This window comes from Temnothorax nylanderi, unplaced genomic scaffold (genome assembly GCF_030848795.1).
Source record: "Temnothorax nylanderi isolate EJ_2023f unplaced genomic scaffold, tnyl_v1.0 TNYL_tig0376_pilon, whole genome shotgun sequence".
NCBI lineage: Eukaryota > Metazoa > Arthropoda > Insecta > Hymenoptera > Formicidae > Temnothorax > Temnothorax nylanderi.
Window position 1 is genome coordinate 42,742 of NW_027249438.1, and position 60,282 is coordinate 103,023.

At 35.5% G+C, this 60,282-nt stretch overlaps 5 protein-coding genes and 1 long non-coding RNA gene across 11 annotated transcripts; 4 read left to right on the forward strand and 2 right to left on the reverse strand.

Annotated features, from left to right (window-relative positions):
• Positions 1-3,797: 3,797 nt before the first annotated feature.
• On the reverse strand, positions 3,798-25,372 carry LOC139781943 (uncharacterized). Of its 6 annotated transcripts, XR_011720738.1 has the most exons (11): positions 25,130-25,372; positions 24,289-24,405; positions 23,666-23,804; positions 22,916-23,051; positions 22,606-22,800; positions 17,169-17,348; positions 16,713-16,956; positions 9,348-9,455; positions 4,385-4,544; positions 4,077-4,239; positions 3,798-3,940 (listed from the first exon to the last, which is right to left on the reverse strand). It is a non-coding gene; the product is annotated as an uncharacterized lncRNA (long non-coding RNA). The 6 variants fall into 6 exon arrangements; XR_011720734.1 differs by having other exon boundaries at positions 16,713-17,348; XR_011720735.1 differs by lacking the exon at positions 23,666-23,804 and having other exon boundaries at positions 16,713-17,348.
• Positions 25,373-27,755: 2,383 nt separating this feature from the next.
• Positions 27,756-35,631, reverse strand: Mbt (serine/threonine-protein kinase PAK mbt). The gene is made up of 7 exons (XM_071720818.1): positions 35,372-35,631; positions 34,690-35,062; positions 33,878-34,268; positions 33,169-33,579; positions 32,364-32,896; positions 31,963-32,116; positions 27,756-31,854 (listed from the first exon to the last, which is right to left on the reverse strand). Exons 2-7 carry the CDS (start codon positions 35,055-35,057, stop codon positions 31,693-31,695), a joined length of 2,019 nt encoding a protein of 672 aa, XP_071576919.1. The 5' UTR covers positions 35,058-35,062; positions 35,372-35,631; the 3' UTR covers positions 27,756-31,692.
• Positions 35,632-41,860: 6,229 nt separating this feature from the next.
• Positions 41,861-45,523, forward strand: LOC139781935 (odorant receptor 10-like). Its single transcript, XM_071720819.1, has 7 exons — positions 41,861-41,894; positions 42,333-42,602; positions 43,108-43,579; positions 43,860-43,959; positions 44,598-44,717; positions 45,036-45,191; positions 45,337-45,523. The coding sequence occupies exons 1-7, from the start codon at positions 41,861-41,863 to the stop codon at positions 45,388-45,390; spliced, it is 1,206 nt and encodes a 401-aa protein (XP_071576920.1). The 3' UTR covers positions 45,391-45,523.
• Positions 45,524-46,443: 920 nt separating this feature from the next.
• LOC139781949 (odorant receptor 10-like) lies at positions 46,444-51,330 on the forward strand. Its single transcript, XM_071720827.1, has 7 exons — positions 46,444-46,474; positions 46,605-46,871; positions 47,432-47,900; positions 48,357-48,453; positions 48,537-48,662; positions 50,424-50,579; positions 51,277-51,330. The coding sequence occupies exons 1-7, from the start codon at positions 46,444-46,446 to the stop codon at positions 51,328-51,330; spliced, it is 1,200 nt and encodes a 399-aa protein (XP_071576928.1).
• A 1,085-nt stretch (positions 51,331-52,415) lies between these two features.
• Positions 52,416-55,917, forward strand: LOC139781950 (odorant receptor 10-like). Its single transcript, XM_071720828.1, has 7 exons — positions 52,416-52,464; positions 52,576-52,842; positions 53,142-53,610; positions 54,347-54,446; positions 54,528-54,653; positions 55,257-55,412; positions 55,823-55,917. The coding sequence occupies exons 1-7, from the start codon at positions 52,434-52,436 to the stop codon at positions 55,874-55,876; spliced, it is 1,203 nt and encodes a 400-aa protein (XP_071576929.1). The 5' UTR covers positions 52,416-52,433; the 3' UTR covers positions 55,877-55,917.
• Positions 55,918-56,890: 973 nt separating this feature from the next.
• On the forward strand, positions 56,891-59,969 carry LOC139781951 (odorant receptor 13a-like). Its single transcript, XM_071720829.1, has 7 exons — positions 56,891-56,924; positions 57,125-57,394; positions 57,743-58,211; positions 58,368-58,467; positions 58,547-58,672; positions 59,057-59,212; positions 59,551-59,969. Exons 1-7 carry the CDS (start codon positions 56,894-56,896, stop codon positions 59,602-59,604), a joined length of 1,206 nt encoding a protein of 401 aa, XP_071576930.1. The 5' UTR covers positions 56,891-56,893; the 3' UTR covers positions 59,605-59,969.
• The last annotated feature ends 313 nt before the right edge of the window (positions 59,970-60,282 follow it).

Genomic DNA, 60,282 nt, shown 5'->3' on the forward strand with positions numbered 1-60,282 from the left:
GAATGTGGTTTTTTCTCTTTTTTTTGTGAGATCTCACTTGCGGTCTCACGAGAAACGATGTTTTGATTTTCCAACCGCGTTTTTAAAACCCACATTCCGAAACAACAGATGATGAAAACGCGTCATTCGCTCGGAAAGTTTTCGCGCGGTATATTTCCATTTGTGTCATCCGTAAAATTAACGCCTCCGAAACCTTCGTCGTCGCCTTTGCGCGCGTGCGTGCCAATGTGCAAATGTTGATATTTCGCATTACGGGACGGGAGAGACTACCGACCGCTAGGATAGGTAGGTAGGTAGGTAGAACCTCGCGCCGTCAGAACGGAGGCGAATGTCCGAAACTTATGGAAGTGGGTCACGACGTGTATTTAGGCAGCAGCCTCCGTATCTCGGTATCGGTTTATTCCCACCTGTAATCACCGGCCCGCAAACTGGGTACACAAAGTCCCTCGTGCATATGCATGCCGCGGCCGCTTTGTCCCGACGACCCCTTGAACCGCTCGTCTACCCGTGTGTTATTCCTGCGCTACGACTGTTCCCCCCCCGCAGCCGTCCGACGCGTAGGGTACGCGCGTCGCGTTCTCTCTCTCACCCCTGGCCCTTTTCCCGCACAGCCGGGGGTCAAAATGACGTTCGGAAAAAAGAACGAAAAGGATATACGTATATCTCGACAACGTGTATCATCGGCATTTATTTTAAGGACGAGTTGTACGTCACGGGCAGCGGAGCTATCACTTCGCCCGTAAATCCCATTCACGTCAAATCACAAACTCGCGTGCACTCTTTTTCGGAGAGAGAGAGAGAGAGAGAGAGAGAGAAAGAGAAGAGCAAGGGTTAGACAGGGAAAAGAGAGAGAGAGAGAGAGCGAGACCGTAATCCGCGCGTAGCGCGAATGCGTCGAGAGCATCGTCGGCAGGCTGGTCATCGTGTTTCGAAAGCGCGCGCTGAAACGCCCCGTGTGATGGAAGTAGATTGAAAAAAAAAAACTAAAAATAAAGAGGAACGAAATTCGTGCGCGCGTCACGAAAATCGAAGTGCATCCGCGAGGCAGCGAATGCGAGAATAATCGAGCCGACGAGGCACGACCCACCCTCCTTCGCGGCCGAGAGGCACGTGACGGGCCTCCGCGATCGGCACGCGAATTCCGACAGCCGTCTGGAGCACGTGACGATCGATCTCGCGCGAGAGGACGAGTCCTCTCTCTCAAACGATTCTCATGTTTCCACCGAGAGCATCGCACCGTCCCTTTCAGGTAGGAAGCCTTCTTCTCAGCGAGGAAACCTTCGAAGATTCGCAGTTCGGATATCGGAGTAGCGCGAAAGGTCGATCGACGACGAGCTCTTTCTCATCGGTATCGTTGCCAAGCGTCAATCACGATACATTCGCGGTAATGGGAAAAAATTCAGAAAAACTCTCCCTCGACGCTCCCCAAATAATCGTTGCGTCTCGGCCCACCCCTCGAGGTCCCGAGGTCCCTCGTTCTACCGAACACACGCGGGCAACTGCTCCAAGGCCGTCCACGTCATCCCCTCTCACCGGGAGACGGCGTCAACGACGGCAATCCTTTCGGCACTGCTCTCGCAAGATCGGTCCACTCTTCTCACAGCACCGCGGGAAGGGCGAGCATCATTCGACGCACTTGGACTATCGCAGCTCGCAGCAGCCCGAATACCCGAGGAGCGCTGATTCGTGCGCGGATTCCACAACACCTCGGCGTCCTCGCTTACCCCCGCGTCGCGAACGGACGACGTGGACGAGGGATCGCGAGAGAACGTCACGTACGGCGAACGCGCGAGAGGAACGAAACGGAACGCGACGGAACGCGACGGGTCCGCACAGTGTTGCGGTGTGTACGAGACGCGGAACGACGAGCGAGCGAGCTTCGAGTGCGCGTCGCGCTCTCCCGCCTCTCTGGCTCCGCTCTCGGGACTGAGAGTGGAGAGAGAGAAGCACCGTCGAATCCACCGCCACCCCTACCGGCGTGGTGGCCGTTACCCCTGCCTGCCTTTCTCTCGACAACCCGCGTGCTACGTTTTCCCCTGCCGCGCCGATCCCACCACGCGCGCGGGCGTCCGCCGCGCGCTACCCCCGCCACCACCTCTCCGCCCCTCGTCCATCGCCCTACCTCGTCTCCCTCGTCACCCCTTGACCCCCTCTGCTCCGGAGAGGAGAACGACGCCACCCTAGCCGCTCCTCTACGCGATCTCTCTCTCTCTCTCTCTCCCTCTTTGTACGTGTGTATTCCATTGCTGTCGAGTCGAGACCGCGCGAAACACGGACGCGTCCGGATCGGGGGATGCTTACGATATTATTATCGAGATATTCGGGCGGCCTAGCTCACGAGGCAACAGCCTGAGGCTCGAACTCCGAAGGGTTCGGCTTATCTTCGTAGATAAAATGGCTAAATGGTAAATTAAAGCGTAGCTTGTTTTTTAACGTTTATTTAAAACTGCCGCATATGCGATAATTATTATTCATTTAAATTATTTTCTAAGTTCTGTCCGTGATTTTAATTTCCTGACATTATATCTGTGCAATATTAATCGACCCTCGGTGTATATTTTTCTCCAAGTGTTCAGTAAATGTGGTATCTCTCAGCTCGTTATCGTATATTAATGATAAGGTTAACAATACCTCTTTCTATAATAAAACGCTAATTGTGCCAACAAAGATAATGATTGCGTCAATTATTGATTATCTACTCGAAACTTACGTAGCTAAATCTATGTAGATAAAAAGAAAAACGTGAACAAAGTGTTAAACGAGACATAAAGATAGCAATGTAATACTTCTTAATACAAATTAAAAATCTTTTTACGAATTCAGGAAGAGAATCTATGCCAATATACGAGTGTCTAATTTCTAATATAAAAATACAGGTTTCTCTTAAATTAAAAGATTTGACGAAATTTCAATTTCAACGTCAATTTCGAGAAGCATTAAGTCACATCGGCTACCGTCATTAAATAAATATTAATTCCTATGTCGAGTTGAACTCGACATTATGCGTGACCTATCGCAGCATTATTTAAACATTCGAATCTGTATGCGAATATAATCAGCTAGCATATATTTTTAGAATTTCCATAAATTCCGCCAAGTAATAGACATTTTTTGATTCATGTTAGACCAGTCAATAAAAGACATTAAAGATCAAATACCTGATCTTCTCTCATTTGCGAGAAATATATTAGATTGCGAAGGATTACAGTCCATTTCTATCAGTGGAGATTAACTTTATTCGATTTAACTTATCTAATTCTTGGAATTAGAAAAAGACTAAGAAGTAAGCTAAACCGAGATTAAAGTTAGTTAAAAATAACAGAATGTCATTTAACTTAAAGTATTGGTTTAAATTTCATCCTTTAATATGTAACAGTAAATTTATTTTCTAACTACTATCTTTTTTTAATTCTAAGAATTAGAAAAAAGATAAGAAGTAAATTTACTGTTAAATATATTTATAATTCTTAGAATTAGAAAAAGATAAAAAGTAAATTTACTGTTAAATATTAAAGGATGAAATTTAAACCAATACTTTAAGTTAAATGACATTGTTATTTTTAATTAACATGTGTGTCGAAATTTATTATTTTAACTTATTTTAACTCCTTGGTTTAGTAGTTTAGTTAAATTAACACTGTTTCAGTTAAATTAGCGACATATTGAGTAGGAGCAGTGGCGACCTACGAATTTAACAGTGGCTACGAATTTAACAGTGTTAAACTGAGATTGAAATCAATCTACATTAATAGAAATGGATATCAGTCATGCAAGTATAACACGCTCACTCACCATATCGCCGCGGACAGCCGATCAGTGACCTTACCAGTGATCTGCGACTTAGCCTCGTCGGTTTTTTCTCCAAGAATCCTCGTTCTCAAGAAGGTGACGAAGAACAGCATCGCACACGCGTTCACTCACAAACACACTAAGTGGCGACCTATAGAAATGATTAAAAATGACTCAAGTTGAGTATAATTTGACACTACGAATTTAACAGTGTTAAACTGAGATAGAAATTAATCTACATTAATAGAAATAGACATCAGTCATGCAAGTATAACATGCTCACTCACCAATCTCACCACATCGCCGTGGACAGCGTATCCAGTGACCTCACCGGTGATCTGCGACTGAATCAGTCTCGTCGGTTTTCTCAAAGAATCCTCGTTCTCAAGAAGGTGACGGAAGACAGCGTCGCACACACTCACAAACACATTAAGTAGGAGCAGTGGCGACCTATAGAAATGATTAAAAATGACTAAAATTGAGTATAATTTGACACTACGAATTTAACAATGTTAAACCGAGATAGTAGAAATAAATCTACATTAGTAGAAATGGACATCAGTTATACAAGTACAAGTATAACATGCTCACTCACCAATCTCACCATATTGCCATGGACAGCCGATCAATGACTTCACCGGTGATCTGCGACTGAACCAGCCTCGGCCTTCTTAAAGAATCCTCGTTCTCAAGAAGGTGACGGAAAACAGCATCGCACACGCGTTGACACACTCACAAACACATTAAGTGGCGACCTATAGAAATGATAAAAAATAATTCAAATTTAGTATAATTTGACACTACGAATTTAACAGTGTTAAACTAAGATATAAATTAATCTACATTAATAGAAATAGACATCAGTCATGCAAGTATAACATGCTCATTCACCAATCTCATGATATCGCCGCGAACAGCTGATCAGTGACCTCGCGGATCAGGTGATTAATTTGCGACTGAATCAGTCTCGTCGGTCTTCTCAAAGAATCCTCGTTCTCGCGAAAGTGACGAAAGACAGCATCGCGCACGCGTTCACGCACTCACATCACAGACACACATTGATATACACAAACACAGCGACGATACCTCGAACTAGAAAACCGTATGCTCCGAAATACGAAAAAGGAAAAAGCCAGCCCACCGCCGCCATGACGTCACGGCGAGACAACGACTCCGACTCCGGTGGTACGCGTACTACGCGACCGAGAATCCGCGACTGATTTACGGTCGGTATACGAATCGATGCGACACGAATGTTCTGTGATGGCATTCTCGGCTCTCCGGACGCTCGACGGCGCACGTAATTCGCTGCCGGCGATTAGAAACTCGACGGGATCGCGAGAACGAATTCACTTTTGACTGGCAACCGGCACGAAACGCGAAGGATTGACGCGTGTCGCGTACCTGTGCCTGTGCGCGGAACATTTACGAGCAGCGATTCGCGACAAGGCTTTCCATTCGCCGTTTGACAAAGTCCTCCGCGACACGCGGCGGTTTAATGCGTTTGGTAATACGAATGAAGTGATTTCTTACGAGATATGTCGCGTTGAAAGCTCCCGCGATGTCCAAAGTTTGAGAACTGTCCCCGGTCCTCGCCTCCCCGATACTCGCCTCGCCGCTCGCCGCGCGCCGTACTCGAAATCGCGGCGGAATCAAACGCGCCGTGCTCGCGCGAAAACCGAGCGTAACCGATGACGGCCGAGCCCGCGCGAGCCCGGCCGCCCCGGCCGCCCCGGCCGCGGAATGGCGCGAAATCGAAGATGCTCCGAGTACTTCACTACTTCAGTACTCGCGAGAGTACGACACCGATCAAGCGTGATGATGTGATCCCGTGGGGATGACTGATCCGCACGGTCAGTAGACTTAGCGAATTTACGGAGCTCGACATCCTGTGGGCACTCACGCGTACACTTACATGCCATGTGTGTAACGCACACAATTATATCATACATTTTCGTAGACGATAATTTACAAAGATTTAAGAAAGTAAAACCTAATCTCGAAAGAATAAAAATGATAAGAATAAGAACGAGCTTCATTTATATTTATATGCCTTTTTTTATACAAATAGAACAGTGTGGCGAAAGCTGAGGCTCGTTTTTTTAATTTTTTATTTTTAATTTAACAACGATAAATGATAAATCCTTCACATACACAGTCGTTTAGAACATTGAAAAACAATATGTGCAACCCGATATAAAATTGCATAGGTTTTTCTTTAACAAAAATTTTACAAAAAACGTTATTTTTTTTTGTACCTTCTTAATCTTTGACAGTTCAATGAACAATTGAGGAAACATGGAAGCAAGATACCTAATCTAAGAAGAATAAAAATAATAGGAATAAGAATGAGATTCATATTCATATTTGATACTGATGGAACAGGCTAGCGAATGCTAAAACAAGTTTATATTTATTTTTTTAAAAAGAAGTGGAACACAATGGCAAATCACTCATAGTCGTTATTTGGAATGTTGAAAGACGATACGAGTAATCCGATATGAAACTCATTTCTCTTTAGCAAAAGTTTTATAAGACGTTATCTCTTATACCTTCTTTATATTAAAAAAAAAAAAGTTTTATTCTTTGATACTATATGTATTAAATGACACTTTAAAATCCTTTTAAAATTTTCAAATTAAATTAAAAAATAAGGTTTTATTATCTTCCTGCATTTATGGATCTTAACTTGTAAAAAACCGCTTCTTCGATCGGCTATATTTCAAAAAGTTTCGTAAAAACCTTCTTCTTTGTATTTTTTTTTTTTGCAAGAAACCCCGCATTTTTTGTATGAATTTCTTTCTCGTTTCTAAATCCGATTCTTAAGTGTGTTTATAGAATTTTTTAACTCCTTTCTGTTAAACATTAAAGTGGAACGGCCATCCATTTTGATAACTTGCATCTTTTATGAAAAGTAAACTGAAAACTATCGAGCAATTTTTTCAGACAGACCGAGACTCACTTATAAATTACAAGCAAGAGGATTGTAACAGCTGTGTCCATAGATCTCCATAATCGAATATAATGAATATTCGTGTAAATGTACGTCATAATCTATAACATTACGAGTTTTGTTCCTTGTATTTTTCATATATTCCAAGTCAATTAGACGTGTAAAATGAAAAGTATATTTCGTTTTTGATACATATTCATAGCTTAATTGGACCGGCATTACATTTCTGCCTCATTAAGAGATTTACACGATTTGTAAACGTTAAAGTAGAGAAATATGTAGCGCACCATTTTGCAAAATAGCGTTGCACTCATTTGATTGCACATATTATGCGTATGCGTTTACATGACATAAAACAACTCAAAAGAGCTTATCTTTAATAAATCAAAGTAAAGAAGCGAACTCACACACACACACACACACACACACACACACACACACACACACACACACAAATGGGAAGAAAACAAGCCCGTATTTGTAGTCGCGTTTCTACTAACAATCTCAGTTAAAACCTTCATTATGAGTATCTCATCTGATACAATTTTGAGACGAGAAATTCAAGTGACTAAATACGGGCATTAGGCTAACAATAAGTGGAAATGATGCAAATATTCTCCGATAACATTATAGTTATGTATGTATTACTTAAAATTTAAAAGAAAAGAGAGTATATTTGTTCCCTTTTAATAATTTTGTACCAACTATTAATTTTTATTACTATTGAATAATTAACGTGTTGTCCCATTTAGTCGCTGGTGTAAATTATTATCTCAACTGATCTTACACGAAGTTTGTCGACATTATTCAAAACCGCTCTTAGCAATTAAGCAGTTTCTGAGAATATCACGGCGAATTTTGGAGTTCACAAGTCACTCCAGGGATGTTACATATTAACTTTAGGATATATCTTACGATGTTGTAAATAAAATCACCGTTATCACGTTAATACGAATTTATAATTAATTTTAATGGTGAGTGAAAGAACATTCTGCTTAAAACACCATTTTCGCGTACGCAGTTTAGACACGCGTATACGACGAATAGGAAGGAATGCGAGTAATTTAGGTCCCCCAAAAGGTATTCACTCATAAGCCGTGTGCTTAAAGTCAAATGGGACGACGGGTGATCGGTTACAATTATCTGGGATACGACATCTGGCGCGGGCAAAAAGTCAACGAGGACAAATGCGCGCTTAAAAAGCGACATTGCTCCTTTCCGTCGCGTTCACTAAAATAACTCCGAGACCGGGGACGTTGATGCTTTATTTTTCGGTCGGGACTGTCGGGAGCGACAAGGAGACGCGGCCTCGACGCCGGCGGACAGAAGGACTTGTCTTAACTCCAATCACGTCTCGGGGAAAACTCCGTCTTGCCCCCGGGGTGCTATTTCCTATTTTACGATATCTACAGGGTGCTATAAACAAGCTCCTCCCAGGAACGGCGTGGGGTATGAAAGAAACCGAATGCCGGAGCCGTAGGAAGACCCTCAGATGAAAAGTTTGCTTAAAGTGTGTGGCCCCACGTATTCTTCGACGATGCAGGGATTCAGAATCATCCCCGGGAGTACCACCCGCGGACCGCAAGCTTTGCATACGCCATCTCAACGCGAAAAGTTCACGTCCTCATGAATGATCCGCACACATCGCGCCATTACTGTATATTGCAGGCCAAGTTCCACTGTTGGTGGAGTTACTTTGTATCTACAAAAAGCGACTAAAATGCAAGTTTTGCCGCGCAAGAGAGGTAAAGCGAGGAATATTTATCGAATTCTGTATGCGCTTATAATTTTGTTTACAATCGTGTACGTGATAACATCTAGTTTCAACTCGAGTCATACATGCTTCCCGTCATTAATTATAATAGATACACTTTCTGTGTAGCATACTGTTAAATTGCGCTATAAATTTTTTATACCAAATCTTTTATTCAACGTTTATACTCAAAAGCAAATCTCGATTAGATAAATTAATTTGCATAGTAATGCTGAAATAAATTTTAATGTTGTTTCGAGAGAAATAGAGACGTAATGAACGATATTAAAACAATAAGATCGTGTCACCACGGGAAAGTTGGTATCAAACTACTTTTTGGGTTCTCGGCGCGTATGTCCAATTTATCGCGTATGTATCGTCCAAGAACGGTGTGCTCTCACTGGCGACTACCGCTGAGTTTCGCAAGTCCTCTGTAAAGTTCGCCACGGTGCCCTTTTGTCAAAACAATGTACTCTGCGAATGCAAGCGCAAGCGCGCGCGCGCACGTAGAGTAGAGAGACTTCGGTTCGCCGATATTAACATCTTCGTCGGCGCTGTAATTTTCGTCGAGCTGATATACTGCGGCGTTTCGTTGTGCGGCGGTGGCCGTATTACGGCTAATATTTCTCCTCCTTACAGAACGAAAATTGAGTACTTTATAAGGAGGCGGGACATTAATAACTCGTACAGCCGGCCGGTATTTTCAGGACAGCTTAAAAGCTTCTGCCGCATCGATGATATATCGTATGCTCGCGGAAGTAGTGACACGGGCTCTGTCTGCACCGCGGGAAGCTTGCTTGCGAGCTTCGTCCGCGACGAGGATGGGGACAAAATCATCATCGCGATTCATACCCCGTTCGTTGATGGTACGTTAACCCGGGTCGTTTTATCCCTCGGGTACTGTAGACGCAATTTGTAGAGCCTACGAACGTCCCAAAGGCCCACGAAAATGTTTGATGCCTGAAAAGAGGAATTTATCGTATCATCGTTCGATCTACGAGCATTTTAAAAAACGTTTTAAAGATATAAATTTTTTAGATAGAAAACGAAGAGTTTATTTTGACTCCAAAGTACTTTAAATTATATTTTGTTGATATAATATAAATAAAAATACGAAAAGAGAATGTATAATGATGTTATCGTAATATTAATGTCGCAATGTATAACGAGATTAATGATTCTTGCAAATTGCAACCTTGTTAAATTGTAACGTACCGATCGTACATATGTATAGTATCATTAATAGACATCGCATATTTTATATGCAGATTGTTGGAAAAGAGCAATTGATAACTAAATTTAGGTTATTAATTGCTTTTTTCCCCACAATCTGCATAAAAAATCCGATGTCTAATCATTATAATCAACGTCACATTTTATATCTACATTTTCTACATAAGTAAGAAAGATTGAAATAAATATTTATAAACTAATGTCCATTTCTTATTAAAAAATGAGCCATGTAGCACTGAAAGTATGTTACATAAATGTATAATTTGCGATAAAATTTGAGATAAAATTTTATATATAATTTCATGTATGTATGTATGTATATTGTCTGATGATTCTTTAAATGTTTCATATATATGCAACACATAAAATATAGTTTTATAATATTCCTAATTTTATTGAGAATTATAAATCGTCTGAAGCATTCTCTTCGATAGAAAAGAAGAAATTAGTTACGAACTTGCCATTAATAATAAAGTAAAATAGCAGCTACATTTACGCGATAAATTTCTTTCTTTGCAAAATTAAAATCTAATACGCGTCTTTCATTTCAGAAAGAAATAATATCATCAGGAATATCATGAAAACAACGAGGTATAATTTTGTTCTAATTATATTATTGGTTCTTTTCTCATATCTTTTCTCATTCAATATAATATCTTCATGTTTTAATTTTTCGATGCATCCTTTTTTTCTTATAATCCTGATTCTCTAGAAGTTATCAATGCCATCTTGTTTATAAAAACCTCGCGTATTTGCGCATAATTCATTGCATGGTAAAAATAACTTTAGTACGCAATCACGATCGAGTACGACAATTTCACTCATGTCAGACGGAAGAAGTGGCGCAATTAAACGGTGCAAGTTATCATAATAATGATACGTTCGATAGCTTTCAATGTACGTTTTGCCACGATTCTGCCTCACTCGCGCGTACATAATTAAACCGCCGAATGTTAAAAAGCAATTCTGACGGCGGCGCCGGTGTGTCCGCGCGTATAAACTTTCACAGCGCCGTATCAAACGCAATTACTGATCAGGCCGTATTGCAAGAGCTATACCGCCCTGCTCGTATTACTCGGACTACAAACCCCTTAATTACGATTGCTTGTGCTCGGTACATAAATCAACGTATGATATTCGATACGGCGAATCTCCCGCGCGAGTTGCAGCGTTCATTTTTCTTGTCGTTAAAGCGCCAATCACCGTAGATATCTATAAATCTGTTTTTCTCTGAATATACATTTGTAAAAGAAAATCCTGAATGGAAAATAAACACATGCAAATATGGGAAATGTAACCGAGTTAAATGCATATTTCAAACAAGTTTGCATTTTAAATATTCTTCTCTGTTGATAACTCGGTATTTTATGAGATATTGAAGTTTTATCAGCTAATTAATATAACATTATCATTTTTATTAAGATTATAATGAATATTAGTACATTACACACCATTTTCAAATGTTACATATATGGTAAATATAATTTTCATATTACATTTATTTATTATAAAATGTACTATTCAGTACTTTCGAAATTCAAGTTTTCCATTGCAGTTTTGTATTATGTATATGTACATATATATAATAATATGTTATATAAATTATTTATATAAATATATATAAATTATTATTATTATATTAAATACATTAATAATATTAGTTTTGTATAACGTAAAATAGAATTTTATTATATTTTTATTGTGAGAAATATGAGAAAGAGAAAGCGATTCACATAATAAAAGGAAAATTAAGAGATTTATTTTACACATAATTAACTCCCCTTTTAGAGTTCAATTGCGGTAAAATCTTTTTAAAGAAGGACAAGAAAGAGGGACAGAGAGAAAGAGAGAGAAAGCAGTGCGTTGCAGAATTCACGACAATTAAAAAGTAGGATTACAACGAAATCTAGTCTTTTTTCGCGATTATGTGCGTTTCAAAGCAATGTATGCCGCAGGGGATCATATGTCATTGATCATTAATCCTGTTCAGTTTGCATTGGAAATGCATCCTGCTTAAATTACCAACTAACGATTCATTAACGCTTGCATAAACGAGTCTCGCAAATCAGTAAACTGGTTTAAATTGCCGGGCTTCTAATTGATCACTCGAAGCCATTATTCTCAAGTAACCATAAGATGAAAATATTAATACGAATTGAGGGATATTGAATAAAAAATGTCATAATAAATGAATATTTCATAGGTAAAATACTCTTATATAAAGAAAAATTATACATAAGTATGGTTCTCTTACGCGAAAGTGATTTCGTTATTTAATTTACATATAGAGATGTATGCGAAATATTGTTATTTCCAGCAAATAATTATATACTATGTAGTATATAGATATATACATATACATATACACAATACTGATTTACTATTTAAATTCTTTCTTACATTATTTATTATACTTTTAACATTTTCTCTCATGCTAACTTTTTCATATTATTATCAAAAGGTTTTTTTGTTTTAAAAAATGTCTACGTATCTTTTACATATATTCTCTCTCTCTCTCTCTCTCTCTTATTTTTTAAAAATAAACAACTTACAGCGAGATATTACGTTACAAGTTACAAAAGAAATATCATTGAATAAATTCACGATTATCACCATGTTAATATTTTAATCAATGATATTTTTGATGTCAATAATGAAGTTTATTCCTGATTGATAGCACTAACAATAAGATAATAAAATTGTCCGACTAAACACACAGAACGCGGACTCAAATCATGATCTTAATCACGATTATTCGCGAGTTAGCGGAGATGGTGCTCGATACTAACGATCCAGCTACTTTTACATTAGTGCAAGACGAAGGCGTTCGTCGACCCGTGATTAGAGGAGAAGAATCGGAAAGAGAGAGAGAGAGACGTCAAAGAAGGACACGCGAGAAGGAAGACGTGGGAGTAGCGGGAAGGGAAGGGCAAAGGGAGATGGGAGAAAAAGGCCGGGTAGAGAAGATAGAGCCCTTTCAAACTCTTAATTCGCCTGCGGCCAGCCCCTTTCTCGGCGGGACCCCTCTCGAGGTCTGCGCGCATCAGCGCCGAAGGGGGTTGCACGAGACGTACGGGGTCCTAGCTTCACGTCCAACGTAACCATGGAAACAGACGCACCGTCGACGTGTCGTCCTCGTCGTCGTCGTCGTTCTCGTTGTGTCGTTGTCGCACACCCAGTTAGCTATACGCCACGGGATGATGTACGCGCGCGCAAAGGCACGTCCACAAATGACATTTGTGCGTGGTTGGGAACTCGAGTTACATCTCGGGATTCAGGCTCTCGGTCGGAAAACAGAACGCGAGAGAAGAAAACGGGAAGGTAGAATCAATGAGGACGCGCGTCTTCGAGACGGCTATACGGCCTTGATATACGGCGAGCGCGGCCTTCCGAGAACGCGAAAATTTTCGCGGAATGACAACTTATAAATTCTTTATAATTTCTCTCTCTTTTCATTTCCTTAACGGGGAGGGAAACATCGGTGTTATATCATCCGCATAAATCATTTCTTTCCTCTGACGATTGTCATAAAATTATAGATAACCCGGAAGTATGAAAATTACAGGTGAATAGAGATGTACCGACAAGAGATAGATATAATTAATACTAAGATTCCGATTAACGATGTTCTTTGTAACGCTTTACGCAAACTTCAGCTCTTAGCTAAAGTACGATTAAATATAATTAAATCTAAAAAATATAATTATTAACATAATTATAAGCATTGGAGTCAATTTGAAATCCACAAATATCTTGGAATTTATATTAAAAGAGAAGAACACACATATCCTACGTTTTCTTTTCAGCAACAAATAGCAAAAAGTATCAAAAAATAAGCTAAGAGAATAAGCTATACCAATTACTCATGTTTTAATGCGAAGAAAGGGAATGTTTACGCTCTGATTCGGTTTAGTTAATTAACGTGAAATTGTTGACGCGGTAAAAATTTAGAATACCACACGAGACACGATATACATACGTGGGTATATAGTACAGCGCGGATGTCCCAGCAATTATTCTTCTAGAGCCCGGAGTCGAAGCAGATCCGTAAATTACGGCCTGTTTACGGCCCAGGAAAAGGCATTACCTCGAGAGCAATAAATGTCGGCTACCGAGAGAATATCACCTGGAGTGTGTACACATGCCCCAACGATTAACGTCAAGATTCAAGCCACTCTGCCGCGGCTTTCCCCCCCACTGACTTATGAACCGAACGCTCGTCGGTGATGTTCGATCGGCCAGAGTATCGATTTACGCTAAATCCCTATGCGTAAAATGCAGCACACGTTCTTTTTATAAATCATCGTCGTCGCGTCGATGTTAAATTTAGCAAAAAATCGAATTCTGATCAGGAGTCATTATAAGAAAGCGATACCCCAGCAACGTAAATAGATAGTAAAAAAGGTATATTTAGCAGTTCAACATTTAAGAAACGGTCTCGGTAAATTGCTTCCGCATAAACAGAATTGACTGACGCATTTTGAGGATATGATAATAAGGCAAACTTATTATCATATTATCAATTTGACTCCATAACAAACACTAGTTACTTGTATACATTTATAAATCGTATACACTTATAAATCGATTTTATTTCATGCAACGTTTACGAATCTAACATCAGTTTAACATCAACCGGGAATCACTGTTACATGATTCATTGCATTATTTGCACGTTTCGAATTCTGCAGGACGGAAGCACATGCATTGTCCTTCACCATCTCCATCGTTCTATCCTAGCAACGTCACCTGCGACGTTGTAAATCACAGATCATTCAGAATGTATCGAGTAGACAACACGTAACGTGAGCTGTAACAGCACCGTACCGTTGGTTCGTGTTCTTTAAAAATTAATACCGGTACAGATATAGTATACGTACACATATATGTGTCGAGCGTAGAATTGCATCGATTTAGATATAACACAAGATTTACAAGATAATTTAATTTATCCGTGATGTTTAGGATGTACATAAATATCTTCGTCATATTCTAATCTAGAAAATGTAGACGATGATAACAGTAATGTTAATAATCCATCTCACGATATCAGTTTTTAGTCCAAAATGTCATTGTCAACGTGATTCCAATCTGTTAAGTTCAATAACAGAACATGATGATACCAAAAGCGAGCAAGAAATTTTGGGTGTAATAATTAATTTTTTACATACATTAAAAACTAAGATAAATACATAGTTATCTAGCAGGAAAACTTTACCGGGCTGTTAACGACTTGAAACTTAAATTTCCGTCGTTTTTTACTAGGAGATGCCTACAGCATCACAAACTTCATACTCGCCAAATGTGCGCAACGGTATGCGACTTACCGAGAACGACGTTGTTACCGGTAATACTCCAAAATTGCTTCGCAACTATTGAAGAGGCGAACGGCAAGGAGATCAGAAGCAGATTTGCTCGTGGTAACCACGTCGGAAACATGGAAAATCGCGAGACGCACTCGCGCGTCATCGTCGAGAAGCCAAAAACAATGACGTGCCTTATTGCTCCCACGTTCTCGCTTGCCGGCACCAAACGACAGAAACGAAAATACGGAGACTTCGGGAAGAGAACGCGGCAGCTTGACGTAAAATGATTAGGCGATTTAAATGCATCTATCTCGCACATCGACGCGGGAACTAGACATTGAAATACTCGTGCCCGACATCCTCTCGGGTCACCTATAAAAGGAGATTACGCCGCGTTGCCATTCGAGCGAGGAGATTTTTCACGGGGCAGCATCTGCCGGCAGTCGGTACCCTTCGTCCTGAATCACTGCCTCGCAGAATGAAGGAATGGAGCAAGAAGCACGCTATCCCTTCATTTCAGGTCATTTTAGCGTACCTAGATGGAATAAATTAAGCGGCAACAAATCAAGCAGTTCGTGGCGTGTCTCTCAGATGTGTATATCGTGCAAACCTTTATCGATTTGCACACACAGTATCGCTTAATCCTTCTTTATATACGCTCATACTAAAACCGCAAATAAAACGTTAATTTTCACCACGTTTACTAAAATGTAAATCTTGCATTCTATTGAGTTACATATGAAAAAAATTGAGCCGCGCGCTCGTCTCTCGGATGCAGATGCAATCGGGGATTAAGTTCGTGGGATCCGAGGGAGCAGCCGCGCCGAGTAAAGAGCGACCGATATCTCGTTGACGGATCTCACGGGGTGGGTCCGACCGGGTCGACAACCGAAAGAGAAACGGGTGAAAGGAATTCCTCGGAATTCCTAGAAAGATTCTCGTTCTTGCGCCCTCCGATCCTTCGTCGCTCTTCCCCGCCCGCAACGAACCTCTCGAACAAGAAGAGACTTTCGAACACCTACCGACCAGCGCGCGCCGACGACGGGAATTTACGATAACGGAGGACGAGGGACGCGAGAAGACGGGGGAGGGGGGGGGATCGGTCGGAGAGTCTGTGGTTATTAAATCAGGGCTCGACGGTGTAGCGTTTCATAAATTCGTTAGATAGGAACTTTACAGCGATAATCTTGTTCCCCCGCTCGAAACAGCCTCTCGGTTTATGGCCGTCCACTCTCTCGTTCTGTCTCTTTCGAACCCCCCGTCCCTGGTCGTGGGATCCCATACCCGTTTTCTTGCTCGCTCTTTTAAGACCCACTACTGCCGTCGACCTGTTTAGAGACCGACCGACGTTATTAACACTAGATTGCCTGATCGATACGCGGAATCGGAAAAGTGCGATGGTTGCATTGTAATTAGAACGAGAGAGAGAGAGAGAGAGAGAGAAATCTGTTAAGTTCAATGAAGTTCGCAAGGTAATTAACGTTAGTTATAACAAACAATATCGTTATAATATAATTTGCAACGAGAAATTGTTTAATTAATTGAAATTCTTTAAAGTGTTTACAGCAAAAATATAGTGAACTTCGATATTTTGTTTATTACGTTGATAAGCAATGTATATTAATTTTTTATACATACAAAATATAAGATCATAGATATAAAAATAAACGTAAATTACCTGTAACGTGGCAAGCACATAGATAACGCCATACCATGTTGAAAGCCAACATAGCGAGCACATTAGATACCATGTTCTACACTTTTGATTCTCCCTATCAAGTTAATATCAGTCGTTATAATCCTCTGATGAGCACAGCAACCACACTCGATGTTCCTCCATTATTCAAGTTACATGCATGTCGTAATAAGCTTGAAACATCTAAGTGTAATCCGGACAGGTAGCACGTGCACAATCCATTTGCCTGAAAAGCAAAGTTCGCGATATAATCCAACGGAAAGCCACACCATAATATGAAATTTATTATTCGGATGGAATTGTTCTCAGTCAGTGCGTCAGTTAGCATAATTAAAGTCTTTTCTGCATATTATTGGAATTTCAATTTCTTAATTCAGCCACGTGAGTAAATTGCAAATTATTTCGATTGCAATAACCGTTCAACCGTTTATACTTAACTTTGACTTTGAGACAGATTCGGCACGTGGTTGTTCAACAGTTAAAAGGACTTCTCTGTTGAGGAGAAAGACCAACCAGACTCTCTCGTAATGAATCCGGACAAAACCAAGCTTTACAAAAGAGTACTTTTCCGGATTCGGCAGCTGTGTCTTCTTGGATGCTCATGCTTTCAGTAGCCCACTGCAACGGTTCATTATAAATTTGTTTATTATACATTGTTTTTGGCAGATAAAGAAAAAGCGATTTCTAAGTACCAAATTCAATAGAAATTGAGTTTTTTCTAATAAAGAAAAAGAAAGAGAGAGAGGAAGAAATAAAGAATTTTTTTGCCACAATATATTTATTAATCTAAATAATCTTTATTGATCAAAGTAGACTGTACGTTCAATAATTTTTTCCAATATATACATAAATTATGCATATAAATTTTAATTGTTTTAACAGTAAGGGACAATTTATACATTTTTAAAATCTCTACAATTGTTAACCATTTTCCGTTGTTTGTTTCAGAAAAGAAACAGATCTCGAAATAGATGGTAAACCATAGCGAAATGGAAGGTATGATGGATGAGGCAGAACCTTCGAAGCTAACTTTGCAATCATCTGTCGCGTGATCTCTATGCAGTATGGGGTCGCGTTGTCCTACGGCAACAAAGGATCCTCTCGATTGACGAGAACAGGTTGCCTTTACCGAAGTTTTTCGTGAGTTCTTGTTACACTCTGTGGTATAATATAAATCACGACTCTACGATAGAACTTGGCCTTTGTTTAAAACGGCTCAAAATAAATTATCCCTGTTGCTTTTCAGAGAAGCACGGAAAAAGGAGAATCTACATGGAAGTTAAGCTTAAGAACTTTACAAGTGTTTCATCACCCCTAACAACTACATCCATTGTATATAAAAGACCTATTGCACGCATAATAATTTGGCCTATCAATGGCTTACCCTTATTTCATTGTATTAGAGACACACAAGTTAGGAAACAAATGTTTTTCTTACACCATAAATTTCTAGATACCATTATACTAGATATAGCCTGGGTTTTTTATTTAAAGACAAGTTATTCTTCTTACTATTCGGAAGACGATAAAAAGTATTTTTCTTGAATAGAAGTTACCGCTTATTTTTATAGAATGCTAACAACCATTGATGTGACCATTATATGTTATTGTGAAAGATTCTTTTCTTGTGATGATTCGATGGTTTTATGGTTCATTCTTATTTTATTGAGTTGTTATAATCTCTTCAAAAAAATTGTACCTTTGACAATTAATTAGTTTATACTGCGAGAAAAAGTGTTTATCTCTTTTCGCTGTAAAAATAATATTATAAAAAATAAGAATCTTAGAGTTTTTTAGCACGTCATTTCTTTAACAAGTTTTTTAATCATTTATATTATATTTAATTAATTTTCTATGCCATCTGTTCTCATATATTAAGTAAGAAAACTATAAGAGCAAATCAAAGAACATATTCTTATGTATAGATATAGAATTTTTATGAAATAAAGATAATTAATTGCTATCTTAAACATATTATTGCAAAAAAAGACTTTTCTCTTTTTAACAATTAAACGAAATTGCAAAACTCATATGCATATGACTCAATTGTGTAAGAGAAAGAAAAAGACATATCTAGCGGCTAATGATTATTGGCACATGTTTGCTTCGTTCCTGCCCACAATCCCAAAACAAAACGGATAACATGGGAAATGAGGTTCCCGACGGGCTTTCCACCGTATGTTCATGCGGTCTTCTTTTCAGGAATCAACGTGCACCGCAATAACCAGCCGATACACTCCACGTGCTTCGCATTGAGCCGCGACATTCAAAAAGCTATTACACGGAATGAAAGTAGGTTTCAAAGAGCAAAGACCGCGCGGGGGAGGAGACCAAAGGATGACGGTAGATGGACAAAGCTGTCGACCAGATGAACAGGAAGGGAGTGTAACATCCCGTGACAATCTCTCTCACACACGTCGACACCGTTCAATCCCTCAGGGGCTTCGCCTGAGTTATAACGTTTTCGAGTATAAATTAAATGACCCATGACCTCGTCTATAGCTTCAAACTTTGAGCGAAATAGACGGAAGTTAAGCGTTGCATTATACCGGAAATTCCCGGCGACGTATGTGACGTATCCAAATGATTGCCATTTATAATTTCGATAACATGTACTTGTCCAATAAATCTAACAGCAAACATCAACGCAGAGCAGTTGACATTTATGTACAGGCAAAAGTAAACATGCTTAAAAAATTTGTTTAACTCTTGTACGCATCGATCACATATTTTATATTGCAACTTTAATGTTTGTTGCGTGTTTGACGAAAACAATGTTTGTGATTTTTTTGCGAAATATTATATAATATTAATATTGTAAATAATTTTTTATATGTTATTTTTAAAGCACTAGACAAATTAAGATTCCGCATCTCGTACAAATATTTGTAAAAACATGAAACAGTGTAACTGTGAGACAAGCAATTTAATTCATTATACGAAATAGTGTTTAACAGTATCGGACGACTGTAAAACGGGCGAAAGGAAAGCGCGTGTTGCGAACAATCGTAGCTTATGATGATTGATTCAGCGCGCGAATCAGAAGGGTCGGAACCGGGGTGTAAAGGAACCCTCCATTCTTCCCCTCTCCCTCTCTCCCACTCTCTTTTGGTCCCCTATAAATCAAAGAACGATTACACGTGTAAATATACTGGTCCTCGCTTCAGGCACCAGCTGTGCTTTACGGAAATACCCCTTACATTCTGTTTATCTACGAATCAGTACGCGTGAAAAATCGAAAACGATCCGCACGTTTCGCCGCGCCTGAGAGCGGAGAAAATCAGCTTGTCGCACGGGATCACGCGCCGATCAGCCGCGAAATATCAAAGATAAACACACTAAGCGATTTCTTTTCTCGTAAATTGCATGCTGATGTGTGCTGCCATGAATACGTTTCTAATTATAATATAACAATGCAATGTTTTACAAATATAAAATGTATTCTAAACGCAGATTAATAGGAAATATAATGCATTAATTACTTCATGAGACACTCGATATCTGTACGCAGCACACGCTATTACTTCTTTATTTATTACTATTAAATCTATTATTATTAAGTTTATTATTACTGAGTTATTATTAGTTATTATTATTTTTAGTTTTTGTTATTTAACCGGTAACTCGTAACATAATTATGTAAATTATATTATTCTATGGCTATGCATAAAATCATTTTGTTGTTGTGTTTGTCATTGCCAATGCATTTATCAATCTATCAATATCATAATTTCACGAATGGTATTAGATCCTTTCATATCCCTATGTCATATAAACAATAAAATAAAACTGAGAAACTTTATCTAATTTTCCGATGTTACATCGCGGTTTCACTTACAATTGCAATTACAATTACAATTATAATTACAATTAACTGTTTATAAAATTTCAGGAGCGACAAATATCGTCAACGGTTTGACGCTGTTTGCGTGCGTGAGTCATCGCGTGTACATCAGGACAAGGAGTTTAATTTATGCGTTCATTTGTGTAAGATCGTTGAGCTGTGACCACCGAGACGCGACAGCAATCGCGAGGCCATATTTATATGGAAATCTCGACACCCTGCTTTGAGAATGGGATAATGTAAGCGTAGTCTCGAAACAAACTCTGAATGTCGAGAATTTAATCGAAAAAAAGAATAATGTCGGAAAATCTAAGCATCGCATGTTATACAGATGCAACTCCCGCGAATGAAGCTTACACAAACTTGTACATAGAGCGGACAAAAGTGAGAGCGACTTTATAAATATAATTACGCGAATTATACATATAAATTTGCTGTATGTATATACATACCGCGTCGAATAAACATATGTCGACTTTATGTCGATACCTCAATACGTTTAAGTTACCGCGTTTACGCGCGATCGTAACGTTTGCTCAACGCGCTGATCTCGTGCGATCGTATTTTCATACAATAACTCGCGTTGTTTCGTCTCGCCGTTGTCTCCGGAAACTGAACGAATCCGCAGAATCGGGGGCGCGGGGTCGTAATAATAGAGGCAACGACCGAGTCGTACCGATCGTAGTCCCGATTTTTCCATCGACAATGGAATTTCCTGGATGACTGACGGCTCGGTCGCCAACCGATTCGCGGAGCGATCATCCGTGAACTCCCTCGTTCCTTTGAATTCCACGGCAACAACAGGGTTCGTAGATGCACGATTCCTTCGTGTGCGCGTATATTACGCAAAACGAAGGGAAGGGCATACCTACGGAAGATAAGAGCAATATATTTCAGAATATCCTGTCTTTGATGTACAAAGATTGATCTGCTGCGTTTTCCACCTTTGTCCCATCTTGCATCAGTTCGCGAATTCCAGCGAGATATTCGTCCCATATTTTTTAAACTGTTCAAGGCTATAATCCGATTGCAAACTGACAATGTTCATGTTTTTTTTTTTTTTTCATATTTTTCAAATAATGAGTTAAATTTTTTCTCATGTATTTAGAAAATTTTGTCCGAGATACGGAATATTAATTTTCTTAGTGCTTTTAAAATTAATGTTATGTACAAGATTAGATATTATTAAATATAATGTTAATAATATTATTAAATATTAAATATAAATAATATTAACACTGTATAGATTGTATAATAGTTTTTCAGAAAAATTACAATTCTTTTTGCTTTTTGCTTTTTGTGTGCCACGTAATAGCTTATACACTATCTTCAACATATTGATAAGATCATCAGCTTGAATCTACATATAAACTAATAGCACTTGAGATTCAAATATTTGTTAAAAAGAGATTTGGAAAACTTTTTTCTTCAAAGCATTTGTAAATTCGAAGAATTATTACATTTCGTAACTACCTATTTAATGCAAACTTCAATCTTTTGCTCCTATATTAAAAATTGAAAAAATTAAAACATAACGTGATTAAAATACAATTTTAGTAATATTATCAGGAAAATATCCAAATTATATTTTCTAATCATCTTTTTAATAGTCTATATTTAAACTGCATTTTAACTTTGTGAAATAGAAATTATGAACATAATTATATATTATATTCATAATTGCTGTGTAGCAATGCATAAATCTTTAAACGATTATGCAAATAAAATCGTATTTTCTTTTTTCACAATATACTTTTGTTTCTTGTCTTGAAAGTTTTACGTACTATTTTAAAAATCTTGAGCATATTGAAAAGATTGAAGGATCTGATAATTACACAAGTGTCATTGTAAATCGAAGGTCGATCACACATGCATACATGCAAGTTCTATTACGTAATCGCATAATTTCCTAACCGCGTTAGTGCATTCACGTTGCAAGTCTACTGTACAGAAGACAGCGTATGGATCTGTTCGCTTCAGTAGCTTATATGCACGTAACGTGCAGCAATCGAAGGGTTAAATGTAATTTACCTTCGACGGGAACCTAGAGGAAACTTCATGCTACGTTCACGCAGCTTCAGTCATGTGATGTGTCGCGGATAATGCACAGATGCACCCAGTGGTTCTCAAAATACAGATATGAACGAGGAAGCGATTACAGTAATAACCTGCCGAGAAAATCGTTCCATCTTCGCTCGCAAATCCCTTAAAATTTCAATCCAGAAGCTGAAAACGTCGTGAATCGCGACCTGATAAATGTTTCATCTCATATGTTTTATGAATATACACGTGCATACAACACCCTATATTATTGATGAAGGAAGCACTTAATTAAGCTCACCATCGTGGAAAACTAAAGTTGCTCTGTTAGTAATTGGATATTAATTATTATCTCGGAACTCCTTAGCTTCACCGTTGTATAGCTTGTAAGTGAGTCTACTTAAACTTACAAGGTTGTACTTGGCTACATCCGTAATCTGATCAATTAGATAAATTTACTGCTTATACTATATACTGATAGATAATAGAGACAAAATTCGGCAAGTACAATTTACGTAAATTAAAGTAAGTTCAGTAACAACGAAAAAATCAAATTTATTAAAGACAGCACAGAACACTTACATGTAGTTTATGAGAAAGACAATGGAAATAATATCAATTTTTTACTATTTTTTAATATTTTTTTATTCAATGATTTCCCTGGAGATTTTGTAAAAACTGTTTTCTCGTTTATAACGTTTGTGTTGCAATATACCATCGATATATATTTCTATAAATACTGCATGCACTATTTTGACCGCAATATCGCCACTATGCCTAGTGCAACTCCCTTCGGATACCAATAAAAAATTCGTTACCAGTCTTTTTGGTAGAAGTTTCAATAAAAAAAAACAAAAAGAGGATTTTTTTTTTAGATATCTCAGTTATTTTACATGTATTATATACGAGCGTGTAAAAAATACAACCAAAAAGTCATGGCATGTGAAAAAGAGAACTGTAAGTGACAAAAAAATGAAAAAATAAAGACTTCAGAAAAACGATATTTCGTAGTAATATTTCAAATCTGTTTCCAGAAAAAATGCAATCTCACGAACATTGAATTATCTTTTTCTTTCTCTTTCTCTTTCTTCCAGTTTTTAATTTCTCTAATCCGTCAAAGTATCTTCCATTGCGAGTATGCATTAGTACGATGAGAGTTCTATTCTCTTTATCTGCATTCTTTATACTTTCTACATTCGAAACAAAGATAAACATATGTTTGCGCATGGAAGAGAAAAAAAAACAATGACAATTGGGGAAAGCGTATAGCTTAAAAAAAAAAGCATGTAACATGCCATATAATAAATGAAGCGTTCTCAGTCGGGGATCCTCCAACTAAATTGATTAACTTAATTGGCGATTAATTCAATCGACAAAATTGCTTACGGTTTTTGTTCAAATTTTTGACGTCTCTCTTAATGTAATTTTTCTTTCTATGTATTAGCATATACGATTGAAATCCTATCCTTATTAACAAATGCATTATTTGATAATCGGAGTTTGGTTTAAACGGAGAGAAGTCTGAGAGTGGACGCGTACTCATGTTTTAGATGGAAACCTGTTTACTGGCGCCTCTATATGCGCACAAAACGTGCACATTGAACTACGTAGCCACGAATATTTCCGATGGGTAACACACTATGTCCATGATTCTGTTCCATGATACGTACTTACATGATTGTTTGGTTCTATTCCGTGCTATGTCCGTAGAGTGTAATAGCATAACCACGTCCATTTTCCGACACTGCCGATAAAACATCATTTTGGTGCGCGTCCGTGCTACATCTATATCTGCAAATGTATAATATATACAATATACATATTGCAGTGTCGGAAAGAGAAAAAATGAGAGAGGGAGAAAGGGCTATTACTATTAGATATTTGACATATAGATAATATAAATATATAAAATAAGTTAATATTTATCGACACATGTAAGATATAAATATTAAACTGATGCTCGACCAATTACAATCGAGAATATTTATATCTTACGTGTATCGGTAAATATTAACTTATTTTATATATTTATATTATATGTTAAATATCCATAATAGCCCTCTCTCCCTCTCTCACTTTTTCTCTTCTTTCACTTTCACACTTCCCAGACAGCACAATGTCCAAAATCGGGACATAAGACGTCTTTTAGACATGTGTGCTGTCTGAGCTATTTCAAATAAAAGATATGCTCCCTGAGCTCGCTCCCTCGTTCGCGATCGTTCGCGATCGCGACAAGCAAAAGTGAGAACGCCAAACGCGCGATCATTCTCTTTAACTACTCAATAGATAATTAATTCCCGTGCTCAATGAGAGGTTCGAGCTATTCACCGAAGCGTCTTTCCACGCGATTCACTCATTCGAAGTAGAAATCGAAACGGAGGCAAAGGCAAAAGAGACACGTACGACACGAATTCCGAGGTTATCGTCTCACTGCGACACGCGGGACAGCGATTCTATTAAAGATTCGGATGTATCGCGCTTCGAATCATTTGTCTCTCATGCACAATTCACTTACCCCGATCACGGCACATTGCAGGAGACGCAGGAGACGCAGGAGACCCGTCAAATCACAGCCGGGAGGAGCGGGAGGGTGATACGTACGGGCGTTCATTTCGGCCATCCCACTCGTTGCAGGCGTTGCAGTTGGTTGCAGTCGACACGAGAAGAAACAGAATACAGAATATTCGGCGTACATTCAGCTTGCAACACACACACACACACACACACACTGTAACCGGAGGATTCACGAGAAAAAAATTACTTACTCGAGCGACAACGTCTCGCCGCGACTCGTACCAACGTTCAACGAGTAACGTATTACTTGCGCGCGGGCCGCGCGGCGAGTCCAGCCGACGAGCCCCCGAATCCGGCCGAATCACGATCGGCCGCTCTCGCCGCCCGCCGCCGCGCGCCGGCGCGGCACGCGGCACTCGGCAGTCACTGGCAGGACTGGCAGTCACGTCGTCACGATGCCGCGACCGTTGAATGAATCCGCCGATTTCGGAGCAGCGTATGTACATACGTTCAAAGTCGACGCGCGGACGATTGTTTCCATCGGCGAGACGGCCTGCTACTTGTTTTCGTCGACGCGGCGACGCTCGGAATACCGTTACCCGCGGATATGTTACTCAAGCATACAAGCATTCTCCCGATGAATTTCGGACAGGTGTGAAGTGTTTGTGCTCCGCGCGCCGCGCGCGTCGCCGTGCTCCGTGCCGTGGGTGCTGTTATTCGCGCTCGTTCGCGCGATTGGCATTCCTGCTCCTCGTTTCGCGGGAATAATCGACGACGGCGACGACGCGCTCAATAATTTGCATCAAGTGTATCAAGTGTCGTGAATGAATGTGTCGCGCGAATCGAATCGCTCGCTCCAGGCGGAGATGTCGAGGCGAAGGTACCTGTGACGGCAATTGTGAGTTGTGAGTGATTTGCAGTTTCGTCGTGATATTCGCGGGCGATAATCGCTCGTCCCGCCCCGGGCCGGGCCGCCATATGTCTCGACTATCGAATGTGCATGGCATTCATTTACGGCATATCTCGAATCGTGTCGTGCTTTGAACGTGCTGTGTGCTGTGCCGGAATTGTCGTGCGATTATCCCCGATTCTTTTCGAAGAGCGGAAAGAGGGCCAAGTGACAACGTGAAATCGTATCGTGATTCAAGTAAGTGATTCAAGTAATAGCACGCTGTGATACAACATACAACGCTCATGAATATTTCTTATTTTCGTGTATTTCGTGCCGCGTAATCGCGACTCCTCGTTGTGCAAAGCATGCATTAATAGTACTTATACTACTTACATTCGCGAGATTTACGTGCTCGATACCGTAATGTGCGTACGATATTTAATCTTAATTGTGGTTTTGTTTAATCAACTGCACGTGTCTTTACTAATCGTCCACTTGATGCGCGTATAGTATCTCGCGTCAAGATCTTCGAACATTTCATCGCCATTAACGCGACTGCAACGCAGTGCAATGATGAAACGCGGAATGAATCGGGACAATCGGCGCCGCGACTTCTTCAAATTTGCACGAAAAATCTGTGTTACCTGCTTTTATATTACTGCGTAGTAAAGTACTTCCTTCCCATGGGTACGACCTTGGCGAGGTGGGAAGGCCCAGTACCCAGTACGAGGATTTTACCCAAGCAAAACTCTTGTTCTGCTTGGATAAAAATCCAAAGACGGGGAAGCTAACGTACCCTCGTCCGCCGATTTAATTGAATGAACGAACCGCAGCCGGTTCGTCGCGTTTGCTTCGGGAGTGCCGTTCAAGTAATCGGACTAAAGGACTTCTTTAAACGGGAGTGCCGTACAGTATCGCGCGAAAAAGACGTTTACTGAAATTAGTCCGCGCGCGATTGTAATTTATTTTCCGCGGGTGTTTCTCGCGAGTGTCCTGTGCGGCGGGAGGAGAAGGAGGAGAAGGAGGAGGCCTGACGTCCTGAGAGGAGGAGGAGGAGGTCTGGGAGAGACATCGGGCACCGGCGGAGCAACCTTGGGGTAAGCATCATATCTCTTATCTGTATAAAATTAATAATTCGTTTATATTTATTTAAATTGTTTTACCTCGATAAATTAGAAGTAATTAGAGAAAGAGAAATGATTTAAAATTTTACTCTAGTAAAGATCTTTTTCGGTAAATAACTAATTATTGCTAAATATCTCATTAAAAGACGAATTAGAGAGGCGTAAAAATTATCTTTTGAAATGTTGATTATTTTGAGCATTTTAAAAAATTGAATCTTATGTTTGTATGTTACAGTATCATCGTAGCTACGTGGCTGCATAACTCCGTCTGTTGCGCATCGAGTTGGTGAGTCAAAAAATTCTTGAAAATGGATGTACTGGCGCTAATGTACAGGGGCTTTCGACGGTCCCACGAAAAAGACTGGGATGGCCTCTCTCAGGCTTCTCTCTAGCATAACAAAAATGTACCTATAAAAATAATAACAAAATCAATAACTAAAATAATAACTAAAAAGATATTTATAATATAAGTGCGTAATTTTAATATTTATAAATTAGTTTTCTTGCGCAAATAACACTTTAGGAATTAATACAATGCATTAACAATTTTCCAAAGGCATGTGAGAGATGATTATATTAAAAATATTGAAGTTTATAAAAATTCGTGCGAGTTTTTGTAAATAGATTCTTTATTATGTAATAAATGTACAACATATGTAAAATAATCCTGCACTTATACGCAATCAATTTTTGGACACTACACACAATAGCTTTAGTTTGCCAACATGTTTGTTTAGTCAGATCACGCTACAAAAAAATTCGAATTTCTATTAGATATAGTATACAGAAAAAATTTTAATCCATAATGTAATGTAAGATATGATAGATTTTCTAAAATAGCTTCCTTATAACGTTATAATTACTTAAATATATGGCGAGTATGGTCGGACAGATCTGTTTGACACGTTGATTGCAGATAATAAGTTGTTTTAAACATATATCTTCAAAAAAAGCTGTTGACTATCATTTAGCTGCATTTGTAATCTATGGGCAGATTTGGTATATCACGGATTTCTTTCAATAAATAGTATGTAATAATTTCAATAAATTGCCGAAAAAATTGCATGGTTGAAAATGCGATATCAACAGTCCGATGCACAAATATTAAATGTAATAATAATGTTTTTTAATCGTGTGTAAATTAAACTGCAATAGAAGTTGTAAGACTTAATTCCAAACGACAAAGACAAAATTCCAAGTTAAATAATTATGCAATAATCTCGATTGTACAAAAAATATATATAATACGATGATAGAATATACATCTTAAATAAAACATGTACCTACACAAGTACATGTTTTATTACTATAAAAGAATCACGATTTCGTCTTCTGCCATTTCGCAACATTCCTGATCTCTTTTTCATTACATACATACACTAATGATATACCTAAAAGCATAGTAAATTCCTTATCAAAATTAGGCATTTTTGTAAATATTTTCATATATATATGGATCTACGTACAACATATTTCACACTTATTAGATTATTTATATTAAAATGATATAACGTAACCCTGTTCAAATGGTATTGGTTTAAACAATAATCTAATTATGTGCAACTCTTTAGTTGCACAGTTAATTCATCAATGTAGCGCTATGCAATAAAATGTATGTTTAATCCAGTATAATGTAAATTAATTTTGGAGATATTTCCACTAATTCGTTTAATGTCCCTTACTGCATTTTTATTAATTTTCACTCCTATCATTTAAATATTTATTAGTTTACATAAAGTGAACATTATGATGTCGTATAACTATATCATTTGTAATAAAATATCACATATCTTTCACTAAGAATACCATTTTATCAACTGTGACAATCTGTTACAAAATAATGTAAATATATCTATGTAATTTCAAATTTTCAAGAAATTATTATGAATAAAATACTATGTATATAGTATCATCTGTGTAATATTTATCTATATTGTATATTTGTGAAGGCAATATCAATTCTTGTTTTAGTTATAACTCACATATGGTTTTTTTTACGTTTCTTCTTTGTAAATGTTATATTATATTACGAAGAATATGCCCGGAAAGTAATGCAACATGCTTATTCTCCCAATTGATTCTTATTAGACAAAAATAATACCTTAAGGAAGCAAATAACGACTAATATGTATGTAAAATATAATAATAATAATAATAACTTTATTACAAACATACAAATTTGATATTTTACAAGACCGACAAATATACAAAAGTAAGAAAAAATATGTGTATGAGACATCAGCAATACTGCTGTTGCGATATCCGACCGTAATAAAGTAAAAAAAGAATATAAAACAAAAAGGAGAGAAATGTAATAAACAAAAATTTATAAAGATCATAGAATAAACTATGAAAAGTGAGATATAATAAATCGAGCAACTGATGAAATTAGAGAAGATCTAACATTTAAAAACAATGAGTTAAAATATTTAACCACAGTATAACAGAATATGCCACTGAATTTTATAGATTGATTGTAATGCATAAAAGTACGTTCTAGTAACAAATATTTAGAATGGTGCTGAAATGAAATTTAGAGTTTGAGTGAAGAACATAGTGCAGTCCAAAATATACTACTGTTTACTGAAAATTTATAGATTACATAACTATAGATTATTTAATCTAATTGTAATGTATATATAAACTATAGATTTTCAGTACTGTCAATTTATAATATTTCGCAATGCATCAAGAACAAACAAGTCATTTTTTGGTCATTCAGTAAGATCGTCTAATAATAATAATAATGTATCAGCAAAGCACGCCAGTAATGTATTGAACTGCATATCTGTTTCACAATTGCATGCCTCTTTTACACAGAATTTAACAATTAAGTTAATTATGAATTTGTAATTGAATTGAACTTAGTCTATATAAATTAGAGTAAATTAAGTAAGGAAATAAAAATCACTTTAATCCTGAGGGAAACAATAAAGATACTAATACTACTATTACTCTACTATTACTACTCTATTACTACTCTATTACTATTACATACTATTAACACTACAACTATTACTACTAATAAATTGCGAATGAAAAAAAGATTTGTTACATTACTTTCTGGACATTCTTCGCAATACTGCCAAGTTATTTCAATATTAATTTCAGGTAACAATCAAATATATATCCCAGTCTTTAAAGCTCTAAACATGATCAAAAGTTAACCCTTTTTAGCAAAATAAAAATACAATATTACAAAAGTTCACAGTTGAGGTGTATCTTTGACTATATATTGTCCAAAAGGTGTGTGTATATATGATACTTTTATTTAGAAAAAATAAAATTAAGTATACTGATTAAGTCACTTTAAATATGGCTTTTAATAAATTTAACAAGACAGTAATAGTGAAAAAATATTGCATGGCTGGAACATTTCATACAAATAAGTAATAATGGGCATTCAAATTTCTTGCTTGAAAACTTTGAATCAATTTGATTACGTACAGATTCGAATTATTTTGAATATTATTTAAAAAAGAAAGTCTAGAAAGACTTCCTTTAGAAGTATTCAAATATCAAAATTAATATTTACAATAATAATTGAATTGTATGTATATGAACTTTTTTGCTCATTTTGATGAGTAGAATACACCTCTGAAATAGCGGCCCACATTTATGTTACACCCTGTATAGGTCTGCGTTTTGAATAATATGAAGCAGTTTTAGGTTTTCGTCATATTCCAAGTAATTCAATATGCCTAAAACCCATTACTACTAATAAATAGTGCTTTATAATGACAAGTTAATCGTTGCGATACTGTTAATCATAAAGGCACTTGAGTGAAAATGCATTTTGCAAATATCTCAAAATTAGAATTATCTGTTATAACATTAAAACAATGTTTGATCTTACTATTGCGAATCAAACATCGGCAGTGCCAATAGTCGAGGAATGTTTGATATATTATATCATTTTTCATAAATGCAGACTTGTCAAGTTACTAAAATAATACATATAAAACAATACTCTGGAATGTAGTAAACTATTTTCAAAATAATACTTACAAGTTCAGGCCCGATTGGAATGTAAAGTTCAAACAACAATTGGTAATGATCATGAGATTTGAAGACTTTCCTATTTAATATTTTCTAAAATATAGCTATAAATTCATATATTACATACGTATATTAGGCACGACCGAAAGGATTCATTTATGTATATTAGAACTTGAAATTTTATGCAGAAATCTAAAAATCTGCGAATAATAGAATAACATTATTGTCTTTAGCTTCAGAAAATAATGTCAGTTTTAGAATTAAAAAATTCTGAAGCGTCAATATTATACGGTATTCAACATTGATACATGTGAATTTTATTGAATATTATCATCTCTCAATCGGTCGTGTCTATCGCAAAAAAAGAAAAAAATATTTAAATTCTCTGTATAAGAGTCCAGATGGCGGAACTCCTCAAATAATTCATAAACTGCCAAAAGCTGCCTTTAGCGAATAAGTAGCTTAACACGACATTGTCGAGAATATGATTATTCTGGTAATGAAATATCTGCCTTGACTAACGTTCTAGCTTACAAAGGTGTAACCTCGTCAACAATTTGTATGTCTGGCGCCTCTCATTAACGGAATCAAGATACTAGGACTTTGAGCCTGCCTAAGGAATGGGTGTTGCAATAATTCAGCTGCCGTTGCCCGTTGCGCTGGATCACGCACGAGCATTCGCTCAAGGAAACCTTGAAGGCGTGGACTAACCTGAAAATAAAGACCATACGTTACTCATTTTCTGAATTTAGAACTTACAATTGTCTACTGACATGATGAGTTTGTGTTAAAATTAATTTAAAAAATGATTGATCTTACTTTATGAAAATTCTTTAGTTTTGGTGGTGGCATATCCCTGATGCGTCTCATAGCTTGTAGAGGTGGCTCATTGAAAAATGGTGGCTCACCGTCGATCATTTCAATGATCATTATTCCTAACGACCAGATATCCACTTCAGGTCCATATGGCAACCTATAATTAAAGATAAAACAATCGTTTTAGTTATATTTGCCAAATAGAAGTCCAAAATATCTTGTATTCTACAGTTTTTAAAGAAGAATGCAAGAAAATTTTAAAAATATATAAACAAAAAAATACATTTCTCAAGTACTTCGTGTACTACTCTTACTGTACTTGTAATTTATTTTTTTTAAATTTAAATAATAAAACATGAAATTTGTATTACTTTATTTAAGAAACAGATAACAGTATAAAATACCTTGAAATAACTTCGGGACTCATCCAGTATGGGGTTCCTACGAGAGACTTTCGCTTTGGTAATTCTTGAGAGACTTGAGCACAGAAACCAAAATCTGACAGTTTTACTCTGCCGTCGGCCGTAAGTAATATTGAATCAGACTTAATATCCCTGTGTATAACACCTTGTGAATGTAAATACGCCAGTGGCTTGAGACATTGAGAACATACTGTAGCTATCTGACTTTCGTCCATTCTTGAGTGTGTTACGATATCAGTTAGTGCACCTCCCTCTAGATACTCCATAACCACCCATAATTCATCGTCTACCAAAAAACTATTATACATCTCGACTATATTTGGATGATGGTAGTCCCTCATAATAACGACTTCGTTAAAAAGTAATTCGCGTCTTTGTTGTTTCCTTAAATCCATTTTCTTGACTGCAACTTGACGGTTTGTACTCTTATCCGTAGCTATGCATACAGTTCCTGTACTGCCTTCGCCAATCTTCAGGAAATTCTCCAAATTTTCTCTTGGATCGCCTTGACTCACCTACAGATAAATGCACATGCAGGATACGTAAACATCACATCACAAAAATTATAAAAATAAGTTCTAGACTGCAAAACTTGTTTGTCCCATTTCACTTTTAACTCAGTATAGCAATAATATAAGAATTTAATTATAACCGTTCATATCTCATTTACAGAATAGACTTAAGAAAATAAGAATATTTGCTTTGAAGATAACATTTTTTGAATAATAATGTTGTGATCAACAATATAGTGTACTGTGTAATAAATTTAAATATAAATTTTGCATACCACCATCTGTAAAGCAGCTCGAAACTGTTCGTGTGTAAGTCTCTGCTCCGTTTGTTTATTGGTATTGTTCGAACTTGCACCAACCGCCAAGTTCCCTGAGGAGACGGCACTTTTCATGTTTTGGTTTTGATCTGGAGTAGAACTGGTCCCTGATACTGCGGACGGAATGCTCGGCTTTGACAAATTATGCATCGATTGAGAAGTTTCTATCGGTTTCTTCAAATGCGATTGGAGGTTGGATGGATTTTCAGACATGTATGCCTGAGAATATTTATTAATATTATGTGAACTCAATTGACTCAGAGGTCGTTGCGAAGCTATTGAACCCACTGGCGAAATTTTTGGCTGTAACTTGTGTAATAAGACATTTTGGCCAACTTGATGTTCCCTCGACGCCTCCATAGTTGAACCCTATTAATCAAATAATATTACTGTACAATTGTTATTTATTCTTTAAGAATATATTCTGCCTTTTTAAAAATATAACAGAAGCTTTGATATTTCAACTTTTACATTTTGATAGGGTACAATATGTTTAAATTGTTCTTTTGCATACATTGAGCTGGAAGATTCAACTTAACGTATGTAATTTTGTTAGAGTAATAAGGCACAAAATTATAATTATATCATAAGTTAATTTAAATGGCAAGATTATAAATGCTGCAAATATTTTTAAACTATGTAGTTATTAAAGTTTTAATATTATTACCTGTACATTGCCATTATATTGGCCTGACGTCATAGCCATTTGCGAATTTAGTCTGTGAAATTCCGTATCGAGGAGTTGCGGGTTATTTGGATTTTGTACTGGAGCTTGTGAATTTACAATAGGACTTAAGTTTTGGAAATTTAAGGATAAGTTTGGTACATTTGATCCCGAGTGAGTTAAATTTGGCGAGGATTGCATATTAGGATTGAGATTTTGAAGATTTGGAATCATGTTCTGCATGCTGGAATTTAGTCCACTGCCAACGCTCGGGGAATTTTGTCTTAGTTTATCGATGTAGTTATGCGGCTTGCCAAAGTTTGTAAAGCCCTGATTAACGTTCGAAGGTATCTCTTGACCTTCGGGGACGGATGGCGGAAGATTGCTGTTATGCCTACAAAATAAAAGAAAAAATCATACTGTCATTAATCTTATTAAAATATTTCGAGATAATGCGAGAATATCTGTGACTAACTTAATTTGCTTAATTTATTTGTGTCAATTATATAGATATGTTCGTTTACAGTGTGTCAGTCTTTGTCAACAAAAATTCTATTATATTTATTAAACAATATATGTACTTTTAAATCATTTTATATTTCAAACAACTTATATGTTTCATGCGATACTGTGAGTAGGTATGAGAGGGTCTATCCAGACAAACTTGCATAGCGCATAAACATAAGCATAAGAAAATTGATTAGTTCATATACATGTGCATAAGGAAATGCAGCAATCCATTTCCTTATGTGTATGCTTACGCACCTATGCAAGTTTGTCTGGATAGACCCTTAGACAAAGCTAGATTGCAATACCTGTAATCTCTCCTGAGTCGAGGTGGACTCGAGGAACGTAGAGAATTGGAACGGGCGACTGTACTGATCTTAGGCAGGCCATTCTCCACAGTTCGGTCAGTAGCGAGCGGTCTACTTATCCTAGGATCATTGTGGCCTCTCACGATGGTCTTCAAGTCAAGGATCTCGGTAGGTGTGATCTCGCTTGGATCGACTAAGGGCAGTGGTCTGTTGGTCGACTTCAGGATCTGGTTATTCCCAACTATGGAAGCCCATTGCAGGGGCAGCCCGACAAACTTGCCCTCGCGTTTGTCGAATCCGGTATGCACTCTGTGCTCAAAGTTGGTCGGTGTGGAGATCTGCGGTTTCTTTTTCTTTTTGGTAAACATTGTCCCTGCAAAACAGCGATTATTAGCGATACAGCACGGTAGTTTCACTGGCAATATCATCTAACGTAGCGACTGTCCTATCAAGGATAGAAGCACGCGATTCTGTCAGAGACGGTATCCACTTGTACACCCCTAATCTCCCCACCGCGGTGTAGTCTACGTATCCCGCGGATGTTTTCTAGAGACCGAAAGGTACGGCCTGTTGCCGTTTGCGTTACCGTGACAGAAATTGGGCGCGCACGGGCGCGAGAGCGGAGTGAAAATTTGTGAAAAACAGCGCGGAGTAAGGGAAGCCAAGTGACAGCAACGCCTACCGAGCGACGATACGATCTCTGCGACGCGGCTCCGCCGGGGCCCGTCGGCTTGGAATTGACGAAATGCGCGAGGACGCGCTCCTCGGACAGGTCAGGCAGCTCGTGGGGTGAACGCGGCTCACGATGGTGCCGGGAGGCCGGAACATAGGCGATGTCGCGCGTTAAAACACATAAATACGCCATTCATCCGCCTCGACAGGTCGCACTCGCAACACCGGCGCTCCGCGCGGTGAGTATACGAATCTTTCGTGGCATTTAGTTCATGACAATTTGCTGAAACCAGAGTTGCCGTTCAGAAGACCGGGCAGCACGGCAGCATCGGTGGTGGGGATGGCTGGCGGCGTTGTACAGGCGTCCCCTCCACTACGCTGTACACAGAGTGACGCTCGGTCTATCGGTGTGTCGGCAGCGCTCGGCACTGCCGAGCGAGAAGGAGAATATTACTCCCTCCTTGTCGCTCTCACTTAGCTCACGCGATCGACGATGTTTTTACGCTGGAAATGCTTTCTCGGTATCTCGGCGTGAATCTGAGTTGCCGTTGCACGATAATCAAAGAGCGATCTATGGAATAATGTAAAAATAATTAATAAACATAAAAAAATTGTAGTAAAAAATTTTCTTGATCACTCTTGCAGAAATTTTCATGCTTTGACCTATACTCCTATTATTTTGACAATTCCTTTCCGAAAAAAATTCCGTAGAAGAGAAGACACGTATTTTTTTGTTTGGCCTACAATTCCTATGATTATTCTACATATAAAAGTTGAAAAATCAATAGTTTACAGGATATTTTACACTTTATTCTGGGATATTTTGACATAAAACATAAAGTATCTCATAAACTATGAATGGGACAGTTTGAACTAGCTTATAATAATCCTACTCATGTCCTAATCATCCACAGAAGTTTTGTCAAAAAGCGTTACTAAACCTAATAAGTCCGCTTGTGAGACGAAAGCAACACGCGGTTGTGGCGAAAGCAACGCGCCGCTTCTATATAGTTCATGCTATAAAGATTCTTCTTTTGCTTTACGTACGTTAGCTACGTTGTAAGAGATAAAGATTGAGAACAGATTGTATAACATTATAATTTACATTTCTAATCAATATTTATATTATTTACTAAACTATTATTTACTGTTCCGCAGTTATTACTTACCCTAGTAGCACATGATGGAGTATATAAAACGTATATACTCCATCATTTGCTACTAAGGTAATACTGAAAGAAATCCAATGAAACAACATAAAGGTGATAAAAAAGGAAAACGCATATTTTTTTATCAATACGTTTAATACTATGTATAATAATAATAATTATGATTTATATTGAATCCTCCCCTTTCTCCACACCTTTTCTTCCTCCCCTTCTCCCTCCCCCTCTTTTCCCTCTAAAATTAAAGCGGGTAAGTCCTGCCCGCTGATTATAAACAGCGGGCACGCGACCGTCCCCCACCGACTCGCGCGCGCGCGCGCGCGCGCGCGCGTGTGTGTGTGTGTGTGTGTGTGTGTGTGAAAGAGAGAGAGAAAGAGAGAGATACCTTTCTGTTGCTGCTGCACCTGCTGCTGCGGTTGCTGCTGCGGCTGCTGCTGCTGCTTCTTCTTCTGCTGCAACTGCAACATTTGTTGCAGCCTTTTTTCATTTTCCATTTTGTAAAATATATATATGACATATAAAATAAAGTCTATCGTAAATCCTTAAAGGTGCTTTTTCACGTATTGCTAAAACCGATCATTTGAGTGACAAAAAGGATCACGACTTTTGTCGCTGAATATTATAGCAGTAACCTTTGTACATAGAAAAGGAACAGAAGCGACAAAATTGAATATTGTGTAAAAAATCTTGTCTGTAAATGACATCACGCTTATAAAGTTAAGCGTGTAAAAAATCTTATCTATAAATGACATCACGCTTATAAAGTTAAGCGTGTAAAAAATCTCCCTCTCGTGGTGTGCCACCTTGCAGTGGTGAGAGGGCTCCCTGTATCAACGATCCACTGGGGCAGTACCTTCGGCTTTACTGAAGGGAGGGCCCGGTGGGGAGGTACAGGATCTAAGAGCACACCGTACCCTCCTCCCAGTTCGCTGGGAGTGAAGGGTACAAATCCTCCTCCTGTCTGCCTTCGGCGACATCACGCTTTTCTCCAGTAGTGAGCGTGTAACAAATAAATCCTCCTCCTGTCTGCCTTCGGCGACATCACGCTTTTCTCCAGTAGTGAGCGTGTAACAAATAAATCCTCCTCCTGTCTGCCTTCGGCGACACCACGCTTTTCTCCAGTAGTGAGCGTGTAACAAATAAATCCTCCTCCTGTCTGCCTTCGGCGACATCACGCTTTTCTCCAGTAGTGAGCGTGTAACAAATAAATCCTCCTCCTGTCTGCCTTCGGCGACATCACGCTTTTCTCCAGTAGTGAGCGTGTAACAAATAAATCCTCCACCTGTCTGCCTTCGGCGACATCACGCTTTTCTCCAGTAGTGAGCGTGTAACAAATAAATCCTCCTCCTGTCTGCCTTCGGCGACATCACGCTTTTCTCCAGTAGTGAGCGTGTAACAAGTAAATTCTCCTCCTGTCTGCCTTCGGCGACATCACGCTTTTCTCCAGTAGTGAGCGTGTAACAAATAAATCCTCCTCTGTCTGCCTTCGGCGACATCACGCTTTTCTCCAGTAGTGAGCGTGTAACAAATAAATCCTCCACCTGTCTGCCTTCGGCGACATCACGCTTTTCTCCAGTAGTGAGCGTGTAACAAATAAATCCTCTACCTGTCTGCCTTCGGCGACATCACGCTTTTCTCCAGTAGTGAGCGTGTAACAAATAAATCCTCCTCCTGTCTGCCTTCGGCGACATCACGCTTTTCTCCAGTAGTGAGCGTGTAACAAATAAATCCTCCTCCTGTCTGCCTTCCCTTCGGCGACATCACGCTTTTCTCCAGTAGTGAGCGTGTAAAAAATAAATCCTCCTGTCTGCCTTCGGCGACATCACGCTTTTCTCCAGTAGTGAGCGTGTAATAAATAAATCCTCCTCCTGTCTGCCTTCGGCGACATCACGCTTTTCTCCAGTAGTGAGCGTGTAATAAATAAATCCTCCTCCTGTCTGCCTTCGGCGACACCACGCTTTTCTCCAGTAGTGAGCGTGTAACAAATAAATCCTCCTCCTGTCTGCCTTCGGCGACATCACGCTTTTCTCCAGTAGTGAGCGTGTAACAAATAAATCCTCCTCCTGTCTGCCTTTGGCGACATCACGCTTTTCTCCAGTAGTGAGCGTGTAACAAATAAATCCTCCTCCTGTCTGCCTTCGGCGACATCACGCTTTTCTCCAGTAGTGAGCGTGTAACAAGTAAATCCTCCTCCTGTCTGCCTTCGGCGACATCACGCTTTTCTCAGTAGTGAGCGTGTAATAAATAAATCCTCCCCCTGTCTGCCTTCGGCGACATCACGCTTTTCTCAGTAGTGAGCGTGTAAAAAATAAATCCTCCACCTGTCTGCCTTCGGCGACATCACGCTTTTCTCAGTAGTGAGCGTGTAATAAATAAATCCTCCCCCTGTCTGCCTTCGGCGACATCACGCGGTGTTAGGGTCATTCGTGGTGGTTTTAGCCGGTAGGCTGCGGGGAAATGGCGGAACTTTAATGTTCTGCTCTCTGCAGAATCCGGCACTCCCCCCGCTCCGCCCCGGGGAAGGGGGAGTCTTCCTCCCGAAAGGGGGGTCACTGGCTCAAACCCCGGAAGAATGGAGGCGCTCCCCGACCAGTGGCGCTCCCCGATCGGTGGCATAGTTACCGTGACTGGTTGCCACTGCTGACGGGTTGCCTCCAGGACGCCATGGGGATTCCAGTGATGGAAGATTTCCACCACGTAAAAAAAAAAAAAAAACGTAGGTAGGGAATAATTTTTAATTCCTTTCAGCAATTACATTAATAATAAATTAATGCGATATAGCTGAAATGCTTCTTGATTTTTCTTGCTTAAGGGATGAAGTCACACTGCATTGCCACGAGTCTCAATGTGGCTCGAGACTCCTATCTGACCCGGAGGTGGAGGTGGATTTTGCGGCCGGAACAGCCTGAAAGAAAGTGGTGAGTGTAATTGATTTTTACGTATTATGTCATATATGTTCACAAATTTTCTAGTTCTTCTGTCTTTACTTAATCGAATCGTTCATTTGAATGTTTCAGAAAATAACGACGCAGAAGGTGATATCGGAGCAGCGAGGGAATCCTGCGTAGCTGACATTCCGAGCAGCTTGAGAGGAGGAGGAGGCCTAGGATAGGCATCGGGAATCGGCGTACCAACACTTCTGGTGAGTGTTACTTTTTATTTTGTCTAAAGATATTATAGAATCCCTCTTTTCGTTTATCCTTATTTAGTTGCTACATTAAACCGTGTTTCGAAATATAAATTAGTAAAAAGAAATAATTTGAAAAATTTGATTCGAGTTGATTCTAACGTAAAGATTTTTTTCGAAGAAGTAATTTGAAAGAATATTAATCTGAATAACGAATAATATGTTCGATGCGCGTGACAATTGTTTAATCGATTCGATTATTTTTATGTTACAGAAAATATCCGCGCGGGAAGGAGCATCATCTTCGCATCGAGGGAACACGAGTGACATCCCGAGCTGCAGCCTGAGAGGAGGAGGAGGCCTAGGATAGGCATCGGGCATCGGCGTACCAACACTTCTGGTAAGTATTACTTTTTAATTTTTTCTAAAGATATTATAGAATCCATTTTTTCGTTTATCCTTATTTAGTTGCTACATTAAACCGTGTTTTAAAATATAAATTAGTAAAAAGAAATATTTTGAAAAATTTGATTCAAGTTGATTCTAACGTAGAAACCTTTTTCGAAGAAATAATTTAAAATATAATATAAATCTGAATAACGAATAAGATGTTCGATGCGCGTGACACGTATTTAATCGATTCGATTATTTTTATGTTACAGAAAATATCCGCGCGGGAAAGAGCATCATCTTCGCATCGAGGGAACACGAGTGACATCCCGAGCAGCCTGAGAGGAGGTGGAGGCCTGGAAGAGGCATCAGGCGCCGGCGGAATAACATGCGGTAAATATAATTGATTTATACATATTGTGTCTTTCGCGGAAAGTTTAACTAATCGGTTTTTCAATCGAATAATAAAGATAGTCAGAGAGTAGAAATTAAAAAAGAGTTTAATTTTTTAAATTCTATTTTGAATTCTTGTGTTCAATAAATAGAGTATACTTTCAAGAAATTAAACGTGTTTTTTAATTAAATTTATTTAATTAAAAGAAATATAGAATTCCGTGTTTTACCTTCGGTAATTATTTTTCGAAATACAGATTGTCTCTTTTTTTCCCTGCTTTAATCTGGATTATATGTTTGATTGTTACAGAATCATCGTAGCGACGTTGCAGATACAGCTCCGCTGCTGCGCATCGGTGTCGGTGAGTTTTAGCGTAGGAAAGTGTGGAGAAATAAGCGTAGGTAGGGACTTAGTTAAAATTTAATTTAATTTCTTGGTGAATACATTATCTCACAATCAGTTTTTATTTTATATACTACAAGTACTTCTGACAGAAAAATAGATGGAGCTATCGCACAAGTAATTTTCGCAACAATAATTATTATTTTCTTATTGTTCGATACTTTTCTCTATTGTAGTGCGGTTGAACTGGGACAATTTTTTAATTTCTGGTCAGTTAAGCACGTGCTAATTAAAATGGCTCCCGATTTCAAGTAGCATGACCACAATGTCATTTTTACTGAAACATTTTATTTAAAACGCGTAGGATTGCGTAGGGTCACAAATAAAATAATTGAATTACAATGAAACAGAATTATTTTTCAATAGCAGATAAAAATTAAAAAAAATTGTTCCGTGTAAGTATTTTGTAAGAGCAAGAGGGTTACATAACTTACATTCTTTATGAATAATTTTTTACCTTCAGTTAGATCTAGAAACGTAAAACTAAAATTAAAAACTTAATTTTAGTTCTCGACGTTTTTAATAAAAAATTATGAAATTTTTATTTTCAGTAGACTTAAAATATATTGTTTCTCAGCAGAGAGAGAATGAGATATTTTTGCATATATTGCTCAGTTGCGACTAACTCTCCTCAAGAATTGTTACGCTGCGATGAAAGAAAGTTTCTCTCAGGATATATCAATAATGCATTAATGCATATCAATTCACGAAAGCGATATTATTTTCTTTTTTTTCTCAGTTATCTTCGTTTCGTCAGGCATGCAAAACTTTGAAGTCAATATCTTCACGGAGCAACTTTCTTTTACCGAACATCGGGGGGTATGTTGTAGTGTGTTGATCATGTGAAATATAGTCACCACTCTTATCGAAAAATGCAATATTTATGACACATCGATTATTCTATAGACTCTATGTTTAGTACATAAATACGTCATGTCACGCGGAGTATGTGTGATGGTTAGTGGGGGGATAAAAATATTTTTTTTGACGGAGGAAAACAGTACGTGGTCGACCTTAGATATGGACGTTATTTATAGACATTCAGGATACGCAGGTTCGTTATTGTTTCTAATTCTCATTAGGAAACATTTGCTTGATGGTCTTAATTGAAACATTAAAAGAAGAAAAAGTGATATAATTAGTAATCCAAATGGTATATTGTGTGTGCATATGATAAAAGATACTAATTTTGAAGTATTTTTCCAACTTAATGGTGCTTGTCCACCTGCGAGTAAAAACTCTCGAGAGTAGCTCTACGAGAGCTTACGAGAGTGATTTTCGTAAATGGAGAGTACCTTTAGGTACTCTCAGGAGTATGTCCATGTGCGAGAATCACTCTCGAGAGCTACTATCGAGAGTTTTTACTCGCAGGTGGACACACACACACACACACACACACACAAGCACCATTAGATATACTATTCCATTATTTCTGAAATCATAGAAATAATTCCGAAACGGTTGATTAACGAGTTTACACTTTGGTAACTAGACTTTGAATGGGCGATAGAATTGAATCGCTATAGCTTGGAATTCATCGGTCTTTGGCCGAAAATGGAAGAAACAGCGCGAGAGAAATTAATAGCTAACATACGAGTGTTTCTATTGATAATTATGGTAACCTGTGTCTGCGTAATTCCTTGTATACATTCTCTAATAAGAGTTTGGGGCGATCTGATGTCGATGACGGACAATTTACAGTTCACTTTACCTTTAGTGTCGATGACAATGAAACTCATCATTATGTGGCGCAAAAAAGCTGGTAAATAAATCTTCCTTGTAGTATAAATTTGGCACTAAAAAGTGGATGTTCCTTAAAAATAATATTGAAATATATAAGATACTGTTACTTATAAAATAACATTAAAAGTTTTTAAAAATAGTATTATAAATTCTTAAAAAATCGAGCAATTGCAGTACAACTATTTAAATAAATAAATATAATCCTAACATGCGAATTTATTGCGAAGCTTATGCATATAAGAAGTTAGGTATTTTAAAGTTCTAAAAATAATTTTAAACTGTACGATTTAATGTGTGTTATTATTTCTACTAAATTACTTTAAGACCAATGCACTAGACATTTGATGACAATAATTTTCTAATTACTTTATAGAATTTATAATACTTACTTTATAATTTTTTTAAAATTCTGTCTATTTTATAACTAGAATTTTTATATATCGTTGAAAAATCATTGTGTTGTTATATTTATTATAATTAATCGTTTCCACTTATTTCTCTTGTTTTATAATCTATCTTTTAAGCCCTTGCGCCGATCTTGTATATGATCGCTAAAGATTGGCTGAAACTGAACTCCGACGAAGAACGGAAAATCATGATAAGATGCGCGCGGATTCCTCGCATGATCATAATCTGCGGATTCGTCATAATGTTCGGGTCGTTTATCTTATTGTTTATTCTTCCGTGCTTCGGGATTACGGTGCGGTACATAACTAATGTGACCGATCCGGGCAAACCATTGCCCCTGCAGACATATTACTTCTACGACACAGATACGAGTCCGTACTTCGAGCTCACGTTCGCCGCACAATGTGTTACTCTCATGGTATCTGCTATGGGTTACACCGCGATTGACAGTATGTTTGGATTGTTGGTTTTCCATGTCTGCGGTCAATTGGAGAATCTTAAGGGGCGGTTAATGACGAGTTCTGAAAAAAATCCAAATTTTGATCATGTCTTAGCGGACGCTGTAATGGATCATGTACGCCTTATCAGGTTTCGTACATAATACGCATTCACTATTTTGATAAACACTTATTATTTTATATAACAATGCTAATTATTTCTAATAAAGTTACTATTATTTCTAATACAGCACAATTAGTAAATATATATCTGTATATATAATTCTAATAGAAAAATTATAATACTTTCGAAACATCTAAATTTGCACTTATTATTTCTTAGGCTTAATTAATAGATAGAATTATTAAAATACAATTTTTTATTTTGTACAATTTTTAATATTTAATTAAAAATTTTGTTATTATTATAGATGTGTTAGAATCATTGAAAATACATTTACTTTGATGCTTCTTGGATTATTTCTCTACTTCGGTACATTATTTAGTGTATACGGATTTTCCTTAGTTACCGTAAGTTAATAAATCGATTTTTTTTGCAGTCTCACAATACAAATTTTTTATTTATTAGTTTTGCTAGAATTTTATTTAATAATGTGACATTATTATATATTTAAACTACTCTTTGAAGTGTTGAAACTGAAGTGAGAATTACTAATATTCACAAACCCGTCTATGGAACATTTTGATATTCAATATGCATATATGCCATTATTAGATCAAAATGTAATATTAGATATGTATTTAACCCTAGAACACCACGTACACCGTACACTGGGTGTAGCACACCCATGTTTGTTTTAAAGATGCCCGCTGTTTCTACAATATAGTGAAAGTTAGGGAATCGAAGTGATAAGGTAAATAAACTTTTGTTCTTTCTCTATTCTCCATGCTGCGCAGCTTCGTCTGCCGTTTAGTAGACGTATGGCTACACCCAATAGGTAGATGTTCTAAACACGCGGTGTGATGTTCTAAGGTTAATTTAATTTAATTTAATTTTATATATCTTAAATATTATCTTAAGATTTAACGTTTAAATTTATTTCACAAATAAGAACACATTTTTTTTATATTGGCAGTATTTATATTTATTTATTTATTTGATAGTTTATATTTTTCTAGTACTTTCCTTATATTAATTAATAATTTAGGTTATTACCGATGGACGTCATTTATCCTTTCTAAGACTGTCAAGCCTTGTAACAGTTCTCGTGAATATTTTCGCACATATGTGTTTGTATTGTGTGGTTGGGGAATGTCTAATAACGCAAGTATGTTGTCATTATTAAATCTGTCTTATCAAATTTATACAAATACTGCCTTGCTGCAAAAATTCGATACATATATAATCTAGTTGAAAAGCAGTTACTATATAAAAATAAATGTTCTAATTTCCACGATTGTTGAGTTTGTTCTGTCTGTGTTCTAAATTGCAATTTTATAATTAAGTACTTGCAAACAGATTAAAGAATTAAAATTATAACTCTGAAAATGTGTGTTAAATTGTATATACATAATTAATTTTTTAAGATTAATAAACTTGTACGAGATGTTTTTTCAATATTTAATAAAATTATATTGCATTATAGTGTGAAGGTGTCTATCAAGCTGTGTGTGAATATCGTTGGTATGAATTAAAACCGAAGCAAGCCAGAAATCTAATTCTGTTGATGACTCGCGCAAACAAGCCACTTAACGTAACTGTTGGAAAAATCTTTCCTCTAACGATGAATTCCTTCTGCAGCGTAAGCAAACACTTAATTATAAGGATGTTTTACTAAAACGTCAGTTATTGTATAAAAAGAACTGCGATTTAATATTTATAACAGTTTTTTGTAAAAATATTAAATTGTATAATACAATTTTTATAAAACAGCTTATTTATTTTAGCTACTGAAAACATCAGGCGGTTATATATCGGTTTTGCTTGCACGATGTGATTAATGTGCATCATTGAATTGCATTAATAATCTATATATATAATAAACATAATGATAAGAACAATACAAATGATAAGAACAATACAAATATCATTATAGACATTGACAAAGTGCTGAGCAGCACATTATTTGTACACGTATATTCATTTCAGATACGTTATAAAAGATTATAATTTAAAGCTTTAATAATTTTTAAATCTTTTTATTTTGCATTTTTCTATTATAATCGATGACTTTTGCTCAGCACTACCGATGTGATTGAACTTACAATTAGTAGTAACCGTAGTCAATGTATTATTATTTTTCAATATTGGCTCAATAAATTGTACAATTTTTATATTTTTTGTATTTTCTTTGTTGGAGAATGTTCCCTTGCACTAAAATATTTCTTCGTGTTTATTCATCACTTTTATTTATTATTTTATTTTTTATCTTTCATATATTGAGAAAAAACTGCAATCTTTCATATATATGACAAAACTGCAATATTTTCATATATATGACAAGCTGTTGTATATAAAAAATATATTATTTACAAAAAATATATTTTTTCATATTTTTAAAATTTTTCGAAGTTTATGTTTTTAGCTTACATATATGTTGTCAATTCATATGATATCTTACACACTTTTTATCACATAAAACGCTTTCCCTTTACACAAAGTTCTTTGTTTCTTTCGTTTTCTCTCCACAGATTCATTAAAAATGCATTATCCTTCGATACGAAAATGCATGCATATGTAATAAAGCATTATAAGATGAAAAAAACGTGTATTAGGTGTAATAGGTTTCACGAGCATGTAAAACACTGGGAAACAACATATGTCCCTGTTTAGCGCCGAACGCGTTCTTATTTTCTACTTGTTACCATGCTCGAGAAGTTTTTGTGAAACGGAAAACTGTTTTCAAACTAGGGATGCCACTTTTAATATTTAATGTATCTCTCGCAAAACAACTAAGTTTTCGCAGTTACTTCACAAGCATGCGTGACGATCACCTTCTACCTTAGGGTCACTTGAAAGAACGAAGCAGTACTCTTCTTGTGTCAGTTAATGACATGGACATTTCGGAATCTTCAGGTTACAAAGGTATTAATTGCATATAACATACATTCAGTTAATTACGTGTGCTTTTCATGTTTAATGATTAATTAGATCAATTAAGTTTTTTATATTAAAAAATCTTGTCTTGTATAAAAATATCTTATATAATCTATAGATTTTATATGGGCAGTTGAACTTCATCGTTTAAGCTTCGAAGTAGTTGGTTTGTGGCCGAAAACCGAAAAATTTACTAAGAAATACCAGAGGCCAGAAATACGAGTCGGTATTATCTTAAGTTTATTAATAATTATTTTTCTTCCGACGATATGTACGTTTATGCATGTTTGGGGTAATATGGTACTCGTAATAGACAGTTTACATATCGCATTACCAATGACGGCAATATTTGTGAAATATGTTATTGTGCGATGGAAAAGAACAGGTATGTGTATAATTATTTTAAACCAAATCCATAGCATTAGATATCGTTACTTCATTAAAATCAGCATCACGAATATGATTTATCGTGACTTATATATTGCTGATTTTAATATCAAAAACCAGATATTATATGTATGTGATTTACACTTGTATAATAGCAGTATGTCGAAATAAAGTGGATGCAGTTATGCAATAAGGAATCAAGCGCAGTTTTTGTGATTTTTAGTTCTGCATCGCAAAGTAATCCTATAGACAGGACAAGAAATTTTATAAAACTTCATATAACGCATAGAATTGTGAGGAAGATCATGGGTCAGTCATTGTACTTGAGATAACATTGACACCGAATTTTATTTCTAATGTATCGTGAAATTTACCTTAGCGGAATAGTAAGGTTTTGAGTTTGTTCCGTATTGCAAAACTATGCGTCCTATTATAGAATGTATGTTATTTCCTTTCGAGTTTGAATGCTCAAAACTAACAACATATACTTATAAATTGTTTAATATTACAACATTTTAATATTTATGTTTTATTTGTATTTATTTATATATTTTTAAGTTCTCTTCGCGATTGTAAATATGATAGCGGAAGACTGGATGGAATTCAAGCACTTTACAGAGAGAACTGTGATGATAAGACAAGCACAAAGTGCTCGATTAATTACGTTAACTGGATACATTTTCGTTGCAATAGGATTTCTCATCGTATCCATTCCGCCTTATTTTGGCATTCAAATATTATATACAACAAATTTTATGAATCGGAGCAAATTGTTACCGTTCGAGACGTATCACTTCTATGATACAGATAAGAGTCCGCAATATGAATTGACATTTTTCATTCAGATTATATCAAGTTTTTTAGCATCTATTGTTTACATATCTATAGATATTTTTTTGGTGCTAATAATTTTTCACATTTGCGGCCAATTAGAAATCTTCAGATGCCGATTAGTTAGCTTAGTTTTGTGCAAAAATTTCAACAAAGTTCTGAATAACATCATAGCAAACCACATACGACTCATCAGGTATGAATTTTTATTGTAACAATAAAAAGTTTAACAAAACAGCATTAGAAGTACCATTAAAAAAAATTTCGTTTATATAAAGATTTCAAATTTTAGGCGTTATATTATTTTATTTACCATAGTGAATGATACTGAATCGGTGACGTTTTATGTTTAAGCTTTAGATACATGTATCTGAAATATGGGAGATAATTTCGTAAATATTTTTGATATCAAAATAAAAAACAAAATTTCTATTAACATTAGTTTTTTTTAAGGACCTATTTCATAAAGCATATTCAACCATGTATCGAAACTCTCTTTCTGATTTTGATGTCAGAAATATCTATTTAAATTTTTATCTAGAACTATCGAAGATTTTCCCGTGTTTAATGTATATCCTGTATATTTTTATATGTATGTTGTTTCCTTAGTTTTAACACATAACAACCCTTTCAAATGTCCTTATTTCTATAGATTTGCTGAAAATATTGAAAATATGTACTCCTTAATAATGTTAATAACGGTACTTTGCTTTGCTATTACATTTTGCCTAAACGGCTTTCTATTTACTGTAAGTTACAGAATTCTAAATACGAAGAAATATTTTAATACATTTATACGTTCCTTTATACTTTTATAAGTTATGCATTTCAGTTACTTATTAACAAAAATACAGATACAGTTGCTGTTACAGAAATATACTTTACAATAATTTTTCTTATTTCTTTATTGATGAATACTTTTCTTTATTATGGCGCAGGAGAGCTTATAACGGAGCAAGTAAGTTATATAATATGTATTAGACGGAGAGCTGGCTACATAAAAATGCAAGGTATAAGGTACATGAAATATTTATAGCTAGAGAGGTTCCATTAGCACTCCCGAACACTGAGTGACCAGTCTGCCTGCGCGCTTAGGAAGATTTAAGGCGGGGGTGGACGGTCAAAAATGACAAATTTTACAAGGAAAAAAATGATAAAGCTCAGGGATAAAAATTATAGGAATGTTAAGTATTTGTTGCTACGAAACGCGGAAAATTATTGGCAGACGATTTCGTGGAAGAGAAAGCGCCGGCAGACTGCAACAAAGCGGCGTTAACTTTTGTAAAAAAAATGATAAGCCTTATGATTAAAAATTATTGGTAATAATTACTAAACTGTTAACGAAGCTATGTGCTAAATGGCAGACGAAAAAACTGAAGACAACATCGGGGCAGACTGTGATGAAGAGCGCGGTCTCGATCGCGCTTAATGAGGTAGTTTCGTACGATACGCTACTATGATATGTTATTTTGTTATTTATATGAATATATTACGTGTTTCTTTTTTTCATTAATGGATTCAGTTTGTATTTATTCTTTTATTGTTAAAAATAAAATGATTAATTTATTTATTATATTGAATCTATACAATGACAGATATAGGTCGATAACATAGAAAATGGTAATTTTGTCGGTTATACAGACGGCTCCAGCATCACCTTAAGCGCGATCGAGACCGCGCTCTTCATCACAGTCTGCCTCCATGTTGTCTTCAGTTTTTTCGTCTGCCATTTAGCACATAGCTTCGTTAACAGTTTAGTAATTATTACCAATAATTTTTAATCATGAAGCTTATCATTTTTTTTTTCACAAAAGTCAACGCCGCTTTGTTGCAGTCTGCCGGCCCTTTCTCTTCCACGAAATCGTCTGCCAATAATTTTCCGCGTTTCGTAGCAACAAATACTTAACATTCCTATAATTTTTATCCCTGAGCTTTATCATTTTTTTCCTTGTAAAATTTGTCATTTTTGACCGTCCACCCCCGCCTTAATCTTCCTAAGCGCGCAGGCAGACTGGTCACTCAGTGTTCGGGAGTGCTAATGGAACCTCACTAGCTATAAATATTTCATGTACCTTATACCTTGCATTTTTATGTAGCCAGCTCTTAGACTATATATATGTTTGTTGTGGGCGCAAGCGCGCGTATTTGTAAACAATAACCATAAACAGCGTACAATGTTATTCTTTGTCGAGCGAATGTTTATTCGCTTGATTTGCAAATTTTAATTAAATTCTTATTAATTGTGTAAAAGACACAATATAATATTGAATTTTTCTATTCAATTTAATCTGCTTTATCTGTTCACGAAAAGTATTACGTCTATTAGACACCTTGTATGTACAAACGTAATATACACTTAATGTGTTATATAACTTGTAGCTGTATAATTTTAATACGTCAGTATATTTTTAACATTACTATATAATAAAAAATCTTTCCTCGTTATTGTTACATATGTTGGCTATTGTCGGGTAAGAAAAACTATTAAAAATTATTGTTTTATGTACATATACGTTTAATAAAAGAACATCCCTCTATTAACATTAATTAAAATACAAATTCAGTATTAAGTTAAATGAGTTTCTTGTTTAAAATTTTTCTTCTGATCAAACATATAAATCAGTCAAGTTCGACTTAATTCTTAGATATATTTTTGGATCCTCGTTATGATCCTCGTTTAAATGACATGACATTAATGTACTTCTATGTATTTGTTAAGAGCAATGCAGTACATCGTGCTCTGTGCGATCTTGAGTGGTATAAATTGGAATCAAGAAAGGCGAGAAATCTTATTTTGTTAATGATACGAACCCACTATCCTTTTCGTATCACTGCAGGGAAAATTATTCCATTAACACTGGCTACGTTTTGCAGTGTAAGTTTATTTCGCATCTTTATGTATTAATTTCTTTTCCCTTCTCTCTCTCTCTCTCTCTCTCTCTCTCTCTCTCTCTCTCTCTCTCTCTCTCTCTCTCTCTCTCTCTCTCTCTCTCTCTCTCTCTCTCTCTCTCTCTCTCTCTCTCTCTCTCTCTCTTTCTCTCTCTCTTTCTCTCTTTCTCTCTTTCTCTCTTTCTCTCTTTCTCTCTCTCTCTTTTAAGTGAATCAAATTTATTTTATTTATTTTTCCCCCGCGTACGTAATGTCGTAATATGCGTACATCATGCGTGCGTGCGTATGTAATTGCCCGCGAACAAGTATAATTATTTTAAGGAAAATGTTATTTAATAATTGAACTGCAAATATAAACGACATATGTTTACTTTAGTGGAAAGATCGTTAATAACATCAAAGCCATTAATGACTTCTCCACTGAAGTAATCATATTATAATGCAAGTTCCTAATGATATGATTTTTAATTAATTGCTCGAAAATGTTGATAAATATCTACAAATTAAAGAATTATGGTCAGTCAGTATCTTAATCTTTACGACAGATGTAATAAAGGTCAACAACGTTTTCCTTAAGGCACTTTAAAGCCCACATTATTTTTGTAAAAATTTTCTTTTCGTTTTCGTAATGTCTCTAAATAAAGATATAATTATTTCTATTAATAAAGATATAATTTTTTTAGGTATTAAAAACATCGTGTGGCTATATATCATTTTTAATGACAAAACACGGTTGAAGATAAATATTACTACATTTTATTACATGAAAGAAATGTGTGGATACATTTTTAGTTAAATAATTACAAATGACAATTGTATACAGTAATTGTTAGAACCAGTAAAAATAAAATTTTGTTTTGTAGATTAACATTCTTTGTTTATCATAAACTATATTATTGCGTTTCTGTAACATGACAATATTTTCATTGTCCGTCACTAGAATACTTTAATGGAGACTCGTTTGTATAACATATTACGTTCAAACAGAAGACAAGTCTATAGTTATAAATTGCCTTTACTATATGACACTCAATAATATTATTATATTATATTAATAAGGTTATCAATGTTAGTGTTACTTTATTAAATTAATATGATTAGATGATACGATTACGTCTACCTTACTACGACGATAGGATTTATTTCATATGTTCCAATATCAGGAAGAGTTTCAAGTGGCTTATTTTTAAAGAACAGAACACATTGGTATCTCATTGCGAGAATATTGCCGAATAAAAGCCACCATATCTTAGAAAGTTGAAGTTTTATATTCTTTAAGATACCGTAATTTTATTAAAGGAATTGTATGAACAATAAATAATCGTAAAATACTTATTTTGGTCTGCTTACTAGACATAATATTACATTCATTCGTGTTACGATAGATGTATCTTGAGAAGAAATATTCGAAAAGTCCGTACACCACGCAATTGTTATTTCTTTTTGACTATAATATTTCTGTATTTTTGGGTTCGATGTATAGAACTCCATTAATAGTGAAATAACGTTATCTCTCATTTCGGAGTAAACGCATGCATAATGAAGCAACGTAAAGTACGAAAAAACTTCTTAGACAAGTTCGACAAACTTATACCGCGATGCAATATTTTCTATCTCTCGTCTTGTTAGATCAGAAATAAACGTTTTTATGACTCATTGCACGTCTGTAAAGTTTCTTGACGATATAACGGTCGTAATAAACTGGGGGTAGCATTTTTAATATTTAATGCAGCAATTTGACGTGACTGCCAGGTTTTTGCTCTTCTATAGGGAACATCCGCTTTATTTTACACTACATGTTGGGAAGAATAGAACGATTCTTTTCACGTCAGTTTTTGATATGGACATTACAGAATCTACAGGTTACCGAGGTATTAATTTCCAATTATGACTTTTCTGTCTAATAAATGAATTAGTTTAGTTAATCTTTTTCAAATCTTATCTTGTATAAAAATATCTTATGTTATATATAAATTTGTCAGATTTTGTGTGGGCAGTTGAACTTCATCGTTTAAGCTTGGAAGTGATTGGCTTGTGGCCGAAAACCGAAAAATTCGCTAAGAAATGCCTGTGGCCAGAAATTCGGGTCGGTATTGTTTTAATTTTATTAATATTTATTTTTATTCCGATGATAAGTATGGTTATCCACGTTTGGGGCAATATGATACTCGTAATAGACAGTTTACATATCACGTTACCCCTGGTGACAGTATTAGCGAAATATGTAATTATGCGATGGAAAAGAACAGGTACGTGCAAAATTATTTAAAACAAAATCCTTAGCATTATATTTCATTACTTTATTAAATCAGCATATAATTGATTTATTATGACATGTATATTGCTAATTCTAATATCAAAAACTGGAAATTATATGTATGTGATTTACATTTGTAGCAGCAGCATGTCGAAATAAATTGTAGTATGTATATGATTTTCATTTTAGTTCAAAAGTCCAAAAATAACAACATATATACTTATAATTTGTTCGACATTATAAAATCTTAACAATATTTATATTTTCTTTGGGTTTATTTATATTTTCAAGTTTTGTTCGCGATTGTAAATATGATGGCGGAAGACTGGATGGCATTCAAACACTTTACAGAAAGGAACGTAATGATAAGACGAGCACGAAGTGCTCGATTAATCATGATAATTGGATACGTTTTTGTGGTAATAGGATTTGTCACCGTAACCATTCCTCCTTATTTTGGCATTCCAATACTGTGCACAACGAATTTCATGAATCGGAGTAAGCTGTTACCGCTGGAAACGTTTCACTTCTATAATACAGATAAGAGTCCACAATATGAATTGACATTTATCATTCATATTATATCAACTTTATTAGCAGCTACCATTTACATGTCTATAGATATTTTTTTGGTGCTAATAATTCTTCACATTTGCGGCCAGTTAGAAATCTTCAGATGCCGATTAGTTAGTTTAGTTTTGTGCAAAAATTTCAACAAAGTTCTAAATAACGTCTTAATGACTCATCTACGATTAATCAGGTATAAATTTTCATTGCGACAATAAAGAAATTAACACAAAATAGATTTATACAAGAATGCGAAAAAATATTCTTCTACATGAAGATTAAAACTCTAAACGTTATATTATTTTCTTTATACAATAGCGAATGATATTTTGAATCGATGATATTTCGTGTTTATACTTTATATTCATAGTGGCCGTACGTACTTGAAATATGGGAAAAAATTTTGTTAGTATTGCTGATATAAGAATGAGGAACAAAAGTTTTTATATCTAAACATATGTCTGAAAATGTTTTGTTTTATGAAATAATTATCAATATATATTTTCTACAAAAGAAATTAATATTTTACAATCGGTTTCAGCTACAAAAATAAAATTTAGTATTTATGTCTAGAAACAGATTATAACATAAAAAATATTTCCAATATTTAATTATCTACTAGTAATTTTAAAATAACGGATATAATCTTTTTTTTTTCAAAAAATTACATACTTTTTTAAATATTAAAGTTTTCAATGTTAATAAAATGAGTATTTAAAACATTAATTTTTTAGTAAAAAGCGCGTATGGACAAGTACTTCATAAATAAAGCATTTTTAAATATATGTTTACAGAAACTTTTTTCTCTGATTTTGGCAGAAATACATCGAAAATTTTTCCAGTGTTTCACGTATATTTTGTATATTTTTATACGTGTCGTTTTCTTAGCTTTAACGTGACAACTCTTTCAAATATTCTCATTTCTATAGATTTGCTGAAAATATTGAAAGTATGTACTCCTTAATAATGTTAATAATGATACTTTATTTTGATGTTGTATTTTGCCTAAACGGCTTTCTATTTGCTGTTGTAAGTTCCAGCATTCAAAATTTGACAAAATATTTTAATACACATACGTTTCCTTATGTTTTTATAAGTTATGCATTTCAGTTTCTTATTAACAAAAAAACAGATGATGTTGTTGTAACAGAAGTATACTTTTCGACAATTCTTCTTATTGTCTTATTGATGAATACTTTTCTTTATTGTGGCGCAGGAGAGCTTGTAACGGAGCAAGTAAGTTATACCTATAATAATAATATGTATATATGTTCGCGCGCGCATATGTATGTGTATATAACATCGCAAGCAGCGTACAATGCTGTCACTTGTCTCTTGTCACGAGAATGCTTATTCGCAGATTTTAATTAAATTCTTATTAATTATTGCGAAAATTGCAAAATAATTATAGATTTTTCTATTCAGTTTAATTCGTTCAACTTACTCACAAAAGGTGTTACGCCAATCAGACATTGTGTATATACAAATGTAGTATACGCTTAGTATGTTGCACATTTTGTAACTGTATAATTTTCATACGTTAGTGTATTTTTAAGCATGGTACCCTAATAAAAAATCTTTCTTTGTCGTTGTTATATACATTTCCATTTGTTGTTGGTTAAGAAAAACTATTATAAATTATTTTTTTATATATACGTTCAATAAAAGATTGTTCTTCTATATTAACAATAATTAATGTGGAAATTTATTCTTTTTTTTTAATTTTTTATAAAACATAGGAGTCAATTAAGTCCGAATTAATTCTTACTAATATTTTTGGAAATAATTCTCATTCAAATGACATGAAATTAATGTACTATTACATATGTATTTGTTAAGTGCAATGCAATACATCGTGCTCTATGCGATCTTGAATGGTATAAATTGGAATCAAGAAAGGCAAGAAGTCTTATTTTGTTAATGATACGAACCCAGCATCCTTTTCGTATCACTGCAGGAAAAATTATTCCTTTAACACTGGCTACGTTTTGCAGTGTAAGTTTATTTAGCAACTTTATGTATTAATTTCTTTTCTTTCTCTCTTTCTCTCCGCCCTTTTCTCTTTCTCTGTCTCTTTTAAGTGAATAATATTTATTCTACGTATAGATCCTCCGACGCGTGCATACGTTATATTTGATTATGATTTCCCCATTGAAGTAAACATACTATAATGCAAGTTATAATGATGCGATACATTTTTATAATTAATTGTTGAAAAGTATTTACGAATATTTATAAATTAAATAAATCATGGTCAGTCAGTATTTTAACCTTTACGTAGATATACATAAAAAGGTCGATGTAATCGACAACATATTCCTTAAGACAGTTTAGTCAACATTATTTTTGTAAAAAATTTTTGCTTTTCTCGTAGTGTCTCTGAATAAAGACATAATTATTTTTAGGTGTTAAAAACATCGTGTGGCTATATATCGTTTTTAATGACAAAACATGATTGAAGATCACGATAAATATTACTTTTTTTATTATATAAAAGAGATGGATGATTTTTTAGTTAAATAATTACGAATGAATAACACTTGTATTTAGTAATTGTCAACATTAGTAGAAATAAAATTTTGTATTGTCTATTAATTATCTCTGTTTATCTACGTTTGTATGTTACATTCAAAGAAAGAATGCAAATCTATAATTTAAAATCGCCTTTACTGTATGTCTTAATAATATTATATTCAGTTATAATGTTTTATCGATTTTTGTGTTACTGGCGCTTTACAAAAGTATCATAGTAAGATGAATATATCTACATTACTACGACGATAGAATTTATCTCATCTGTTCCAATTTCAAGTTGAGACTTATTTTCAAGGTACAGAACACATTAGTTATCTCGTTACGAGAATATTGCCGAATAAAAGCCACCATATCTTAGAAAGTTGAAGTTTTATATTCTTTATAATATCGTAACTTTATCAGAAAAATTGCATGAACAATAAATAATCGTAAAATACATACTTTGGTCTACTCACTAGATATAGTATTGCATTTGTCTGTGTTATGATAGATGTAGCTTTGCGAAGAAATGTTCGAAAAGTCCATACACCACGCAATTGTTATTTCTTTATGGTTACAATATTTATGTATTCTGGAGTCTGATGTATAGAATCCTATTAAAAGTGAGAAATGACGTTATTTCTTATTTCTGGAGTAAGCGCATACATAATGAAACAACGCAAAGTACGAAAAAAATTTCCAGGCAAGTTCGACAAACTTATAATATACCGCGATGAAATATTTTCTACCTCTCGTCTTACTAGACTAGACATAAACTTATTGTTCACGTGTAAGGTTTCTTGGCGATATGAACAGTCGTAATCGACTAGGGATAGCATTTTTAATATTTAATGCAGCATTTGACGAAACTGCTGGGTTTTAGCTCTTCTATGGAGAGCATGCGCGTTTATTTTACGCTACATAGTGGAAGGAACGTGACAGTCTTTTTCACATTAGTTCTCATGGACATTAAGAAATCTTCCGGTTATAGAGGTACTAATTGTGTATGACATTTTTATTACTTATTATTCGTATTCTACATGTCTATTCAATAAGTTAGTATAATTTTGCTTTATGAATTTATTCTTTGCATCGTATTTTTATTACTATTTGTTGCGATTAATCTTTTAAATCTACATATTAATTTGTAATTATTTTATGCAAATCCTTTGTTTTATATAAAATTTTGTTAGATTTCATGTGGGCAGTTGAAATACATCGCTTAAGTTTGGAAATGTTGGGCTTGTGGCCTAAAGATGTTATGGTTTCTGTAAGAAGTTTGTGGTCAGAACTTCATGCAAGCATTATTTTAATTTTATTAATATTTGTTTGTAATGTTCCGACGATATGTACGATTATGAAAGTTTGGGGCGATATGGTACTTGTAATCGACAATTTACGTCTTATGTTACCTCTGCTGATAGCATCAGTGAAATATGTCATTATGCGATGGAAACGAACAGGTATGTCCAGAATTATTTAAAATTTTCAACATTTTATTTCATTTCATTACTCCGTTAATCGTTATGTTATAATTAATTTATTATTACAAACATATTCTGAATAGCAATAATGTCACAAATCAAGAATTATTATTTGTCAATTATTTCTGTAAAGCAATATACATTGAAATATATAACAATATACATCAATATAAATTTAAAAATTTGTAGTTTTTTTAGTTAGGGAATTCACAAATAACACACTCTCATAAATACTTCACATAATCATATAATATCTTTATAATAATGCTTATATAAGTAGTTTAATATTTTGACATATTAACATAGAGCTTTATGTATACTTTCAAGTTCTTTTATCGATTGTAAATATGATGGCGGAAGATTGGATGGCATTCAAATCGGATGCAGAGAGAGCTGTGATGATAAGGCGAGCACGAACTGCTCGATTAATCATGATCATTGGATATGCTCTTATCCTAATCATACTTCTCATAATAATTGTGCCTACTTGTTTTGGCATTCAAGTATTGCACATAGGGAATTTCACGAAGCAGAGCAAACCCTTACCACTGGAGACGTATCATTTTTACGATACTGATAAGAGCCCGCAGTTTGAGTTGACATTTTTCTTTCATGTTTTAACAATGTTGTTATCGAGTACCACTTATATGGCTGTAGATATCTTTTTATTACTAATTATTCTTCATATTTGCGGCCAGCTAGAGAATTTTAGGTATCGACTAATTAGTTTGGTCTCATGCAAAAATTTCAACAAAAGTTTAAATGACATCGTAGTGTTCCATTTACGCCTTATCAAGTAAGAACTTGATAATAATGAAATTATAATAATTATAATAATGAAATTTTGCACAAAATAACTTTAGCAATGTTATTGAAACATTTATTACTACAGAAAGAATCTAAATTTTAAAAATTTGTTAATACATCAACTTTTTAAATATTTTTTCTGCAGATTTGCCAACTATATCGAAAATACATACTGTTTAATGATGTTAATAATGATATTTCATTTTGCTATTGTATTTTGTTTAAGCGGCTTTCTATTTACTATTGTAAGTAAAACAAATATGTGAGAAAATATTTTAATGCATATGTACGCTTCTTCATTTTCTTATAATTTATACATTCTAGATACTTAATGAGAGAAAAATTAATGAAGCTATTATTATACAAATATTTCACTCAATATTTTTTATTATTATTCTATTGATGAATACTTTTTTCTATTGTGGTGCGGGAGAACTAGTAATGGAACAAGTAAGTTACATAATAAAATTTCTAAATATGTATTATAAATTTAATGTTTTAGTCATGATGGAAAAATAATGTCCATATATTAGAATATTTTTAGAAATTACTGAAACCATTTTACTCGTTATAGTTATGTTGCCATTTGTTATAAAATTTGATATCATATTATTATAAGAAAAATACTGAACATTTGTTTTATATACGTTTAATAAAAAATAATTTCTGTAACAACATTAATTAAAATGTGAATTTGTTACAATTACATGAACTTGCTGTTCTAAATTCTTTTCTAATTAAAATCAACAAATCCTTTTTAATGTTTCTTAATAGAAGTCATCTACTTTGAAATGATATAGACATTAATATGTTCTGACACATGTATTTATCAAGTGCAATGCAGTACATCGTGCTATGTGCAATCTTGAATGGTACAAATTGGAATCTAGAAAGGCGAGAAATCTTATCTTATTAATGATACGAGCCAACCATCCTTTTCCCATCTCTGCAGGAAAGATTATTCCATTAACAATGGCTACTTTTTGCAGCGTAAGATTACTTAGAATTTTCATATTTTAATTTTAAACTTTTGCAGAGAACATCAACTTATATAATGCAACTTATTTGTGTATATTGCACGTATAATTATATATACATATAATTGTGTAACTTTTTAATGAAAATTTTATTTATTAATTGAATCTCAAATATAAACGATAAACATTAATATTCTGATCTCTATAATATATGTATATACATGAAAGTCAAAGTAATTGACGAAATATTTTTTAAGGCATTTTATCCAACATCTTTTGATATCTTTAAATATAAAAATTTTCTTTAACTTTCTCTAAGTAATTTCTCTAAATAAAGATAATTATTTTTAGATATTGAAAACATCGTGTGGCTATATATCTTTCTTACTGACAAAACATGGTTGAAGATCACGATGATATATGATTTAATATTTATTTACGAAAGTAGTGGATGTGTTTGCAGTTAAATAATTGCGAGTATATAGAACCCTATTAAAAATACAATTACGTCATTTTTTATATCAAAGTAAACGCATACACAATAAAGCAATACAAAAAAACTTTCTAGGCAAATATTCGGCAAATTTAAGATATATTGCGATGCAATATTTTTCATTTCTTGTCTTATTAGATCAGACATGAACGTTTTTATAACTTACTATACACTTGTAAAGTTTTTTCTTATGATATTAACGGATAATCAACTGAGGATAATAGCGGCGCACTTTTAATACTTTATAAGCTGAAGACCGCGATGATACATTAATATTTATTATTTACGAAAGAAATGAATACGTTTGCCAATTATATAATTACAAGTTCTAGACAATCAATTGTTAAGATAGAAATAAACTTTATGTTTTATGTGTTTGCTATCGATTGGAAATTATTAAATATTTTGTGACATGGCGATCACTGTTCGTCACAGGATTAGTTCAATAGAAATTAAACTTTTGTACATGTTTAAAAAAAGATAAAGCGTTAGTTTAAAACCTTCTGTAGTGTATGTTATTTCTCAATAAAATTATCTTTAATGATAATGATTTCAGCAATTTTCTTTTTGTTAATTTTGTTGCCGAGTTT

What these genes read in the sequence shown, in the direction of transcription:
- LOC139781935 (XM_071720819.1), top strand. Translation starts at nt 41,861, where the DNA reads ATGGACGTTATTTATAGACATTCAGGATACGCAG. An exon ending in TATGTGGCGCAAAAAAGCTG is followed by an intron (nt 42,603 to 43,107) that starts GTAAATAAATCT and finishes CTATCTTTTAAG; the next exon opens with CCCTTGCGCCGATCTTGTAT. An exon ending in ACGGATTTTCCTTAGTTACC is followed by an intron (nt 43,960 to 44,597) that starts GTAAGTTAATAA and finishes TTAATAATTTAG; the next exon opens with GTTATTACCGATGGACGTCA.
- Mbt (XM_071720818.1), bottom strand. Translation starts at nt 35,057, where the DNA reads ATGTTTACCAAAAAGAAAAAGAAACCGCAGATCTCCACACCGACCAAC. An exon ending in AGTCCCGAAGTTATTTCAAG is followed by an intron (nt 32,117 to 32,363) that starts GTATTTTATACT and finishes CTTTAATTATAG; the next exon opens with GTTGCCATATGGACCTGAAG. An exon ending in AACTAAAGAATTTTCATAAA is followed by an intron (nt 31,855 to 31,962) that starts GTAAGATCAATC and finishes CTTTATTTTCAG; the next exon opens with GTTAGTCCACGCCTTCAAGG.
- LOC139781951 (XM_071720829.1), top strand. Translation starts at nt 56,894, where the DNA reads ATGGACATTAAGAAATCTTCCGGTTATAGAG. An exon ending in GAAATCTTCCGGTTATAGAG is followed by an intron (nt 56,925 to 57,124) that starts GTACTAATTGTG and finishes AAATTTTGTTAG; the next exon opens with ATTTCATGTGGGCAGTTGAA. An exon ending in GCGGCTTTCTATTTACTATT is followed by an intron (nt 58,468 to 58,546) that starts GTAAGTAAAACA and finishes TATACATTCTAG; the next exon opens with ATACTTAATGAGAGAAAAAT.
- LOC139781949 (XM_071720827.1), top strand. Translation starts at nt 46,444, where the DNA reads ATGGACATTTCGGAATCTTCAGGTTACAAAG. An exon ending in GAGAGCTTATAACGGAGCAA is followed by an intron (nt 48,663 to 50,423) that starts GTAAGTTATATA and finishes GTATTTGTTAAG; the next exon opens with AGCAATGCAGTACATCGTGC. An exon ending in CACTGGCTACGTTTTGCAGT is followed by an intron (nt 50,580 to 51,276) that starts GTAAGTTTATTT and finishes TAATTTTTTTAG; the next exon opens with GTATTAAAAACATCGTGTGG.
- LOC139781950 (XM_071720828.1), top strand. Translation starts at nt 52,434, where the DNA reads ATGGACATTACAGAATCTACAGGTTACCGAG. An exon ending in TATGCGATGGAAAAGAACAG is followed by an intron (nt 52,843 to 53,141) that starts GTACGTGCAAAA and finishes TATATTTTCAAG; the next exon opens with TTTTGTTCGCGATTGTAAAT. An exon ending in GAGAGCTTGTAACGGAGCAA is followed by an intron (nt 54,654 to 55,256) that starts GTAAGTTATACC and finishes GTATTTGTTAAG; the next exon opens with TGCAATGCAATACATCGTGC.